The sequence below is a fragment of the Siniperca chuatsi genome, linkage group LG12 (genome assembly GCF_020085105.1).
Source record: "Siniperca chuatsi isolate FFG_IHB_CAS linkage group LG12, ASM2008510v1, whole genome shotgun sequence".
Taxonomy (NCBI): domain Eukaryota; kingdom Metazoa; phylum Chordata; class Actinopteri; order Centrarchiformes; family Sinipercidae; genus Siniperca; species Siniperca chuatsi.
In genome coordinates, this window is record NC_058053.1 from 1,490,441 (window position 1) to 1,562,529 (window position 72,089).

Here is a 72,089-nt window from a genome sequence, read left to right on the forward strand (position 1 = left end):
ATTTACCAGTTTATTGAAATTATAAAATGAAATGCATGCATGTTACCCTGAATTACCATACAAATGTGCCTTTGATGTCTTAATAGTTCTAGTAGCCTAAATTAAAGGCAGAATAATTAGGATTTGTTGGTTGCTGACTGTAAACACACAATTCAAAGTTGGCCCCTCCTCCCCAGCTCAACAGGCGAGCGAGAGAGAGAGAGCGAACTAGAGAATGAATGAAGAGAAGCATTGCCACTATTGAGAACAAGGCAGTGAATCAGAGAAATAAAACAGTATTTTCTGATTGTTTCACGGCGGTTACGTTCTAAAACACAAACAAAATCGCCCACACCTCCACACAACGCTGCAGGAAGGAGCCACATTGCTGGATTTTGTGTAAATTCACGCGCACGTTTCGTCCTGTCCCCGGCCGCTCTGCTCTGCGTGTGAGCTGTGTGTAGCTCAGCCCCGCTCAGTGGTGGATCGTGGCGGTGCACGTTCATCCTTTGGTTTGGCCATACGTGGACAGTGCGCTCTCTCCAGGCAAATGTCCAACTCACCTCTCACTCACTCTTGACTCAACTGTCGCAAACCTCTTCTCAAGTTTTTCTGTTGTTTGATATCTTTCACGTTTGGAGGCTTCTTTATGTTCTTTTCGAAACTTGTGTAGTTCAGCGAGTAACGTTGACTGTTCTTCACCTTCTGATTCGCTGCTGGCACATGATGGTGGTTTGCCATGAGGCATTTCTTCTTGAATGCGTTCTTTTCTGTTGCGTATAATTAGGCTAATTCTATCAAAAAGGTTTCAGTGAAGAAACTATTAGAGCTGCTACTGCTAACATGACATCACCAGAAGTTTGACAGCATGTTACAGTGTCTTGAGCAGCTTTATTGCTGTAACTGATTTTATTGCCACTGCAGTATTAGTTCCCTGTTGACATTATCAGCAAGCAGAGTAAACCTCCATTCTGTCCCCTCCTGCTCTCTGTGGTCACCATTACAGATTTAGTTGTTTGAACAACAGTTCCTGTGCGGCTGCACTCAGATGTTCATCAAATAACTGTTTTATGATTTCAACATTGTTTGATGAAATCAAAATATAGATTAACAACAGTTATATCAAGTGATGTTTGAAATGAGTGATCACAGAGAGGATTAGAGGCGACAGACAGTTGTCCTCTTGACTTTACTGCCACACAACCCCCAACCAGGTCCTACATCATTGTTTTCTAAAATCTCTGTCGCGCCTGTACACATTAAAACACAAGGCCACGGCTCTGAGAGGCTCTGTTTTGGGGTGTGAAAAATGCATGCTTAGCGTGGACAGAGGGCCGAAACGGAAAGAAAAAATTAATTTTCTGCAAGATCCGACTTAGTGTTCATTTATATCAGAAAACAGAAAGATAATAGAATGCATGAGGGGAAAGACTGAAGTTGTAACCACTCCCCAAATTAATTCAGCTGTTATTACACCACTTCATACTATCCAAATATCCTAATCTTAATACCTACTTCTTACAGATAATGGCTGTAATACAGAATTTAGTTGTTGAAATAAGAGGAAGAAGAAAAGGTTGTTTATGAAGAAATGAAAAAGTTTTCACATGTAAAAAATGTTTTCAGATTCAGACAGCTTAGTGTGGCTGTAAGCTAAGCATGTACAAAGCCAGTGTCACATCTGCTCAGTGAGAGGATGAGTGTGAGTTTGTAAACCTCAGATAGTGGAGGCCTCATTGACCCCTCCCTATTCAAAACTGACTGGGCAGAAGTGATGCGCAGGGATTTTGACTGACAGCTTGGAATCGCAGGGTGACGGGGGAGGGAGAGGGTGAGGGGATTGATAAAGAGACAGAGAAATGATAAGAAAAAGAGTGAGAAGGGCAAAAGGAGAGCAGGAAAGGGAGGGTAAACAGGGAGAGATAAAGGGAGGACTGAGAAAGAGACAAAAAGAAAAAGAAAATAAATGGCAAGAAGAGTGAAGAATGTTGCGGTACCTGTGTTGCTTTTGTCCCATTATGTCGCCGTGCTGGTCTCAGGCTGATTGGGATTTGACTAAACATGGTCTGACGGGTCAATGAGGCACCAACGCTAACATTTACCAAAAACAGAGGAGGGGGGGAGGGAATCAGGGAGAAGGAGGGAGAAGGAGGGAGAAAGGAGGAGAAGAAGGAAATATGGGAGAGGGCTAGATAAGAAGTGGAAGGAAAGTTAAGGATGGGAGAGGAGGGGGGAACAAGGGAGGAGGGGAGAAGTGTAGGAGAGTCTTTGGGAAGGAGGGGGAGAGAAGGGAGAGAGGTGGAGATGAGGAATGGAGGATGGAGATAAAGAGAGGGGGAGATGGGGGTCATAAAGAATTAAGGGAAAAAGAGAGTAGGAGGTGTGAAAGAGAAGAATCCAAATAATTTTGTAATGCCTAAAAACATTCTTTTTAATCCAGAACTGAAAGAAAGAGATAGATAGATAGATAGATAGATAGATAGATAGATAGATAGATAGATAGATAGATAGATAGATAGATAGATAGCTACCATCAGTGGCTCCAAGACGCCTGGGAAAAAGCGAGCTAGCTAGTGTTTGTGTGTGTGTGTGTGTGTGTGTGTGTGTGTCCGGAGCCCTTTTGTCCCTTTGTTGATCCCACACTGATAATGTCTGTCGGGACAGGAAGCAGCACAATGCCAGGCAGGCCCTGAGGAAAGGCTGGATCAGAACCACACACACACACACACACACACACACACACACACACACACACACACATATACATACATTCCCTCTCTCAGACATAAAGTAAGTACAGCTGCATACTACATACAAAAACTCACACCCTGCTTTGATTCTTTCTTAAGCTCACACACATGCAGGTGAACCGTTATTTGCTGCCACATGCCCTCCTCTCTCTTTCCTGCACAACCTCACACATAGTAAGAACACCAACTTCACACAAACCATCTTATCATACACACGCTGAAACACTCATTCTCAATACCCCCCCCCGCCGGACGTCTTGGAGAGTAAAGTACAGATTGTATTTGACCTACAGCTACTTGCTGAAACTGGTAACTGGTAACATACTAGAGCTCGTCAGCCACAAGCTAGCCAATTTGACTAAAATTAAGGATTTCCACTTTTCTAAATACTGGTGGGACTGGGCCCTAACACTGTTGACAGGTGACAGTTTTATATCCTATTCATTTTTATTAATTTATATTATTTCATTCTTTTGTGTTGTAGAAATATAGAAGTAACCAGCAGGAATTCAGCATCAACCCTGCAGGAACTCAAGAAGAAGCCTGCACAATTCCTCGTGAGCTCATTCAGAATTTCTCTGAATGTCCTACAGGAATCAGGGTATGTATCCCGCAGGAATTTGCTTTGATATCCTGTATGATGCCATTAACTAAAGGAATACTGCATGGCCACTTCTCACACCTGCACCTGCAGGATTATATCATCCAAAATGATGAGATCCTCTGTGTATTGAGAGGATATCATGACCTTGTTGGGTGTTTCAGCATTTTGAAGGTAGAAACTTTTCACCTGACAGAGATAATTATCTGATCTGTGCATGTGTCTGTTAAGGAAACTCTAATCTCGGAAACACAGACAATATTAAGGAATGAACTGCCCACTTTCCTTTGAAAAGGTCAAGAGAGGACATAGGAGGAGAAAAAGAGAAAAGAAAATACAAATGGATTTAACAAGAGGAGGAAGAGGCAGTGTGCACAGTGCTGATTCCAGATTATCTCATGTCATCCAAAAACACAAACAAAGCAGAGCTGAGGATCAGCCCCCTGAGAGACAAGAGGAATAAAGGGTTAATCCATCTGTTAAAGCCTACAGACATCCTGGAGAGAGAGAGCGAGAAAGAGAGTGAAGAAGTGAAAAGCTTTGTCACAAAGTGCATCTCTATAGTCACAACAACAAGGTATTTTCTGCATGGGAATGGTGGCTGCAAAGCAGACAGGCTGCATGTGGGTCATTCAGTGTTGCGCTGGATATCAGACGAAACAAAAACTATGACTATGCAAAAACTGTGCTTGGCCAACGTAATGACAGCATTTACATCAAATACATTAACAAGTAACAATCACTGCATCTGGGTGTGATAAGGTGAGAAGCCCCTAAACATATGTGACACAAGAGGGGATTCTTTAAAATACTAGAAAGAAAAGGTGTCATTGTTAAAAACTGGACAGACTAAATGTTGAGCGATAAACACTTATTAACATTGCCATTGTGAGCATGCTAACATACGGTACGGCCTAGACCTGCTCTATAGGAAAAGTGCAAGGAGATAACTTCTGTTATGAATTGGCGCTATATAAATAAATAAAAATAAAAAAATAAAATAACATGCTCATAATGGCAATACAAGAGGTGGCGAAGTGTCATAAATATGCCTATGCATACAGTTCTCCTTAATACATCCATGATATGTTCATATTCAGCTAGAGCTTGGATCGGGGGCTGTGTAGCAATAGAGTTAAGAACTTTGTTGTCTCAAACATTCTCTGTAATCGTTTATTTTATGTCAATATAGCTGGACACACAGCTATTGTCATTGACCTGTATGTAGATTTTGTCAGACAGCAGCTTGGGGATGACTGCTGGATAATATGTAGCATTTATGAAATTATTATTTTACACCTGTTCCATTATCTAACAAAAGAAACAGAAAAGTAAAATTAAAAAAATTTGACAGCTTAGTGTAGACGTAGGCTACATCCACACTATGGCGTTTTTGTTCGCATGAGTTTTGCTATGTTTACACCTCGCGTCCACACCACTGCGGCGTTTCGAGCCCCGAAAACGGATACGTTTGGAAACGCAGCTGGCCCCGTTTTCGTTTGAAAACTCTGGCGTTGCGTTCTAGTCTGCACGTGCAAAAACGGAGGCTTTTGGAAACAATGACGCAGACACCCAGGTTTGCTTTTTGATTGGGTCTTGTCAGTCACTACGTGGCCTTCCCTGATTGGTCACGCCCCTATCACGTGTCCCTTTTCCCGAAGAAAACAAATACATCAGCCTCGACTACCAGTTTCTCATTCAACATGGATAACGACTTACAGGCTTTGCTGACCTTGTTGTCTGTGCCTCGTCGTTTGTCCAAGCAAAGAAATCTCTGGTCTCACTTTTCGCCATTGCTGTTCTTCGTTCGCAGTATTTATTACAACTGAACATTCACAGGCAGAGTAGACAATCTGCTTCCTGTTTACACCAGCCTGTGTACCCAGTGTACGTGAATAGTCAGATGATGCGTTTTCAGGCGTGTTAGTATGGACAGAGATTATTTCTGAAACTGGGCTGAAACGCTCGTCTGGAGAGAGATCGTTGTCGTTTTAAAGCGCCGTTTAAAATGTAGTAGTGTGGATGTAGCCGTAGTCTCAGTCATGGTTGTTGCCACTTGCATGTAGGACTGCAAGCAGGCCTATTCACTGCCATAGGTGCCAATTCTCCCTTCTGCTCGGACTGCACAGACTGCTGTTCTACATGTTGTCTGTTTTCAGTCTTCCTGGATGTGTAGATTTCAACCAATGTCGAAAAATATGAGTTGAATGGAACTCTGCTTTTACAGACCGCAACTAAGACTGTGTTCTGAGCTGTTTGTCTCTTGTTAACCCCAAATGAGTATCTGTTGGCTGAAGTTATCTTCTCTCCCTGCACTGTTTTGCTCTCTCTCTCTCTCTCTCTCTCTCTCTCTCTCTCTCTGTTAATTCTGTGGCCTTTGGGACTGAGGGCCATTGACAAGCACTGAGAGTTAATGGCACATTAGAAACAGACAAAGACACCCTGTGGATACAGAGGCACAGAAGAGGATGAGAGTGCAGGATGAATCCCGACTGTATTGAAACGAGTTGGAAATAGTTAGACAGTTACAACATGTTGAATTGAGAGAGGAGGAGAGAGAGAAAGATGGAATGAGATAATGAATAAATGAGAAAAGAAGAGAAGCGGAAATTAGGCAAGACGGTCGATGAAGGGAGGAAAACAAAAAGAAGCCTTTTATTCCAGACACTAGTGTCCTTTTTATTGATCGGTAAAAGAGAAAAACTGAAACACTATGCATCCCACGAAAGTTGCAATCCAATAAGAGCTAATGAGATATCATTTGAATCCCAAAAGGGCAGGGAGATAGTGGTGCGTTGAGGTGAAGAGTGGGGGACGGGCCTGACGGGAGTAAGAGTGGATTCCCAGGGAGAGAGCGGGTGAAAGGGGGCCGACCCCCCATGGGTCAATGCTATTTACTCTACCCCTTCACTCTGTTAGCTTCCTTTTTCACTCCTCTGCTGGTTTCCTCTCTCAATCAGATCCATTCTGCTGCTCTGAGCGCTAATCCACCAAACACAGGCTGAGAAACACTCTCATTAGCCCCTGTATGTGTGTGTGTGGGTGGGTGTCAGTATGTGTCCGTCAATATGTCTCAAAGAGCAAGAGTGTGAGATTCAATTTCAGATGTTGTGCACAAACTGAACAAAACTAGATCCTTCCACTTAAAGGTCCAGTGTGGAGGATTTAGTGGCATCTACCTGTGAAAATGCAGTTTGCAACTATATGAACACCGCTCGCCTCACCCTCCCCTTCCAAGCGTGTAAGAGAAGCTAAGGTGGCCGCGAAACTCGCGAAACTCGCGAAAAACGCAAAAGGACATTAGCCAATTTGCCCATGGTAAAAGAAATAAGATCAAGACCAACTCTGACATAATAATAATAACATAATAAATGTAATAAATGTGTAATATATATAAATGATAAATAATTAATATGCAAAAATATCAATTTATTTCATACCTAAAGCTGGATTAATAGAATATTTTTTGGCACTTAACATTAACAATATTATCATTTTATAAAGTTGATATGGCTAATGTGTTAGCATGCAGTTTACACATCATACACAGGACAAAATTAGTCATGTTTGTGTCCACTTTTCACTGCATAATGTTTCTGGTCTTCACCAACTCCTGAGAAAAATATCTGGCTCTTCAGCTGCTAAATGTCGCTATCTCTGTCTGTCTGCTGTTTGGTGCTGAGCAGCTGTCTGCTGCTGCTGGAAACCAGGGATGGAAATAGTACTAGAATATTTTACTCAAGTAAAAGTAAAATTACTTGTGTAAAAATGTACTTAGACGAAAGTAAAAAGTAAATCAGTTAAAATGCTCTCTGAGTAAGAGTTACTGTGTCCAACATTACTGTGTTACATCTGCTCATTGAATGAGCACTCTTCAGCCACACCGGTGACAGGGATCATCAAAATCAACACTAACCTTAACCATACCCCATTAATCATCCTTAATTTTATTGTTTTGTGCATTTTTTGTAGGCTACTGTATACAAACTGCTAGGCAACTCGAAATTGAGTGGTGACTTAAAAGATGGGACAATTCCCTCCTGCCCCAAAGAATTGGTGGAGGGGGAAGATGCTGTCCCTGTGTTTCTTCTGGGTGATCCAGCTTATCCCCTGATGCCGCACTTCATGAAGGAATACCCCAATGGCAGAGTTACCCCACAGGAGCAGTATTATGAGCTATCACTTTGCAAGGCACGCATGATGATCGAATGTTCATTTAAACATTTGAAGGCGCAGTTTGCGGATTTGAGGACGGCAATGGACATAAACATGGAGGACTTTCCTTTGCTATCTATGCTTGTTTTGTTCTGCACAACTATTGTGAAGTTCACAAAGAAACTGTAAATGAACAAAGCATAAATGCTGCTCTCCAGTACGACAGGGACTTCCAACCACCCAGCAGAGCTACTAATGTGAGAACAGACAACAATGAAAACCGAGGGGAAACAAGTGAGAAGTGTGTTGACCAAATTTCTTGACTCAATTGTAGTAAAACTTTGATTTATAACTGTTCATTTTTTGGTAAATTTGATGTGTGTGACAGAGAGAGATAGAACAACACCTAGGCTATAGTAACCTAGGAGCAGTCTAGTAGTATCAGAGTATCTTTGTTACTGTGTGTGAGAAAGATAGAGGTAGTTGTTGTCATAGTTTTGGGGGTTTTGTCCTGTTTCCTGTTTTATTTTTTAGTGTTCCCCTCTCCTCTTGTGTCTTGTTGTTTTACTTCCTGTGTTTGTTTGCTTTCCCTCCAGTTTTGATTGTTGGCCCCACCTTGATTAATTGCACCTGTGTCTCGTTGGCTCCCCTACCTAAGTGTATTTAGTCCGGGTTTTTCCTTTGTTCAGTGTCAGTCTGTTGTCATTATCGTTTGCACGTGGTTTCCCTTCTGTTCAGTTTGGACTCTTCTTCTGTTCCTTGTTGACCTTGCATGGATTTTTGTATTTTGGACCTTGCCTGCTCCTTGTCGCATTTGTTTGCCTGTCTTGGACTGCCTCCCTGATTTGGACCTCTGCCTGCCTGACTATCTGTGTAAGCCTTTCCTTGTGATAAATTTGCTAAACTGCCTGTGCTCTGCCTCGAAGTCTGCATTTGGGTCCCGTTCCATTTCCCTGCGTGACACTCAAGACGGTTCTTAATGTATCAAACAAGACCTTTTTATTATAGGAAGTACAATAAGAAGTAAAAATAACTATATACTATAAATATATACCTTCTGCCAGAATCTCTCTCTGTCTGTGTGTGTGTGTGTGTGCGCGTGAGTCTTCATCACACTTTTTTTTTTTTTTTTTTTTTTTAATCAATTGTTTTTTATAATTCCTGGTTTTAGGGGGTGCTGCAGCACCCCTACTTCCTGCATCCATGTCTCTGAGTTGCACAGTACAGATTGGGCAGGATGTAGCCTATAGCTTCTTTATTGGTCACACCACATGTGTTTATCTTAATGTTAAAATCAAGTACATGTACTAACATTTTGTTGCTGGGGAAGACTTGACAGGAGAGGGCAGAGAGGCAGGGAAAGGAAAAAACAAAACAGGCAGAGAGCGAGGCACCAAGGCCACAGTGGCCGATGGGCATACGATTTTGAGGGCATCAAGGCCAGACAGAGGGGCAACGTGGGCTGCTGATGAACTTCCTGCTCTAGTCAGGCTTACTGCATGCTAGTACTCAGTCTTCAAATGGTTCAAAATACTGCAGCTAGAATCTTTAAAATCTCTAAAATGAGAGAAATTGACCATATTTCACCAATTTTAATTTCCCTTCAATGGCTCCCTATCCATGTCAGATCAGACTTTAAGGTGCTTCTGATGACTTACAAAATTGTAAATGTACAAGCATTTCATACCTGTCTGATCTCATTAAACCTTATATCCCATCCCGTACTCTCCGCTCTCAAAATACAGGCCTCCTGTCTGTCCCCAGAGTTAAAAAGAAATCAGCTGGCTGCAGGGCCTTTTCCTGTCGTGCCCCCTTGCTCTGGAATAACCTTCCTCGTGATATCAGACAGACTCCCTTGGGCCTTTAAATCCAAGCTCATCTTAACTTTCAGTTAGCTGCTTATTTTTGATTACCTTGTACCTGTTAACATTATCCGTCCGCCGGGTCAGTCTCGGTCTCAATGAGTCTATTAAGCTTGGTACTTATAGTCCATGTTTGTCCTGCCAACAATAATTCTGTAAGTTTGCTGAAAATCACTGCATCTCTCTAACCCTCTGTTTGTTTGTGTCCCACAAGCACAGCTGTGTCTCTCTCTTTCTCTTCTCCCTCTCCCTCCCTAGTTTCTCCTCCTTGTCCTCTCTTTTCACTCAGGCTTCTCTGTGCTGGACCATCAACCATCCTTGGACCTCTCTCCCCTGGCTGTCAGTGCCTCATTCCAGATGTCTGGATCTGGATCTTTGTCCTCCTGAAGATTCAGCCACTCCTTTTTTTTTCTCTCTCTCTCTCTGTCTCCGTTGTGTGCATGTTGTCCTTGTCTCTCTCTTTCTCCTACCTGTGTGAATGGTGTGCTTGAGCTTGCTCTTGTTAGTCTGTGCTCTTCCAGGTCTCCATGGTGGAGAGGAGTTTGTTTGGCCCAGGTCCTATCTGTTTGGTGACAGCTGAAGTTGCTCATTGCCCTTATTACACATTGTCATTTGATTCATTGTTAACATAAAAAAACTGATTATTGCAGCTTTAAATAGGCATTGTATAGCGCCTTTCTAGTCTCTCCGACTACTCAAAGGGCTTCACACTACATACCCCATTCACACACTGATCGCAGATGCCTTCAGTATACAGAAACTCAGTCGTAATCAGTCACACAGTAACACACCAAAGGCACAGGAATGATTTGGGGTTCAGTGTCTTGCCCAAGGACACTTCAACAAGCGGGCTCGGGGAAGCCAGGATCGACCCGCCGACCTTCCAATTGGTGGACGACCCAATGGGTGGCTCTACCCCCAAGCCACAACTGTCCTGGATGTTTTCCATGACCTCATCATCTAGTTGGGTGTAGTGAAAAAGGCCTATAAGGCTACCTTAATGAATATATTGGCATTACATGTTTATACATGCACACACCTGTGCGTCAGCATATGTAAGTACATACATACTTACTTCTGCTTGGATACATTGAGGCTCCTCTCACCCAGGCTACACCCCTGGAAGGGATGAAGGGACACGTCTACAATGGCTACCACATGTACCGGCTTTGACGTAAAGTCCCTGACCTCACTGGGTTTTTTACACCGCAACACCATTTGGACGACTTTCCTCACTTAAGCAAAGTGCTTTTGGGCTGATTAGCAAAGCGCTAACGGTTGCAGCTATGCATTAATCATCTGCAGGAGCCATCAGCTGAGGGCTAGACAAAGAGAGAGCGGAATGGTGGGGAGGATTGCTTAAAGAGAAACATCCTAATAACAATGTCCATGGAATGGCTGTTTGCTGTTTCCCTTGGGAAAGCTTAACAGTCCTTTCCCGCAATATGACAGAACGCTAGAGTGTGTATAAGAGAAAGAGAGAGAAAAAGCCTGTGCATGCCAGACTGTGCACAGCCTGTGTATGAAAATGTAGGTGTGTGAGTCTGTGTGATTCTTGCACATATTGTATTTGTTTCTGTGATTTTGATTTGTCTCAGTTGTGTGTATGAGCTGTATGTGTATTTATGTTGGCCTGTCGAATGTCTGTATTTGTAATATTTTTTTCTATATACGTGCAGTGCATGTGTGTCTGTCCACCAATCATATGTGAGTGTACGTCACCTGCAAAATGTGTTAAAGGGCCACCAACAGCAGTATGTAGAACTGATCGGATCAAATTTCAGCTGCGGTCACAAGTCATCATCACTCACTTTGGACAAGCTCTCTCTTTCTCACACACACAAACACTTTCTCTCCCTCTCACTTACACCCGGCTATCCAAAACACATTTATTCCAGTGACTTCAAGGGTATGAAAAGTGTCAGAACTTAAAAACCTGCCGGAGGAACTCCTCTTCGTTTGAAGCTGACACAGGAGGAAGCTACACAGTAAAAAAAAGCTTTTAACAAGAAGGAAACCAAAGTCCTCAGCAGCTGTCCCTTCACCCCGGCTGACTAGAAGCAATGTTGTGACATGTAAGGACAAAAGTCCTTGTCACTGTTTTATTCTAAAAAAGATATACAGAAGAGGTGTAGATTGTGTGTGTTTAAACACTGACAGTCATGAATAATGTGCCAGTGTGTAAGATTTTGTTTTCATATTTGGAGTGAATGAGTCCATTTTGTGTTGCCACAAAAGCAACAGTAAATACATCACGTTGACGTTTCAGGTTGATAAAGAGCACACAATGTAGATACGTGAAGTGTAGATAAGAATTAATGTGGATGTGTTCTTAATAAACAAGAATGCAAGGAAAGCAATTAAATATGAATGAGCTGATAATATAAGGTATGTTTAATAGATTTACATTATATGCTTGCACAGTATCATTGCTTTTACTCCGTATCAATACACAGACTTATACAATGAAATAAGGCTGATAAGAAACTGAGTCATGCAATGCTGTAACACATTGCAATGTCATCCGGCAAGGCACTGTGCTGGCCAATCATATCATTACAACCTCACATTCCTGGTACATTACTTTGCAATATGAATGCTTTAATTCTACTGTTTACCTCCCAAAAATCTAAATAGAAAATAAAATGATTGTAGCTGTGATACTTCAGTTATTGTGGGTATTGTGAGAGACAGATTAAAAAAAGAATTTTCTAAATTGAAGCCATAGAGGCTGAGATATCCTGACTTTTAGTCCCTCATATGAGTCACACACCCAAACCCCTGCATCCTACACTTCCCATAATGCAACTTGATAGCATCTTGAATAAGACCCTCCCTGCCTGATAAGCACCCACATCTTTCAAAAAAAAGCTACTGTCTCATGGCTGTAATTGGATGGCGAGATAACATGAGATCAAAGCAATGATCAGCTTGCTCCAGGAGCCACGCGGTAGTCATGTGGGACAGAGGGTGGTGTTCTTGCTGCACCATGTATTTCAGCCCAGCACTTGTTGCCTTACTGAAGACATTTAGAGCAGGACCAACCTTCATCTTATAAAGGCTTGGCTGGATGGCTGCAGCTGATAGATGGGGAGCTATTTTTAATGCAATCCCTTCTTGAAAGGTCAATAATTCCTTAATAGGGACCACTGAACTCTCGTTAGAGAGGACATTCTCTTTGTTTACAATATCCTTAGGAAGTATGAACACCTGTCGATGGACAAGGGCACTTTTTAGATTTTTTACCAGATGTGAGACATCAGGCATGAAATAGAGCTGCCTGTCTGGTGTTGCTGGATGCTTTAATGTGGTCGACCCCAAAGGATTTCCATGTGGCCATGTCTGTATTATTTCAATAATTATTGGCCTGCACTCTGCTCCATTGGTAGAATTGCCACTGTAATGATATGCCACTACTTGTTTCCACAGTGTTGTGTTTCCAACCAACATAAACATAAGCATGTGTTGCTACTCCTGTGTGACCTGGTAAAGTCACATCACCATACAGTTTGTCTGTAAGCATGTGCAACTCCACACTTGGTGTGATTGCCATTTCAGCACACACACTTATTTGTGTCATTGGTCCATTTCATCCCTTTGTGGTTAATCTGCCCAATGCCTTAATTTGGTCTTTTGAAAAATATTTTCGTAAATGTTTTGTCCCTACTTTTCATTGTCTTCTTGAGAGCTGCATTTTGCTTCCTTATTTTTCTCAGTGCTGCCTTTGCTTTTTGTGATGTTTTTTTTCTTTTCTCTTTTTCAATAGATCCCATTGACTGCTAGCTCACTGAGTGGTGTCAGCTCTCCCTGTCTCTCCTCACTAGCCATGTCCTCTCTTTTTTTACTCTCACTTTCCCTTCTCTCAGTCTCCTCATCCCTTTTCCCCTCAATCTTTGAAACTGATGTAAGTAGAAGACATGGTACTGTTAATTTTAATATATTCAAAATAATATTATATCACTTCAAAATAAGAAATATTACTATAATTATTAAAAGTTCATACTTATTATACTTGTGTCACCTTTAACACTATAGCTGTGATTAGCAGCTATGGGGTCTATGTTTACAGGTCCAGGGATGCATCGTGTTGCTGGGGTCCTCCTCTTTTTGACCACAGAGCGATGCACAAAGATGGTGGGAATAGCATCTGCTCTCTGTCTAGTCTTGCCCTTTTTAGTTTTGAGAAACTGGTCTGCCTCAAAATGTGAAAAAAACAACAACTCAGTTTTGTCTACCCACATACATATTCCATAGCGGTTGAATGCACAGTATAAGGGAACACTTTATACTTACTGGACATGTAAACACTCATTACATATCTAAAAGACAACTAAGAACATGAGACAACTTTATAAAGATTCATATCCCATCAGTAACTGATGCCACAAGCTGTTGATGATCACAACTAATGAAGTTCCATAACTTAAGTTAGGGAGCAAGGATCACACCTCATCTCCCAAGGCAATTTCCCATCTAAGCCTATAAGGTGTGTCTAACCCTTTCTCTTCTGTCTTTTTCTCCCTCTCTCACTCTCCCTCTCTTTCAGCACAAGACCCACAGGGGGATTCAATGGAGCCTGAAGACTCCCTGCAATGAAACAGCACCCTCACCCTGCACCCTGTGTCTCAACTCCCTGGGTTTTGCAAGCCTTTCCCTTCACTTGAGCCAATCATTTTTGTCTCCTCTCTGTGTCAGTGGGCAAACCGATCTTTCATACACCTTTCTCCGAGCGACTGGAGCGTCCCCATGCAGCACAGAAAGCCATGGTAGAGACTATATACAAGGACAACACGGAGGAAAGGGCACAGACAAACTGCATGACGTGCTATTCATGTTTCTGAGTTTATTATTATAGATTTATTTAATGAATTAATTGCGGTAAAAAGTGCATAGTAAAAAGACAAGATACATAAATATATATGTTTATATGTGTATAAACATATATAAATATACATGTGTGTTTTAATGTGTCCTGTCTGCATATGATGTGTTTTAATGTACCCTTTTTAAAAGCAAATTTATCCCGTTTGTACGCAAAAAGTGGACAATAAAGTTGTTTTGAGTTTAAATATACTATGTATCAATGTACAGTATATATTAATAAGTGCATGGGTGCATATAAATTGTAAACCAAAAGATTAATTTAATTCCACTTATTTGCAATGGATGTCCTAAAACAACACACTTAACATCATTATGCTGCTGCTGCTAGGCCATCGACTCATTGTGCTGTCATTTGACAATCACTGATATTCACCTGTCAGTCTCCTTCTGTCCCATCTGAAAGTTATAAAGATTAGTCATTAAATCATTATGATTACTTAGGCCCTCAATTACCATGGGATTACTGAAACCACCATGAATAAAAGAAATGATAGAAAATGAATCTAATCTGAATTTAGAAACATTCCTTCACTTCCCCTCCCTCTCAATATAGATTATCAATATCGATAAACATTAGGATGTGATTGCTCTTGACTACCATACAAGTTTAAGAACATATTAAGAAAAATATTAATTCAAAGCAATAAACAACAGCGACATGCTCTTTAAAGGGACACTTCACCCCATAATCAAAAATACATGTCTCCTCTTACCTGTAGTGCTGTTTATCCATCTACTGTATATTGTTTTGTTGTGAGTTGCAGAGTTTTGGAGATAGCAGCTGTAGAGATGAAAAACTCAATAGCAGAAATCCAAAAACCATGACCCTGTTACTCAAGATAATCCACAGACCTTGCTGTGAGCAGAACTGCAACCATCTATTTTATCCTGATGTTGGGGTGAACTGTCCATTTAACCAAGGTAACGTTAGCCTAAAATAAGTCAACGAGGCAGCTAGCTGTTCACACTAATCCTCAAATATTAGCTAATTAAAAAAAAAAAAATTAATTACATACACATATCAGTGTGCTATATAAATATTGTAAATCAATATATTAATCACAGTTCTGTCTCTCTGTATTTACACATTCAAACTGCCTGCCAAGAACTTCCTGGAAATATCTGAAGTAAAGCAGAAACATGGCCTCTGTATTAAAAGGGAAACGGTAATGTGAATGCTTCGTGAACTGAAACCACGCAGAACCTTGTTGCGGACATGTCATAGGTTTATTATTATTATTTGCTATGGGTCCATATTACTTGTGGCAGTTTTATTTTGTCATACCCGCCTACGTGCCACAAGTAATATGGACCCATAGCAAATAATAATAATAAACCTATGACATGTCCGCAACAAGGTTCTGCGTGGTTTCAGTTCACGAAGCATTCACATTACCATCTCCCTTTTATCACAGAGGCCATGTTTCTGCTTTAAAGTCAACCACATGGATCTGTATCCAAACATCTGTCCTTAAAACCCCATTAGAACACTGCGCTCCCAGAATACAGGGTTACTTGTGGTTCCTAGAGTCTCCAAAAGTAGAATGGGAGCCAGAGCCTTCAGTTATCAAGCTCCTCTCCTGTGGAATCAGGTCCCAGTTTCAGTTCTCTCCCTCTCCATCAGTATGCATTTTTATCCCATTACTGCATGTTACTAACTCGACATCTTCTCTCTCCCGTAGTTTTGTGCTTTCTCGTTTCTCTCCTCTCTCCTTCTGTCGCTTTCAGCAGGTATTTCTGCCTCCGGAGCTGCAGAGTCTGGATCTGTGATTGTGGCCACTGTAACATGTTGACACTCTTTATATTGACTTTTTGACATAACAGGCACGGTCTATTATGGACATGCACACGATTTGCTGATTTATTTGCCAAATCATAATATAATATAGGAGACAACAAGCTAAGAACACAATTTAAAAAAGTTCACTTAAGAGAGTATAATATTAATGTAATATTTTATGATCATGCTTCAGAGATACAGACTAGGAATATTGTCCTAGTGTATTTGTGGCAGGTTATCTAATCAGGATATGACTTCAACACAAATAAATACAGGTGTATGTTCACTTCTTTAAGAGAGGAAGACCATCTCTGGTTGAAATAATTCCAGTCATTTCCTCATCAAATAAAAGACTTGGGGGAAAAGACCATAGTGTGCCGGTGTTTTTTAATTTTTTAAATTTCTTAAGTTACTCGCTATTTTTGATGACTACTTTTACTTCTACTTAAGTGCTTGTTTTTGCAAAGTAACAGTACTTTTACTTAAGTACAGTTTTTGGTTACTCTACTCACCTCTGCTCCTTAGTACTAATTCTTTAAAGCGTGCTTTCAGGGTTCCACAGGACATTTTACAGTTTTTCAAAATTGTTTACACACATTTTCTGAATCTTTGGCTCATTTTCTCAAAACAAAAAACACAAATCCACAAAGACAAAATGGAAAACTCTATATAGCTCTAGCAAAAGTAAACACTGCATTCAAAACCAACTAACAACGTACTGATTTGGTCAACACTAAACACTACTATGAATAGCTTATCAGTAGGTTTATGCCTTTTGCATTTTCACTGTTATGCTGCAGCTAGCTGTAAAATATTGTTACAGTAATGTATATCTACTCAAAAATATATAGAAATAAACACACATGAATGCAATACAGTAATGAAAACATTGTTATTTTTTACAAAATGCAGTATTTTACCAAACAGGAGAAAAGCAGGAAAAACATTCAACTACTGATATGTCGGACTGCAGTATACTACAGTATACATACATAAAGAGCATAGTGTCGATAGTAGGTAACTTAGGAACTGTTCGTTATAAATGGGGGGGGGTGTAAAACGGGGGAGGCATGTCAATTCATTTTTAAGCGCTGGGGAGGGACTTACGTTTTTATATTTTGGCAAGAGGGGAGGGACACACAACTTTAAACCGTTGTATTTTGTATATATTTTAAACAAGTTTTTACTTTTCAAAATACGTGTTTTACCACTGTAAGGTGACGGGACTCACTAAACTTGGCATCACCCCTACCTTAACCTCATTGGACCTCACGCCCCACCTTGACCGCCCATTGGATGATGGCAAAAAACATCGGCCACTGGCCTAGCTAGCTAGCTAGCCAGCCAGCCTGCGTAACATTACCTTGGCAAATGCATCGCTGCCAGAAGAAGTGGATGTAGCCGGTGCCGCTGACTCATCAGCAAGTACGGAGTTGTCCTCACAGTGGATAGCTACAGGTGAGCTAGGGGAACCATCAGGGCCTACAATATCCTAAAAAAATTTCCATCAGTTCAAATTTTATTATCACGGCTACTGTGCCAATTGATATTATTCTGGCCGCTGCTACCACTGTATATTTATCGGTTTATTCAGGAAAATATTAATATGCACATGTCGCTAATGCTGGCTTAGTGCATGCTGTATTTGTGTGTGTTTAGGCTTATTAAATTTTGTTGGTTTTGTGTGGTAGGAGGGGTGGCTGTCATGCACCCCTATATTCATATCCTGCTGCAGTGCACACACAGCTTGTATAATGATCCGATTATTTGTAAGGAGGATTTGCATTTTGTTTAAGAAATTAGCTGTTTGTTTTGGTGATAACTCTCAGTCCCTCCGTGTTGTTTGCTCGTTGCATTGTCTGGACTAAGTTAGCGTCTTATTTTTGTTTCGGAGCTGAATTCTCATAGGTAACTTTTGAGTTGCTACTATAGGAGAGGACAAAGTAATTTGTGCTGGTAGATTGCTTTTTTCCCTGATGAGGGACGGGGGGTCAGAGGGCCAAGGTTTAAGAGTCACGGTTTGCTATTAAACCTAAGATTTAGTTGGAAAACATCAGCCTTTGCTTTTTATTTTCTCAGATACTACCTACCTTTGGTGTGAATATAATAAAATATGTTGGAGGGAGGGTCATGCATTTTCCCCCAGTCACTCAGGGAGGCTCAAGATGGCCCTGATCTCATCTGAGACAACTGTGCGTCCTCGTCTTCGTCCTCCTTTCACTCCTTGATCTCTAGCGCTTACTTGACCATTGACCTCCATTTTCCTCCAAAACAGGAGAGCTCATCTGTGGCCTTTTCGTAGTGCTAAAGCCTGAAGTGAACAATCAGGCAATTAGTGTTCACACCTGTAAATAAAGCTTGACATTGTGATTGGCATTGCTTTTTAAAGGAACACAAGAGATTTTAATTTCAAATGTTGAGAACTTTGTGCAGTGTTTTGCAAAAAGTGTGATTTAGAATTGAACAGCAGAGTGTAAAGCAGAAATTGTGCTTGCAATTTTGCAGACTTGCTTCATTGATTTGGTACATGAGTTTCAGGTTTCAGTGACTGCGTTTCAAGTTCCAATTTTAGTGCATAAACAATGATCATATCATATATCATATCATATGAATGTCCTTTGTTAAAATATTCACTTATGATTTCAATCTTCTCTTCCATCCTTTCAAACAAATTAAAATTAGTATTGTTATGCTGCAGTTTTGCTTATGTGTTTAATGCTTGTAAACATAAAAGTAAATTACAGCAGCAGTTCAACTTCAAATCAAGTACAGTACTTTTTAGATTATCACTTTGTGTTGCAGAATTGTGCGTGTAAAAACATGCAGATACAACTTTATAGTGTCCATTGGCTCACATTGTCTGTGCTTAAGAAAAAAAAGCATTAATTCTTCTTATTAAAGCAAGTTAAATATGGCACTTGAAATAAATGTGTAATAAAATAAAAGTATTCGCAAAGAAAACCATCTAGTGACTGCTGTCTTAAAATGTTTACACAGTGAGGCAGTTCATTTATATTTAATTAACCCAGATACTTTATTTGTTAATTATTGAACATTGACTCATGATTATTGTTATAATGGTGTACCGTAAAGTACCCTGCTAAATATTAACAGAACCACAGATAATTGAATTTTAAAATAATGAATCACAATTATCATTGCAGCCTGGGAGCCATAGGCAATAATCTGTCTATGAAATTACAACCCTTGATTCTTTATATCTTCAAATACATTTATGAACAGCGCCTAATTTTGTTAATATTTTCCACAAGGCATTCACTGTAGTTCACCTTCAGATATTAGCAGAACCACTCATATTACAATATATTTGTTGTTGTACATTAATTCCTTATTTATAAAAGTTTAACAGTTTTATAATTAGGTTTAGTCTGATCTGATGAACAATGGCAAGAGATTGTTTTTATTATTTTTAATTCCCTGTCCCAATAGACTTTGCTATCTGTATATGTCAATACTCTATTAACACATTTAGCTGAAAGGTGGTGGACATTTAGCCTTTTGGCCAAGGACAAACTCAATAGATTGGGGTGGTGATCTGGATCTGGAATGTATGTTAGACAGTCAATATTTTTAAGCCATCACTGAAACTATCTGCAACAGAATTGATTCCAAAGTTGTTAGCAGGTTGGGAAGTTAAAAATGCAACAGCAGGTTGGAGTTTGATGAAGTTTATGTTCTCTATTATTCATCTAGCCATGTATGTTTTTTGCAATCAGTCTTAAAACTATTCATTTATCATTGAATAGATATAATTGTTCATTTATGATTGAACAGATGGACTGAATCAAACCGGCTTGATCCATCCAAACTTTTATTGGAATGAAAATTGATTAATTCAAAAATACTTTTAATTAAAATTTTACATTCAACTACATACACTTTTCATAACCATGGTCATATTTTTAGCTTGCACCAGTGGGGAAGTGAAAACACTGAGGCATTAGCGGGGGCTGTAGGACATGTCAGAGCTGTGCTTGTTGTGCAGAGCCACGAGGACAGTTGTTACAACAGGTTAATTGTCTATTCCCACCCAAAGAAGTTCTGTCCTGGATAGCTTGGTGCCTTGAAGACATCTTGTATCATCCAGCGTTCCAGACCAGTGACTTAGCCTTTCTCTTCTACCCCCACCTGCTCACCAGAAGACAGCACACACTAAACACACACATAGACACACTCATGCTGACAGGGTCCACTCTGACTGGCCCCCAGCTGTTTGGCCACAGATGGGTGGCTTCCTGTCAGAGTCTTTTCCAGATGTAAAGGGTTTTTCCCTTTCTTTAACTGCCTTTCTTATCCTGTCTTTCCCTCCCCTGAAGTGTTTTGTGTGTCTGTCCCAAATCATCAAAGCTCATATCTAGAATACTATGAAGGGTTTTCTCTGTCTTTATCCTTCCTTGCTTTCTCTTTCACTCCATCCTGCAGTATTGTGTGTGCCTGTTCCAAAGCAATACATCTTATATGTAAATTTCAACTAAAGAGTTTTCTCTATTTCGTGGTTTCCTTCCTTACAAAATGTATAGATGTATGAAAACATCAGCAGTACAGGTGGTTAAAACTTCATAATTAAACCTTCCCTCTTTCTCTGTCCATTCTCTTTTTATCTGTCTCTCTATCCCTCTTCAGAATAAGGTGACACAGACAGGACCACACTGGCATATGGTTTAACAATAGCCACGAGTGTTAAAATATTAACTTGCTCCACCTCATTAAAGCACTCTAAGTCATAAAGCCCTTCTGTGAGGTAGCACTATAAACCACAGTCCAACCCCTGGCCCTCCCAGCCGTGATGCTCGTCAGGCTAAAGCACCAGCAGGATGTGCCCCCCTCCTGGGGCCTTCACAAAGGCCAGTATGGCATCGTTAATGGTGCATGTTGGCTTAAGATCGACCTGCAGCTTAGCAGGAGATGCTTTATGAAATGGCGTCTACAGCATCTACAGGGGGGCCCAGTGTTTTGTGTATGAGTGAGTGCATGACTGTGTGTGTGTGGCGTGTGCATAAGTGTTATTAACCCCCCTAAGTGTGTACGTCTTAAGAAAAGAAAGCTTGGAGCAGAGGGGAGATGGAGGTGCGGTTAGGGGCTCTGAAGATATGCGCACTTGTACAATGATCCACAATTTTATTCTACACATAAAAGGATTCCAAATGTCATAAAAAATGTGTTATGTTTTATTTTGAGGATGACTTAAAGGAGTGAAGTTCATTTGACCATTTGGTTTGTCCCCAGTGACCTCTTCACCTCCAGTTTGTACCACCAGCTCCCCCTACGGCCCAAATAATTCCTGTGACAATCCAGAGAGCCTCTCCATCATCCCAGTCATAATCAATAACAGACCAACACACAAACACTATAATGCAGTATGCAAATCCTATTTTGCAAACCCTACTGGCCTCATATCAAGTTTCTTGTTTTATTTAATTGTTCTTAAGATTATCAATACGTCACTTTTCATGGGCTCTGTGCCCTCAGCTTTAAAAACTGCCATCATTAAACCGCTGCTTAAAAAACCTAATATTGATCCACAAATTCTGAACAACTATAGACCAATTTCCAATCCTACTTTTATGTTGAAACTTTACTGATCAACTTACTGCTTACTTATCCGACAACAATCTTTTCTGTAAATTTCAATCTGGTTTACTTCTTACAGCATCCAGGGTACAGCACTTTCATGGTTTCATTCATATTTTAAATAGAACTAAACATGTAAATTACAATAATACAATGTCTGAATTTTCTAAAGTAAAGTTTGGTGTACCCCAGGGATCGGTCCTTGGCCTGATGCTCTTTTCTATCTATATGCTTCCCCTTCGTGACATAATTTGCTACGTTAATGATACACAGCAATACCTACCTGTAAAGCCATATGACCTCTCCCAACTCCGAAATTTAGAGGCAGAGTTATTAGTTGTTAGACCAGCCAAATATGAGTATTTTTTTGAGAATTTAAATGTTAATTTTGATGGCTGTAATATTTCTGAAACCATGATTGATTTTTGATTCTCATCTGACATTCCAGTACCATATCAAGGCTATTACCACAACAGCATTATTCAATCTTAGTAATATTGTTAAATCCGACCTATTCTATCAGTGTGTGATGCCGAAACTGTAATCCATGCATTTGTATCTTCCAGGCTTGATTACCGCAATGCCATTTTCTCTGGTCTTCCTAGTTGTGCTAGTAGAAGTCTTCAGCTTGTTCAGAATGCTGCAGCTAGGATCTTGACAAAAACAAAAAAATGTGACATATAACATCCCTTCTGGCCTCTCTTTACTGGCTACCAGTGCAAGCTAGAGTTGATTTTAAGGTTCTTCTCTTAACTTATAAGGCCTTGCACCGCCATATTTATCTGAGCTAATTATCCCATATACACCGGCATGCCCTCTTCGCTCTCTCGATGCTGGTCAGTTGGTTTCAGAGCATTTGCCTACCATGCCCATTATCTCTGGAGCGGCCTTCCATTACATGTTTGAAATTTTTAAATCTAGACTGAAGACTTACCTTTGTACACTCCATTGCAGCCTACCCTAGAACTCAGTCGGGTCCATCACCTTTTAAAAAAAAAACGTAATTTTAGTACTGCTTCTATGTGGATGTTTTATTACATTTTTTATTCAAACATCCTTTTAGCTGATGTGTTAATATGACTGTTTAATTTAACTATTTATTTTAGCTATTTGTATTTGATTGCTGTATGTTTGTCCTATGTAGTCTTTTAATTGTAAAGTGTTTTGAGACCATGCTGTACAGTGATTTTACACTTTAAATACAATTGATTGAAAACTGACTGATTGTATGTATATCTACGGCAAGTACTGTCCCAATTAGAACAAATACACGTCTTTTTGTCAAATTCAGCGAATATCTCCCTTTTTTTAGTTCTACCTATTTACCCAGTCTTTGTAACCTCCTGGTGACAACAGTCCTCAAAAAGTGAAATATATTCTGTGAATCCCCTTCTGTAAATAAGCTTGTGCTGTGTCTCTAACTCAACAGCTGGTCTTCTGGAAACTTCTCTCTTCCCCTCCTCCTTCTACGTCTCTGTCTCTTCTCCACCCTCACTCCTCCTGTCTCCACCTCTTGCCGGTCACTGATCCCTGCCTATTGTGAGGCTCCTTCCCCTCTCCATGAGCCATTGCTAGTATCAATCAATACTGTTTTCCTTTCTCTTTCACCCCTCCTCCACCACCTCTCTCCAGTCTTTTAATTGTACATCGAGTCTTGCCAGGAGGGGGAGGATGGTGTTTTTTCTCCATCATCCATTCCAGCGTTTGATGCCCATTTGATTTCCTTCTTTGCCTCTTTTTCCTACACCTCCTTCTGTCAGTTTGGAAATGGATTGATGAAGAAAGGATGATAAAAGAAATGCCAGGAAGACTAAAGAAGGAGGGAAAGAAACCGAAAGTGCAGGGGAAGGTGTAAAAGTTTAATAAACATCAAGAGCTCTCACTTTTGAGAGACAGATGAGGGCTGACGATGTGTGTCTTGCCTGTTTATTTTATTGGTTCAGTGTATATGTGTGTGAGGCTGGTATGTTGCCCAGCGACTTCACTCTGTTGTCCTCCATAAACATGTCTTTTTTGGCCAGGCACTGAGACTTGTTTTCAATTATTCACTGTGATTAACTAGACTGTTTGCATTAAAATGCCTGTGATTTGTTCACACATATTTCGTCATACATGGATGACAAGGTGCAAATCCAGCTGATGTGATAGCTTACAGTATACACAAGGGGAATAGCGCCTGGGAGTGTGAGATAATGAAACCTTTATCTCTGCCTCTGTTGTTGTAGTATAAAGCAAAAAGAAAAGGGTCTAACATTTAAAATGTTCCATGCTCAGTCAGGAAACAGAGCTGTATTTACATTCATGTAGCTTGAATGCGCTCTGACCCTTTCATGTAGTTTCTTTTCAAGGGGCCAAATATTTACTTTCTACTTTCCAAAAGTGATTTCATTTTTCATTTTCCCAGTATTTGACACTTTATGTTTGTGTTGGCTGCTTGGCTGCTCCTTTTTCTATAGGAACAGGAGGGAAAGTGCCTTGTGATGTTTAGGCGTGACACAAATACTACTTTGAAACTAAACAGAGATTTCAAAAGGTCTTTCAAACATTCCCTGAGATGCTTTTTTAAAGAAATGTATGTTGGATCCATATACTGTATGTACACAAGCAGTGTCCCATACTCTCATATAAAGTCGGCCAGCACAAACAAAGATCGCTAATAAAGGCCAGGTAAAAATCAGTGAGGAGTCGGAATTAGTTGTAGCCCATTACAACAGGTCACATGATAAATTTAGTATTACGTACATTTCCATAGCACAAATTCCATCAGTACAACGACAGAGTCATGCCATACTCACCATTCTGCTGCTCTCAGTTGCTCCTTCTAACATTAATACTAGATTCATTCACCAGTTAATGTCATTCTTTTCACTTTGCCATTTTTCTCGCTTTATGTTAAGTTACAGTCAGTGAAACACAACACTTCCTCCACATTAAAAGCCTACCAACAAAGGCAAGGCTGGAGGAGTTTTAATATGAGATTGATACAAATGGAATATGTTTATTTAGACAACAGGTAAACACTGAGGAAGTTTTGAGTTTAAATTAACCCGGGAAGAGGGAAATTAGAAATGAAGGCCTGCCTCTGTAAGTCTGTCCCTAATATAAACATGTTCCAAATAAAGGCTGTTGAGGAAAATAATTTGAGATTTTACAGTGTGCTGAGTTTTTATGGTATTTCACATTTTCAGGAAAATTTCAGTTAAGAGCAGGACAGGAAACATGGGGTTAACACCAAGGTGACATGAAAAAGATACCAAATTGGACTTGCATCAAGGTCATAGGCTTAATCTCTGTTTTCTGACAAAAACATTTATCAGCTCCCTCAGCCGACTTCCTGAAGAAATAAATGATTTCTCTTTCTCTGCTTTCTCTCCATCCTAGACTCTCCTGAGTAACGGGGAGCTGACACTTCCAGCTAATCACAACTGACTGCTATCACATAATCTCAGTATCATATTCTCTTTCTCAGGAATCTGAGTTCAGCAACAACTGCACTAACAACACTCAGGGTCAGCTTTATCACAGCACATCTAACCTTTCCTTTGATTTTGGACCTTCTCCTACTTAGTCTAGTGTTACACCGGGCAGAAACATGCTTCCATTTCAGGATCCCCTGCAGTGATGACAACCAGCAGCATTAGCACTAACTGGCTTTTAGAGAGACAGAGGATTCAGGCTTGGCTGAGCTGAAACTCAGTCTGGTTAGTGCCCAGCCTGTTAAGAACCCTGATAACAATCAATGGATGATCAATAAAAATCAATGGAAGCTAATGGCAAAGAGCTTTTTTCCTTTGAAAGGTCAGTTTGTTTTGTGGGTCGCTATCAGACCATCAGCAGCATCACCGGACCATTAACCCCTGAAGGGTCTCTCAGGAGACCCCAAATTAGAAAACAGATGTGTGAGTTTATCGCCTGATGATCGTGATGCTCAGTGTGTAGGTCCGCGTGTCTGTGTTTGTGGAGCGGGGGTGGGGGTGCATACAGCACTGGATAATTAAAGTGGATGATGAAATACAGAGGAGGAGAGGAGGGATGAATGATTAGAAGATTAGTACAAAGAAGAAATAGCCTATTTTATTACTGCCAATAGTCTGCAGCTTCATGGTAAAGGAAAAATATGAACACCGTCTGCCAAGAAAAGGGGTTTGTCCTCACACAAAAAACTACAGCATTTGTCGTTTGTTCAAATTTGTAATACGACCTATGTTGATGCTTACCTGACAAGGACTTCTTACTGCTGTGTGAATAGTTACTTGTTTGTGGAGAACAAAGGTGAAAGAAATGTGACTTTGTTACAGGGCGGCAAAACCTCAGAGGCAGGAGGTTGGGGTGGATTTAAGGGTCAAGAAAGTGTGCAACTTTAAGAATGGAGAGCACTTTTAGTGTCCACATGTCCTTCCAACATTCATCAGTGGTTTCTTCTAACTATGACCATAATCTTTGCTTAAAAGCGGGGGTATGCTCAAAACAAACTAGTTTGTACAATGTGTCAGCTGAACCGCACTGCACATAGCACTAACAATACAAGAATCTTTAAAAATCCCAAAACATTTTATTTATTGATTTAACTGTTTAGTTATATTTTATGTAAATGTTTATCTCCCTTCTTTATGGTCTAAATGCTGTTTCAAAGACTTCTGCACATTGCCAGGAATGTAATTCAGGTGGGGACAACTAAATACCTTTTATGTAATTTTTGTTTTTTTTGCCTGACACAGACACACCATGATATTTAGTCTAAAATATCAGTCAAATATCAATCAGCCTTTAAAAAACATGTGTAATGTGTGTGTATTTGTTGAATCCAAATCCCAGAATTATTACTGACATGACCTCAGTGCTCACTGCAGTCATGTGAATCCTTTTTGTAATGTTTTTGGGAGGCACTGACCAATGATGTATTTCTGCTGACAGGGCTCCAGACCAGAAAACGCTCATGCAGTATGTGTTGCTTTGGAAGTGCAACGACAAAAAACATACATTATGTGGTCATTTAGTTTGTTTCTTACTGGGACGTCCTATGCCATTAACTGTGTACACATTCTGCAAGATGGTTTTGACAAAAGTGTCACCAGATGGAACATGTTATCTAAGAGATTCAGGGTCATTATGGTCAAAAATAAGGGTGGCAGGGTCTTAAGGTAAAAATGCTCATTAAAATATGGGCATATGGGCAAATATTTGGAAAAATAGCAAGAACAGTGATGAGGGGGAAATTACCCTTTAGGCTGCCACAAGTCTTTGGGTGAGCTTATGATCATATAAAAGGATCTTTTGATCAGAAAACAGTTGAGTGCACAGCCTGAAAACAGTAGAAAGTGTTCACACATCCTGCAGTGGAAACAGAAACAAGCAAAATGCCCTTAAATATCACACTAAGGGGGCAAAAATGTGATCCAAAAAGCAAAACCAAACAAAAAAGATACTTTCTGCTGTTGTGTGGAACACAAATTGGGGAGGGAAAAAACAGAAACACAAATCCCTCTTATGACTTTAAAGAAAGTATTTTCTTTCAGCTGTCTCCCTTATGTCTTTACTTGCCACACTGACAGAGTAGTTCTCTAATTCAAAGACCAAACGCTGCCCTGTTACTCTCCAGGTCACCACCCAACCTAAAAGGCTGGATGAAAGGTTGACTTCGCTGGTGAAATGATGATCTGACAGCTGCTGTGTTTGTGTTATTGCTCATTCTGTGTGTGTGAACCTTCCTTTTAGCACTTGGCTGGTTATGTGTAGTCACGGTGTGAAGGTGCTTAATCCTGCTCTTCACAGCTGGTAGAGTCGCTTTGTGATCCTCATCTCTGAGCAAACATCAGGGAGAGGGAGGTCTGCAAATAAACACACGTCTACATGGGCATGCAACTCACACACACACCAATACGCAATTAAATGTGTATGTACGTGCATCTTAACGAACAAAACAAACACAACTGAATGCACAGTACCTGCACTGATATGTCTGCATGCATGGACAGACACGCAGACACATCAACATAAATGCACAAGGATATACACATGAAACTAAGCAACTAAATGCATACACACACCCAAGTACAACATACACACACACACTTAGTTGGGCTGGCTTATTTCAGGCCCTCATCTGTTTGTTTGGAGGTTCTTTCCTCTCCATGTTCGCAAAACGTTCGAAAAATACATATTGGAGATTGTATCTGTCTTTTGCTAAAAACAAAGTGTTTATCATGCAGAGAAGTGCAAAATACATTTTAGTGAAAGTCTTTTGTAAGATATTTTGAAATAATTAGGATTAGCTTTATCAAAAACCTCACAAATGCAGCTTAGGAACCGTGTGCATTCAAGATGCACCACAGACAAAGCAAAAGGGTTAACTGTTTATTGGGATCCCCTTCTTCCTGGGGTCCATATTCAAATAAAATAAATACAGTTCACACAGTAAACAATAAAGTTACACCATTAACATTGCATCCAACAACAGAATTACATCTACAAAATATATACAAAATATGAAAGCAGTTAGACCAATGTAAATCTATGACAGGTTAAACAAAACAACAATCTTAGTTCATCTAAGCATCCATATTGCAATATGTAATAATCGCCACTGTGGCGGCCCATTGTCAACAAGGGGTAGATTTTACATGGGGTGCATGCAGAGGTTAGCTGTTACGCTCACCTCACAGCAAGAAAGTCCTGGGCTGACTCTCGAGCAGGCGGGCCAGGACTTTCTGTGTGGACTTTCCTCTGGGTACTCCTCTTTCCTCCCAAAGTCCAGAGACATTTTAGGTTGATTTGAGACTTTAAATTGCATGTAGGTGTGAATATGAGTGTGAATGGTTTGTTTGTGTCAGCCCTGCGATACACTGGCGATCTGTCCAGGGTTTTCCCCCGCTTCTCACCCAATGTGAGCTGGGATAAGGTCTAATGTTCCCCAAGCCTCAACTATGGTCTACGTACTCGAACTTGCTCTGCAACACTGTAGCAGGAGCTGTGGACAAATCTACAGTAGCACACGAGAAAGCCGCTGTAGAAGAAGAAGTGGCTGCATGTCGCCATGTACAGCACGTGTGTTATTATCTAATTGCCTCTGCTCTTCTCATCTTGGTTATCTGATTGCGGGTGTAGAGCCAATCATCAACAAGGAGCCGCGTGCAGTCGACATGATCGCAAACCGAGATGTTTCAAATTTTGAAATGAGTTGCAATTAGCATGCAGCTGGCCATAGGCTCCAGCTCTCCACTCTGCAAAATATGAGTGGGCACAGATGATGGATGGATGGAAATAATGCGCCTCTAGTTGACCTCATTTTTATCAAATGTATGAACCACGCAATGCACATTCATGAAATAAACCACATGTGTGGTAGACGTAGTATACACAAGTTCCTTTATACACACAAACATGCAACAACAGTGTTGAAGCAAACTTCCATTGCCGCTTTGAGCAGTATACACAGCGCTAACCTGCAGTACACACTCCTCCAGACAGATTAGAGCCAGCTGCAGGTTGCAGACATGGATTTATATGCTTATTTGCCCTTGAAATGCTGCATTAAATACAAAGGGTCTAAATATATCAGGGGACATTAATTTACAGTATGTGTGGAGTCAGGACTTTGACACATGTTGACATTCATGCCACAAAATGTGCACACACTAACAAACACAGCAGTGTTGTCACACATGTTGAGCTATTCAGTCAGTGTATGTGGCAGATATGTATCAGTAAGTGCACACATGCAAAATGTTTGCCGGCCCTTTATGTGAATTCTGTAAAATTCATGCAAAGACCCACATACAAAGATAGTCTATCATATAATTTTATTATTATTATTGCAAACATCCCACACATTTTCACAGGTATTTTCATTCCCTCATACCCTTCCAATCAATCCTCCAAACCAGCAGTACATGTTTATATTCCGCTGTAGTGAATTTACACTTGGGGGTAGCTCTGTTTTAACTGTGACAATTTGGGCAAGCATGTGGTTACAGTGAAGCCTTTTGTACAGGCGGGGAGTGGACAGATGCGAGGCTGATTGGATCCAGGCTCACCATACTGATTACAGTGATAAAATGGGTCAATCTATGATGATGGCGCACTTCAAATGTAATTCATGGAGTTTTGATAAAGAATCTCTGATGAGGAACTTAGTTACAATGTGTTGGGAATTATCCTGTCACGGGGAAAGAAAAATGGGCATTACTCCAGGATGATATGACCTCATTAAACACAAATAAGCACAACACTTAGAGTAATATGTACTGTAGAGTCTTCTTTTCCTACATTGGCTTGTGCTATTGGTGTGCTATAATATAGGGTAGAGTCACTTGTCAACATGACTGTATTTTAGATTTAGTTTGAAGTAAATTCTTGCTCAATGCATCCAAATGAAGAGTTGTGTATGAAACTACAGCTCTATAAATTATGGATGACCGCCAAAGTCAGTGACTGATACCCATAGATGGAATAGAGCTAAATACTTTTACTGAAGTGCTGTACTTGAGTACATTTATGAGGTGCAATTGTCTGCTACTTTGGACTCCACTAGTCTTCTGACAGCTGGAGTTACGAGTTACTTGACGATTAAGATTGTACATACAAAACACACGATCAGTTTAGAAAATAATGCGTTGTTATAGATTAAATTATTCAACAGTTTATAAAATAGTGAAAATCAGCTTCACCTCCACTAGCTACAACACTGAAATGCATCAGAACTGGTAATCAATTAAAGTAATATAACAGTGGCAGGGGTTGTTCTTGTGCATGAGTACTTCGTTTTTTGATAGTCATTATATATTACTGATGATATTTTTGTACTTTAGCTTAAAGGGAAACACCAGCGATTTTACACATCAAAATGTTTCCAGGTGTTGGGGAGTGCTACTGCATATGTGAAGAAAGTTATATAAAGCCGTCAGTGTCTCCAGAGGGAGCTGAGTGAAGTCTGATAAACTGCCTCAAGTGAAGACTACAAGTTTGAAAATGACAACAATCTGGGGTTTAGAAAGAAGTGAGCTCATCAGACCTCCGTGGCCTGCTGCTCCTCTCTGCTTCAGGCTACTGGCTCTTGGCTACATTAGCCGCTACTAGCACAGCACACCTGAATCTCCAACCAAACTGTCATGGTCGAGTTGCATTGTGGGTAATGTAGGTGCCAGGTTTTGACAAGGAAGAAGAATGTGTGGAATAAAAAAGACGACATCTCTGGTTCTGCTGCATTGACTTTGATCCTTTTTTAAAAAAAACTGTCAATCGTGAGTCTGACAATGTTATACGAGTGCAATTCTAAATAAGTGGAGTACTCTTTTAGGTGAGATTTTGATACAGACTTTGAATTGTAATGGAGTATTTTTAAATTGGGGTATTACTACTTTTACACATTTTAAAAGATGTGAATAGTTGTTGTACCAATGGCAATACTTCCACACCGCCCAGAGACTGTGATGTCGTCTTGTACTTTAGGGGTGTGGAGCATAAGACAACGTTTATTTTTTTAAACTCAAAAAAGTGGATTTATTGTCAAGTTATTCTTTAAGCTTTTCATATTTTGGCTTGATTCCTGCTTGCTCATTGTGAGCTGCAGTATTATCCTGGTCTATGCAGGGACGCTGGAAGTCAGTCAGAGCTGGGGGTGCTGAGAGAAAGTCAGTCTATATAATGATGTCATACTAAATGCTACACGACATTCATGGTTTTTGAATTCATTTGAATGGCCAGGATAACTTATATCTAATAGTTTTAAACATCATTTTGCACCAATATTAGAACGTTTTACATTACAACAGAAAGCAAACTGCAAGGAGATGATGAGGGAGTGAGACAGTGCGTGCACATGGGCGAAAGATGTGGCCTATGACCAGTTCAGTAGTTCGTAATAATGCAGGGCAGTGAGCATACAGCCATTTCATTCAAGAGACAAGTGTATAGACGGATACCGGTGCACATTCAAGCTGTGTGGACCCATTCATACAAGGCAGCCGTCACTTTGTTTGTCTGCATGTAGTTCATGCTCTTCACTGATAAACTGTTACATTAGGCTAGATGAAGTTTTTGTTTCTTGTCTCCACTTCTGTCCATATTCTCACGCTCCCTCTCTCTCGCTCTCTGAGGGAGTACAGCACGTTTGAAAATTATTAAATGAATAATCTGCCAAACCTCCAAATTTTAGAGCCACATCTATTTTACTGAATAATCAAAAGCTATAAACACATCTCATATCCTGTTGTACAGTGTCACTGTAGAGTAATAAATGAATGATCATTAATTACAGTTAACTCACATCCTCTAGCTGTAGCTGGCTGGATTGAACTCCCTCTGATGGTGTGTCTGACAGGATGATCAGTGCCCTGACGCCTTTGGTTACTTTGATTCACTTTGAAAAACTCAAAACTCTGCAAAAATGTTTGCGAGCAATTGAAAAGCTCTGACCTGCTGTTTTTTTTAAGTATCACAGTCCATACATATTGATAATTAATTGATAAAAAACCTGTTACAGTTTAAACTTTTTTTTTTTAACTGATGGTTTTCTATTATGCCTGATTTTAGGGGGTGATGCAGCCCCCTCAGCACCGCTACTCCATGTGTTATCACATCTCAGATCTGATGCACCCACCTATAGCTGGGACCACTGCCTTTTTAAAGCAAGAGGAAGTGTGAGAGGAGAGGCTGAGCTGGATTAGCTGTGCTGTAAACACAAACACAGAGGTATCAGATGGATGAGAGGAGAAACAGAATACAAGATGATAAGAGTCGATTCAAAAGACCGACTTAATCCTCTTAACTCATTGGCCAGGAATTCAAGATTCCCATCATGCTCAGCTTTATGTTGTTTTTAGCAAGTGCATCTTAACAGGTTAAAGGGGAAATAAGTCTGATTTCTGCTGGCCTAGAGCAAGAGCTGACATACTGTGTATGTTAATTGATGTGCGGCTATATTGACGGCTCTAGAGAGGAGGATATGGCCAGAAGTGAGCCATCAGTATCACATTACATTTTAGCTCAGGATGCTAAAAGGCTTTATTTTGAAGCTGTATCATTACTACAGTGACACACACATCTTTTGTCTGTCACTACACAAACCATTGGCAGTGTTCTTTACCTTAAGAACAAATGCACCAACAACTGTGGGATTTCCACTGCCCACTATGTTATTTATGACCTTAAAGGAGAAAAGCACTTTTGGAGGCCAAGGTAAATAAACTAAGATGCTGGAACTCAAACTGCAGGGAAAAGCAAAAGAGTGATCGAGCGCACAAACAAGCCTTTGGGTGTACTTGGAGAGAAACAGACAGAGTGAGAGAGAACAATGGGGTAAAGGCTGCCGTCACGGAAGGCTTGAAGGGGAGGAAGAGGCCGGCTGGTCAGGTCAGGCCGGCTCTGTTATCATAACAGCAGCTAAAGCAGCGCTAATGTGGGAAACAAAACTGAGATGTGAATGGAAGCATGGAGGATACTAGCAGCTCAATACTCAGACTCCAACTGGAAGAGTGTGCAGCAGCAAAAATAGAAGCGTATCTGTGCTGTCAGACGTGCGTGAGACAGACAACTGAAAAACGCAGCTGAGACGCCTCCTGTGTCCTGTGTTGTTTTTTTTTATTTATTACAACTGATTCCTCTCCTTTGCACTTATTTGTGAGTTATCTTAGACTTTTGCATGGGTCTATAACCCTTAAGCCTGAACCTGGCCTGTACCTGCATCTTTAAAACTGGATCAGGTTAAACCTGACTGGTAGCAACTGCCAAATTTGAGCCCAAACCCAACCCAAGACCTGAGGTCATGTACTCTGCTTCTAGAGGCAGTAGCGGAGATTCCAAGGAGCAGTTTGTTCTTTTTGCAGCTGGTTTTACTTTAAACTTGAAAGCTGATAATAAAAAAAAAAACATGGTCAAAGGCTGACTCTTGATGACAAAATCCAGATCATAACATAGATAATTCAATAGCAAAAAGCATGACTGGTCCCGCTGTTAGCTTAGTATATCAATGCCGACATGTTTGACAATACATTTGTAAGGGAAATTGGATGTGAAATAGACATACCCATGTTGGCTCTCAAACTCGACATTTATGCAAGAGTTAGCCATTTCTCAATTGTCAGCTGATGTGAGACAGTGAAATACTTTAAGACCAATTGACAACAGGCATTATCAGCTGTTATTGAAAGGCTGCATCACAGCAGCAAATGTTAATCCCTTAAACTAATGCTACTACATGCACACAAGATATCCACGACTGCTGCATTAGGCTGTATCAATAACTGCACCTCTTGCCTGATAATGGCCTTGTGGGGGAATAATTCATGATCTAAAGTTGAACTTAAATTGATGCACAGCAGCAATACCCAAGAATTGAATTTAGAGCTCAGAGCTTAAGAGCAGCAGGAAATGTGTTATTATAACCAGGGCATATACCTTTTTAACCAATGGCTTTCACAGCTGGTCATTCAATACTTTCACTCACTAGGCGATTTGTTAATTGTTAACAGGGGAGATGGAGGGTTTCTCGGTTTCCTATAGCTATATTGTTTAGAGGATATTGTAGATCCGAGACACTACTGACAGAAGGGAGGGACTCAGGGAAAAAGTCACAGCGCCACGGCTCAGTTAGGCTACTGATATTTAGATAGATTCTAACTTGCACAAACCTCGGTCAGATAAAGGATCAGTGAGTCAGGCAGACTAGACTAACACATTCAGCTAAACAACCCCTCTGCCCTGCACTCCCTCTGCTACTAGGGAGAGGGGGGGTGGCAGGTTAACAAGGGGGATGCATTTTGGTCATTTTGCTTACAAGGGGGATGGCACCCCCCCTCAAATCACCTACTGCTTTCACTAACTGACCATAATAGAACAGATTTTTACCCTGCTAAGAAGTTGAAGTATGTATGTGTTCATGTGTATGAAAAGGGCCAACTTGAGACAAGGTTGCAAGAAGAGACAAGAAGAAAGAAGGAGGAGGAGGAAAATCCCCCAAAGAAAGTAAAAAAAGGTCCAATTAACCAGTCAATTCGCTTGTTAAAATTGTAAACTGTATTGTAGATTGTGGACAGACAGACCAAGTGGCGAAGAGCATACATACTTTGGCGATACTGGAATCAACCGAGTCCCTTTTTCTGGCCTCAGTGGTTGGGTCTTATTCTGGTTTGGAATCTCACGAACAAAGAGGTCACCGTTTCGGTTTGAGTGCATTGTTAAAATGATGAAAGCGGAAGATCTATGCCTATACGGTGGTTAAAATAACTATTTTCTTTTTTCTTACCCTCCACTGTTTTTTTTGCAGTGGTGGCTAATCATTTTTCATTTACATCCAGACCATGAATTTATAGTGCAGATGCAAAGTTTTAGTCATGCATTCTTATTACAGAGCCGAGTCCTGTAACCTATGTCTCACTACATCTGTCTGTCCTTCATAACTGGAGCAGATTTATTAGGTGAAAACATTAAGAGTTATAGGTATGATTACATTATACCTGGATGTAACTGTCCATTTAATAAAAAAAAAGGCTGGTTGCAGAGGGGTTAAGGCAGAGCTTTTCAAACTGCGAGGCCTCTCCAGCAGGATGCAGCAGACTTGAAGGCATGGAGGGAGAGATGTGAGGCAAAGACACTGCGTGAGATGAAAGGGACAGGTGTTCTGAAAACAACAGGAAGTTAGTTACTGACATTTGGTCCACTGCTTTGGCCCACGCGGTCAGTAGTTGGAGCTGCAGAGTGGCTGTGACAGATCACGGAATGAAGGTACTTTAACCCGATGGCTGCAATTTGCGTCAGATTCATAACTCATTCGAATCTGAACACAGACATGATACACATATTTCTAGATTCAGTGTGACTTATGCTTCCCCAGGATACCATTATCTTCAATGTCCATTTAAACGTCCATGAACCTGTTTATAAATCATTGAAAAAAGAAGCTCATTATAACTCCAGAACTTGCCTGAGAATCATCACGTTTTTAAGTTTTAATCCAGTGATAGTTGTCTGTACACCCATGGGTACAGTCCAAAGAGGAACTGCTAATAGCTGATTCAGCATACTTTTAATGGCGCCAATTTGCCTAAATGTAAACAAATGTGTGTCAGACTTTGACCCTGGGTTGAGGCATCGACCATGAACCGCAACGTCCTCAATTTGCGCCCAGCCGGGTCGCTTTGTCGCAGGTTACTCCCCATCGCTCTCTCCCCTCATTTCCTGTCATCGTTCTACAGCTGCAACCCAATAAAGCCATAAAAATACCTAAAAGATTTAAAGGCTGGGACGGTTCCAACACTTTGCACACTCTGTATCAGAGACCATACGATTGGTATGCCTTGGTAGCCGAGTGGTTACAGCACACGCCACATAACTTCAGCATCACTGGTTCGATGTTTGTTGCATGTCGTCCCCCCCCCGCAATCAAACTGCAATAAAGGCGAAAATGCCCAAAAAATAATCTTTATAAAAAAAGACCACATGATGTGCAATAGCATGTGTGTGTCTGCTTGTCTGTATGCCTGCAGCTTCATGCACATGCAATGGCGTGTCCTTCTCTCTGACACTCATCTGTCAGCCACACCACAACCACATCATCACTGCATGAGTGGACAAAATTGTAAAAAAAAAAGTGTATTTGTTGAGTGTGTTTGTGTGTGTGTGGTTACCAGGGGCCGCAGTGGTCTCATTATCCCAGTCATGTGGATCAGCGTGTGTACACGTGGTTGCAGATGGACAAATCTTTGTATTAATCAGCCTCCCTGAAAGCGACTTGTGAAAATACACTTATTGATTCAGAGACTGACAGCAGTATCTTTATACTTCTGACTTCTCTCTTTTTCCATGACACACTCCCTCCCTTTTTTTACTTTCTCATTTCTTTCTTTTCCCAAATCTTTCCATTAGGAGCCCTCGTTACATCTCTGGTGCGCGTCCCTTTCTAATTCCCTCTGTTTCAATCTGCCGAGCCTTAACAGGAAAAAAACAGTGAGGATTAACCTTGAGAAAGGTTGGGGTGGAGTGTGAAGTGTAAATGGAGGCCGAGACTGAGCATTAGTGCCTGTCCTGGCTGGAAACTAGAACAGAGGTTCCGACACAATAGTTAGAATTTTAGGGAGGCACACAAAGAGTGTGAGGAACAAATAACATGAAGGAGTTTTAACATGATCAGGAAGATGTTTGAGTGGAAGTGCAATCAAAGGAAAGAGGAAAATGCAAGGTTTTAGCCTGCTGAATATTTTGTTGAAATGAATGTTTAAATTTCAAGTTTTATACTCAAGGCAAAATAAATGTGTATTATTATTCAGCATCACTTGAATTCCACCAGGCAATCGTCAGGGATAGAATTCAAATTCCTCAGGAATTCTTGAGTTTAATACTTTTTTCTGAAATAAATCCTATATTTGAACCTTCACAGCTTTCTGTGTAGGGGAAAACTAAATATGATATTCAAAGTATTTGTTAAAAATCCTTTATGACAACAGTCTGTTTTCGAAGTGTAATGGCAACCGCAGTATCACTTCTCACTAAGAGCAGTGTGTACTGAGGCAATAAGGACAGAGCAAAAAGGGCTGAATATTGGCAAGAGTGTCCGTTGGCTGGTGTTTCTGTGCATGACCAGGCATGAGAGAACAAGCTCAGAGCGAGACTGAGAGGATTATTGGCCGGCATGAACCTCCAAAGTCAGGGTCAAAGGTCATGCAGCAGTTGCAGGACAGACAGAGGACAGAGGAGGACAGTGGTATTTTATATGCGTTTGTTTTTGAGTTTGTGTGCATGCAGCAGTGTATATGAGCCTGTTTGTCATTTGAAAAGAAGCAGTTTGTACGACGAGTTGTAGTGAACGGCCACACTGGAAGGTGGAGTGAAAAGCCAGCCGTCATGGGGATAACAGCACACGTTTTCAGACTTTCCTGGAAGACAGAAATAGTTGTGTAAAGAATGAAAAACCAGAGAGAAGTTCAAAATCTGGTTCTTTTCTCACCTCCACACAGCTGACCAATCGCTGCGTGAAGTGGGTGTGAATATTGGATTGTCGGTTTCAGAAAGTTACAGAAATTGTCGGACACAGTTGGAAAAGTGTGCATCTAATCAGATGTCACATAAAGGAGTCAGTTTCCGCACAGCACACTGTGCAGTTCTAGGATGTAGTGAGTTTGGACAGTTGTCTTTTTTCACTAGTTTTGGTTTGCATTTAGTTTGCATCATGGCAAATCATTGTTGTCCAGCTGATCCTTGCACATTGGTTTCTGTTAAGTATCCTTACTCTTGCCAGTATTAGACTCAATGGTATGGGTACTGCCTGATATTTGCTGAACTTTCCAACATTGTTAAGTAAAACAAAGGCATTAGGTATTGTATGCAAATGCTGGTCACTCACCAAGCACCTGCCCAGTTCGCCACTGATTCTCCCCACATCATCAACTGTTATTACTGCTTGCTCTTAAATGTTCCCAGTCATTCATCTTTCTTGTGCCACAAAAATATGAAACATGAACAAGATATAGCACCATAATTGTCAGTATGAATGAGCAGTTGTCTCAGTAGTAAAGCAGTGAAGCACCAAACCACAACATCATTAAAACTTAGAGCTTAACCACAGACATATTTTCTTTTTCCATCATACCAACCAATTCTGAGCACAGTCTCATTATTTGCTTCAGTGTATAGCTGCTTTTGACTGGCTGGTCAGTGAAAAGCAGTCAGTGTGTGTTATGTTTAGCTCAGGAGGTGAACCCAAAAGCACACAAGACACACAGGGACTGGTTAAATAAACAAAAGTAAGACTTTTATTACTTACTGAGGGGGAACACAAAACAGAAGGGCAGATGAGTCCAGGTAAAACACCCAACAAGGTTTGTAACCGGGAAACAAACGATGATTAGCTGATGCATTAGCTGCTGGGCCTTCTTGCACACATAAGTCAGTAAGTCAGTGTGAACACAAATCAAAACAGAAGTAAAAAGGCAACAATGTATCGTTTTTTCCTTGGTCTGGACCAAACTACAGGTGTGAAAGCGACCTAAAGGTATCAGTATAGTTCAGACAAAGTGCTTGTTGGATGGTCAAACTTCCTTCCCCAAACTTTTCTGATTTCGGGAGTGGGGGGGCTGCGTCCAACAATTTCTGATACTGACAATCCAACAATCATGACCACTTCACACAACAGCCTCCATCACTTTTCGTGTGTGCCAATGAGTGCATTTTGGAACTGCTATAAACACTCTAGACGTGGTCAGACGGCACTTGTTACGACGTAGTTAGTTTCAACCCCAGCATTAAACCTGAATTGCAGATAGAAGTGACTCTACAGTCAAGCAACCATCAGTATTTTGGTCGGAAAAAACCTCTTTAACAGGTGTATCCAAAGACTTTTGAGGCCTTGACTTCAGCTAATCAAACTCAAAACATCTGAAGACGTTGTTAGGACGTGCAGACAACCTGGCATTCACATGATGTCGACAACTTGTATTTGAAGGAGGCAATCATATGTTTTCCTCTCCTCTTTTAGCATCTGACTAAGCCATACATCAGACAAAACTGTTACTTCCCCTCCATCTTATAGCCGTGACCATCCTTCCTGTGATGCTCTTCCAGAAGTCTGATGACTCCACATGACGTTATAATCATGTCATCCAAATTGAATCCCCATTTCTTGTTTTTTAATGAGTGCTGCGTGACATTGTGAAACACTTAACCGCAGCGCTCTACAAGAAAATCCACTTCGCCTATCATCAACTATCTGGACATCAGATTTGTCTCTAATCAACATTCAAGGCCCTAATGGACAGTCCTTGGTTTCTGCAAGACGATCAAATGAGAGAAGGGGGAGGTTTTAATCTCCCCAATTACTCTGTATCTCCTGGTAATACAATCAACCCGCACAGGCACGATGGCAAGCCTTCAATGACTGCAAATCAAAAACAAATGCCTGGGAATCGTGTATTGTCTGCTGTTCTGCACTCTCAGCTCTTTGCTGAAATGCTGGGGAAGAGAAGGAGGGTGAGAGAGGAAGCTGGAGAGTAGGAGAGAGAGAGCTAGATTAGAAAAAAATCCCTCAGCAAGTCAGATGATTGAGCCGATAAAAACATTTTTTGGAACGGTCCTCCACACCACTATGAAATAGGATTTTCTGCCCCAAATCAAGAAAACGCTGGAGCTCCGATCACCATTTTCCCCTCCCCTTCTTTCTTTCTTTCCTTTAATCTAATTTGAAGGTTTTAATGGGAGTAAGGAAACGATTTGGGGTTGCTGGATCTCGCTCATCTCTCATTGCCTTAACGCTCATAGATGTAACTGCGATCCTGCATTTATAAAAAGTGCTTTCTTAGCTGGCTTCTCTGCTGGTGAAACAGTGGTTTTGGATGTGAGGCAGGCCTCTCCTGGCACTACTGTCAGGCCAAACCCTTCGCTCTTTACACCCCATCTACTGACTCACCTCACAGCGGAGCCAGAGCCACAGAGACGATTAAAAGCAAAGAGTGCAAAGAGAATGTGAAAGCGAGGGTGTGGAAAGATGGAAAGGAGATGAAAATTGTGAGAGAGAAAGGAAAAACAGACTGGCCTCTCAATGCTGCAGCTTACCTCTGGATCCAGCTGGATCCATTCTGCAAGGCCAGCAAATAAATCTAGCCATCACCCCTCCTTTCTTTCCCTCCTGCTCACTTCCTCTCTTCTCTGACCTTCCATCTCTCCATCTTTACCCTGCTGTCCCTGTAACCTCCTCCTGGCTCTACTTCAAACCCAGGAACTGCAACATAAACCACGATTATGGGCCGCAGCGACCGGGAGAGAATAGGAGGTGGAGAAAAACATTGGGAATGAAGAGACAGAAAGAGAAACACTGGCAACTAAGATACAAAAAGGCAAATGGAGATAAGTGAGCTTTAGGACAACAGGGTTAAGAGTCTACAGCCATGCTAGCAGCTCTGTGAGGCTGCACAGCTGTGCTTTGAAGTAAATGCTAACTTCAGGATGCTAACCTCATCGATGATGCTGACATGCTCACAGTGAGAATGCTAACATGCTAATGCTAAGCAGGTGTAATCTTTGCCATGATCAGCATCTTAGTTCAGCGTCTTAGCATTAGCATATAACATTTCCTAATTAGCAGTAACTGCAAAGTACAGCTGATGTTGATGGGAATTAAATTTGTTTTGCAGGTGTTTAGTCCTAAACTAAAGTATTGGGCAAATTAAATTTTTGACCAGACGATGGCACTATATGAAAAGTCAAAGGATTACCAAAGTTATTACAATTCATCATTTGGGGAACATGAATGTCTGAACCAAATCCACGTGATAGCCTAGTTGTTGAGAAATGTCACTCAAAAGGAAAAGTCAGGGAATCACCACAGTCATTAGGGGATGATTCCATACAAAATTGTGTGCCAATCCATCAAGTAGATGTTGAGATACTGTATTTCATAAACTACGTGAAAACCTTGACCTGCTGGTAGCACAAGAGGAAAATTCTAAATTAAAGTTATTAGGATTCATCCTCTGGGCACCATGGATGTCTATACCAAATTTCATGGCAATCCATCCAAAAGCTGTCATGGCATTTCACTAAAATCCAAAAATATCAACCTTGTGGTGCTGCTAAATGAAAAGTCAAGGGATTACCAAAATCAGTAGGATTCATCCTCTGGGGATCATGAATGTCTGTACAAAATGTTATCTTAATCCATCCAATAATTGTTGAGATATTTCAGCCTAGATCAAAGGACCGGCCGACTGACAGACATTGCCACCCCTAGAGCCAAAAAAACCCAAAGGTTGCTAGCAACAAATGTGGCAAGTGAAGAGGTAGTCAGTGTGAATTTAATCATCTTTATTATCCACTTAACAGCCAAATTACACTAGGAAAGAAAAGTGGGAGCCTCTAAATGTTATTTCTTGGTCAAACCTGTCATTACTTATAGTTTTAGGCACACTAGTATCCCATTTTGATTCTTATCCTGTTTTTCTTTTTAATATTCAACGTATATTTGCATGGAATGTAGATAAACCTAGTTACTCAGCTTCCTGCAAACATTATTCTCAGCTCATTATCCTTAGGAATTCCGTTCATACTGGATATTTCTGCGGCACACAATTTACATCCAGTGTCAATATTCAGTGGCAATGTAGAAAGTAATGTGTCCTATGCAGCAAAGCGGAACGTAAGGATGGAGGTCAGTTTGGTGGATACTGGTGCAGCACCCCCTCTCTTTTTTTAAACTAACCGTAACTATATTGTGGTTGACATACACAGAAATTGTAGAACATATCATTTTAGAAATATTGTTACTGAAGGTGATCTTTGGTTTTGCAGGACTGTCTGGCGATACGGTTGTGATTGTAGTATAATCCAGGTTTGTGATAATCAGATTCACGTGTCATTTCTGTACTGACTGAGAGCTCTCAGCATTTGAGGATGAACCCAGTTTGGTTTCTGACTGTCTGACTGGGCTGTATTTACTACTCTGCTGGATTTGGTTTCTCAATCTGATCGCCTTTCACTTTCATGTAAGTGTATAGATTATCTTGGTAGTTATCATCCTAATTTCTAAATACCACACAACTAATACATAATATAAGTTGAAGATACGCCTGTGCACATGGCAGACAATAAAAAACCTGGATAAGGTGTTTACATATCGCAGTATCCCGATTTGGGATGGCATACTCAGGTTTTTCAGAGCTGGCATAAAGTTTATCCAAGTTTGTCAAAGCAGGATATGATGTTTACAAGTAAATACACATACCAAGAATAGTCCATGACCCTGACCATATCTGGGAGTGCACATGTAAACTCACTCTTTATCATTTATCACTTATTCTTTTTTATCATTTCGGGCACAGTACATGGTTTGCTTTTAAGTGTGTTGGTATGTTTCCATCCTTGTATGTGTGTGTATTTTTTACAAAAAGGTTATTCAAAGAAATGGGTACAGATCAGTTATGCATTACTATGTGTAATCTATACATTCACATTCCATACCTGTTCCCTGACTCTGTCATTCAACCAACTATGATTATAATGTTGTCCTATCCAGTGACTACTCCACTACAAAGAGATGCTGCCCACCACCCCAGTCAGGCTAAAGAGTTTGATTTGTGAGTTATCATGGGGAGAGGTGAAAAAGACAGATAAAACTGTCAAAATAGCTTTCAAAATAAATAGAAAGTTGAGAGAGGATGAAATAGGTAGACTGACCTCTAGTTTAATTTAATAAAAGAGACAGTAATCCAGTTGAATGAATCTGCACCAAAGGAGTTAGGTAAATAAAGAGTGATTAAAAATCCACAATAAGAAGCCATAATTTGAATGAACAGAAAAGGATGAGTTAGACTTTAGGGAAACAGAACAAACAGGATAAAGGACAGAAAGAGACAGAAAATGAGGGAAACAAACACAAAACGAGAACGCTAACAGAATGAGCTCTACCTGAAAAAATGAGAAAAGTTGAGAAAAAGAGGGCAGAAAGAGAATTGAAAAAGAGAAGGCGAGGATAGGTGGGTTGGTTGTACAAGTAGTGGGGATAATTTACTGGTAACTGTGGTGACGGTGGCAGAGCTCCAGGTGATGCTAATTACTGCCATCCGTCTTCTTTAGCGCCACCGCTAAAGCACGTTAGCGAAGGACTTGGAGCAAATCACACAGAGTGTAGGTAGATAAATAAATAAATGCTTGATTTAGAGGATAAATTTTCTTCTCCTCCTCCTCTTCTCCTGGGCAGTGAGGTGGCAACATCAAGACCACAGCTCCGGCCCAGCTGTACAGCTCTGCATTTGTCATGCCGCAGAGTGGAGCATTATTAGGAAAGAGGACCTGTAGCTGGAAGCTGGGTAAGAGGTCCCTGTGTAAAAAGCCATGGGCAGGCAAAAGTATAGAACTATTTAGGGTATACAGATCTATTTACATATACTTACACCACCTTTATCCAAAGCACTTGCAGTGTCAAGGCAGCACTGCTATGTTTCCTCACTAATGTATGGATTAACAAATGAATGCATACTTTTAAGGTGCAGAGAGTAATATCTTTATGTAAAAAAAAAAAAAACACCCATCTTAACAGCCTGAATCACAAAGTGGGTTGCACCACTAACTGAGATTTTTCCCAGATAGAAATCTACCACAATTCTTCACCAACAGAAAGTGATGGATTACAAAACAGCAGAGAATAAGTTCTCTGTCCTCGGAGAGCTGGACTCAAACACAGATCTTCACAAGAGCTAGCGCACAGTTCAGTTCACACAAATTAAAATGAACTAACTCACGTTCTCACAATTTAGAATTTTGAACTAAGTTCACAGTCCCAAAAAATTAACTAGTTCATGTTCATTTCTTCGTTTTTTCTATTTATATGAGCTGCTCCGAGCTATTCTTTTCCAGTAGAACCTCCTCCTACCCATTCAACCCCAGCCGTATCTTGTGGTCTTCATTTACTCGCAGATATTTCCCAAGTCTGGTCAGATGCTTCAACTCGATGTGTCGTTTAAATATTCATATGAACTACTAGTACCAGTAGTAGCTGTGTCTGATGATGCCAGCTGCACTAGCCATGCTGTCATAACGGCATGCCGGGTGTCGTAAAACACAGTTCAGTTCACCGTTCACCAAAAACATGAGCACTTTCAATTAACACCACTATTTTAGCGCATTCATGCACAACACTGTCCCCTGGGATAAAACAGCACTAACTGACATAACTAAGCATAACTATACTTAAGTATGTGACAGTGAAGATAAGATTTAGTATTGCTGTTATAGTTTGAGGGTTTTTCATTTACTGTTTTATTTTGTAGTATTCTTCTTCCCTTGTGTGTCTTGTGGTTTTACTTCCTGTCTTTGTTTGCTTTCCCTCCAGTTTTGATTGTTGGCCCTTCCTTGATTGTTTGCACCTGTGTCTCGTTGTCTCACCTCCCCTAGAGTATTTACTCCTGGTCTCTTTCTTTATTTAGTGTTGGATCATTGTGGTTCCTGTCTGGAGTTTTGTTCCTGTCTTGTGGGTGTGCATGACATTTGTGTGTGTTGCTGTTTGGTGCACTTTTTGTTGTACCTGGTTCCTGTGCCCAGTTCCCCGGCATTCTTACCGTGAGTTCTGTTTTGGATTCTTTCTCCTTTGGATCTTGGCTAGATTTAGAACTTTGCCTGCTCCCTATTGGACTGTTTTGCCAATTTGAACTCACTTCCCTGTTTCCACCACTGCCAGCCGGTAACCCATTTTCCTGTTACCTGTCTGCCTGTACCTGCCTGTAAACCACATCCCCCCCAATAAACACAGTAGCTATCCGGCTACTTCACCCTCATTGCTTCCTGGTCATCTGCATTTGGGTCCACATACCACTACACAGCACAATTGCACATCCATAAAGTTGGGGCACTCAAAATTGAAGGAGTAGAGGTAGAGCTATCCTGACTTTTATTCTACAAACTCCAAAAACACTAGATCACAAAATCGCCAAAGTCATTAGGCTTTATCCTCTGGGGACCATGAATATCTACAAAATTTCCTGTCTGTCCAACAGTTGAGATTTCAGTCTGGACCAAAGTGGTGGCCTGACTGTCTGCTAGCATGGTTAAAAACACATGTGCAGTGAGAAATTGACACTTATATTCAGTCAGCACTGCAGCTATGTAATTAGGAAGTGATTTATACCTGTGAGATGGATGCAGTTGTCTAACTGGTTTAATCGTAGTTACTGGGTCCTGACGATTAAGGTCAAAAGCCACCACCATAGAGTTTAGTTGCTCAAATGAAGTGAAAACATGAGTGTGACCAAAGGATTTTTTTTTTTTTTTATCAACCAATAAAGAAAATGGTGATCAAACAATTGCACTTATGTTATGTGAAGTTGACATTTTGGAAATATTTCCATTTTGGAAATCTTTACTCAAACATCATGATAATCCTCAAACACTTGCACAATGCATTTTCAGCCCTGCCGCCAAAAAACAAGGTCCATCCCATCAGGCATTATACATTATATTGATGGGTGCTCTCCACCAACACATTAACTCTCATTACTGCTCCAGTGAACCGCCTGGCATTTACAATGACAAATTCCTCTCAGCACAGGTCCACTGAGACCTGAATTACAGATCTCAGTGCCCCCACACATACATCAACAGCCCCTGAGCAACTTGCAGATATTGCAGGAGTTTAGTACAGTATATCCATTTTTGAGAGGGGAAAAATGACATTTCTCAAATGTCACTAATTTGCAAACTTTGCAAAAATTCTCAATGATGTTCTCTGAATCTGTGAATGATTTTTTCTAGTCAGCAATTAGGTTATTAGACTGGATGCCCAATTTTTCTAATGGTTAATAGCCTAAATCACATTTGGAATGATCACTCAACCTTTTAATGGAACAATACTGTTGTGTAACGGTTAAGGTGTTTTATATTGGCTTATTAATGTGCTGTGAGAATTACAGTTTGATTAATGTTAGCGAGTAATAAGGGGGAGGTGGATCTGGAAAAGAGAGACATTATTTTTGTTATGCTTCCTTTTGTGTTTCAAGTCCCACTTAAGACTGTGGGCAAGTTGAATTGTCTTCCCATAGAAAAGCTCCAGAATCTACTTCATGCTGATTGATGTCATTCAAGTATGTGAAAAAGGAAGAGCTCAATTAGTGTGTGTGTGTGTGTGTGTGTGTGTGTGGGGGGGGTATAATTGAGTTAAAGTCTCCCTAGGCCAGAACTGAATTAAGAGCAGATTAGAGGCCAAGTGCTGAGTATGTGAGTTAGTGTATCCCTCTGCACCTTCGTATATGTGGGTCTGAATTGCTCCCCTGTGCGTGAGCATAATGGTATTGAAAGATAATATTAAATGTGGCTTGAATTTAAAGGCCTGCTTTATTTTATTTCAATTCACAAGTACCCATGGAAAAATGTCACATCTAAGTGTCAAACAAGTGGACATTCAAGATATGAGAAAATGAAACTTTAAAGATCCAGAGGGGATTTTTAATCGCTGCCATAGCAGAGTAGAATACAAAACAGAATATGTTCAAGATTAACTGTACATGTCCATCATGCTAACACACTGCGTAATACCAGTATTCTCTACTTAAATCTGCACTTATCAATATTTTTATATTAACAATGGGTCTAATGCCACTCATAGTGATGAACCCACCAAGAATTATTACTACCTCTGCAGTTCCCTTCCGCTCTGCAGAGCTTTTTAGCATCTTTCAGCTCATTGTTTTGGTTTTATTACCCACAACTTTACTGTTGGGTTCTCTCCCACTGCTTTCATCAGCCTTGTTTTCAGCAGCAGCAGACAGCTGTTTTCTGAGAAAGCGCTCAGATAAACCCACCATACGCTACCTGCCCAGCAGACAGCAGCCAGACAAAGGTGGAGACCAGCTGGTGAACATAGTGGAGCATTTAGCAGCTGAAGAGGCAGATATTTTTCTCAGGAGTTGGTGGAGACCGACAACAAATATTCACAAGAGTGAATATTGGATTTACATTTGCCAGGTTAACAGAAACACAACTCCAAATGAATGCTAATGTTGCTCTGCTGGATGTGTAAATAGGCAAATGTTTGCTAATACGTTAGCCAATATAAACTTTATAAGGTGATAACATGTTAATGTAGTGTTTACAGCTTTTACCCTTCCACCAATTGGTCAACATATAAATGAATGGATTATACAGAAGAAGGGCTCTTGTCATTGTTATATTATTACTGTAGATTATTGAATTTTTATGATACATTAATGTGGAAGGGACATTTTTCTGTTGTAATTAATAACGTTAGAGTTGGAACAGTATATGCTGTAGAATTGCACAATGTTTAGTCTACTTAATCAAGTAACTAGTGACAACAGTTCTCAGTAAAATGTAGTGGAGTAAAAAGCACAATATTTACCTCCATAATATAGTGGAGTTGATAGAAAAAGCAGAAGTACCTCAAAATGGTACTTAAGTCTAGTTCTTGGGTAAATGTTCTTTGTTACATTCCGCCACTGCTTAACTCAAAGGCCTGCGTCTGTCTGTGCTGCCTTGGGTGTGTGTTTGAATAAGTACCTACTTTGAAGTATGACCCAGCTGTCCCATTCATGTCTTAAGTGCACACCAGTTGCCTTGGATGACAAAAAGAGGGAAAAAACAACACATTCTCAGAGTGCACTGCTCCTCAAAAAGGCTTTACATTCACATCACAAATCTCCCAGCAACCATGTCTGCTGCAATCATTGAGGTCAAGTAGAGTATTCTATGAAGAAATAATGGGTAAAAGTCTAATAATCAAGCTAAAGGGGAGATATGAGTTATGTTGTTGTTTGTAACAATTTATGTTAACATAATTCAAACACTCTGAGATGGACTGCCTCTCTGTAGGTGAGGCCTGTTTCAGCCCTGCTCTCAGCCTGCTCTGCTCTAAAATGCATTGGGAGGAAAGTCACCTACAGCTCGGCTGACGAATATTAACTATAATAATAATCAATAATTCATGATAATTTTATACTGCAGTCACTACTGATGTGAACCTCTTATAAAGACATAATATTCACATAGAAAACAGAAATAAACTGTCCAGATTTTGTTAACTAACTAACAAGCTATAAATAAACAGTTGATCAGACACATTGGTGAAAAGTGGCTGCTAGATTAGCCTCGTGTATATTCGATTTCGTTGAGACAGCTAGTAAAATGCTTCCCATCCACACCTATAGAGTTGCAAAGTGAGACGAGCAGCTGTTTTTTTTTTTACCACTGTTAATTCCCATTTAAAAATGTTCTTTTAATGATATCCTCAGTGTTCCTTAACATAGAAACGCAGGTGCCGATAGTTTAGTTATACAATAGTTTTACATTATGGCCAACAGTTTTAATTATTTAAGCTTTGTCTCTCAGAAGTCCTGTGTTTTTTATGCCAGTTTAGTATGGTGAATGACAGACAGGAAGGCAGCGTCAGACCGACTTGGGCCTGGTGTGAAATACCATAGCCCTCTCATTAATATGAATGGGGACAGTCTGGCAGCGCAGTGGGGGTGCCAACGCAGGAGGCTCTGGCAAAAATGTTGAACCAGGTTCAACTTTTGCTGCAATGCCATGTCAGCTGGAAAGGTGCTGCGTTGGCCAATCACATACATGCAAGCGCACTTTCCTGGTGATTTATCTTGTAAAGTGAACGCCGTATTTCTACTGTTTACCTGAAGATTGTTGGGACAAAACACAAAATGTGTGTTAACTTTCCAGAGTTGTAAAATTTTGTCTGTGAGCATTACAAACTGTTGGCATCTGATAAGCCTTCAAACATAATCTGTTACTCAAACTGGACCTCCTGGATCGTATTTCATTGTCTCACTGGTACCTTAAACAACACCCACCCACCGACACAGTCCCTTGATGGGCTGTTTTTGGTCTGAATCCCTGCTAAAGGTGTCAGTATACTTCAACTGAAGTAGGCCGGGTTTGAACTCCTCTCTCAAGCTTTATTTTTTTCAGTTATTTCCACCACTTTTTGTATGTACAAACAAGTGCAACACTATGAATGCATTTCGCAGTCAGAAAAAGTGCGCTGTTGTCCAAATTTAATCAGGCTATTCACCCGTCCTTCGAATGTGGCCCTTCAGAACAGCTTAAACACTTCAGATGTGTTCAGACACATTGTTCGAATAGTTCATTTCGAGCATACCCCTGCCTCAAATACTACAATACCCATGAGCCTTAGCCTCCGTTGCTATTGAGACAAAGTCAGTAGTGTAAAAAAACAAGCTGTAGCAAGTTCAGAATGCTTTGTCATTGCAATTGGGAACACGAATTGTTGCTGACTTCATTGACCCAGAATCCTGAATTGAGTTTATTTAAACTGATTACTATTTTATCAGGTTTCGACAACGTTTAATCTTTAGCTCCATTTGCAGCACACACAACAGAATTTTAAACTCAGTCATGTTTCTTACTGAAATGCTCCTTGGGAGTTAATTTATGTACTTTGGAGGTGCTCCAACCACCTCACGTTATCTACACAGAAAATGACTGAAATAACTCACAACTTTTCTCCTCTATAGTTGCACACAAGCTAAGGACATAAATATGGCCAACACAAACTGTGATAAAGTAGCCTTATTCAATGCCTGTTCATAGTGACTCACAGTTCTGCATTGTATGTCTCTTGTAGAGAGGTCGTAGGCTGTTGCACAGCCTCTCTGAGCATGTGCCATGCACTTAGTATTGGTCTTACACATAATGTCATGAGGGCTTGTCTGTAATTGTCCATCAAATGACAGGTCAGTCATAAATGAGTCATTCATAAATTAAGTTAAAGTTGAGTAATTAATTAAAATGTCTGAGATCACTACCTTGGTCAAGGGCATTGGCAGAGTATTGCTAAAACCTAACATGCATGTCTTTGTGCAAGCACCTGGAGGAAACCCACAAACATGGGGGGAGCATGCAAGTCCATGCAGAAAGGTGTCCCGAGCTGCACCTTCTTTCTTTCACAGATGTTTAAAATATTTTTAAAAGCCTCCTCCAACTTCCTGTTCTGACGTACTGTCTACAATGCTGAAAATATGAATGTCGCACAAGTACAAATAAGGCGTTAGGCATGGCTGCTTTGCAGTAATGATGTCATTGTCCCACCCTGTATTTTGGCAGAATCTGGGCTAGATTAGGAAAGTTACGAATTCACCAGTTCAAATCTGTTAGTCTCATTCACTTCAGTGTGTGTCTGGTTGTTCCTGGGTACACTCATACATTGTCTTCCCCTCTTTGTCTCTTCTGTGTGTGTGTGACTGACGGGCGACCACATCCACATCACCTGGCATGTGTCACTGAATGCAACTGTAAAAATGTCCAACAGTGAATTGATAGAGAGCTTGTGTGTGGGTGCTTTTGATTTCCGCGCGTCATCGGCATGTGTCGCTGAAAGAGCACGTTGGAGCGACTGCCTCTGGGCCATTGTCCCCTCCAGATGTTTCCCTGAGCCACCCAAAGTGCTGCAGTTAGAGGAGAAAGAGGCCAAAACCACTATACGCCGTAAAGCCAGGCTGTAAATTTGCTGCATGCCACGGCCTCTATTTGCACCTGAATGGGGCCAGGCGGTTAGGCTCAGTGTGTGTGTGTGTGTGTGTGTGTGTGTGTGGGGGGGAGACGATGAGGCCTACCACACACACATACGTGCACACACATACAATGCAGCATAGGCACAGAGTGAGGAAAACTGCACGCAGCCTCCCCTCACTTGTTGACAAGGCTGTGTGAGAGAAGATGCTTTTAAATGGTAATGAAAATTTCAATTCTCACTGAAATACATAACTGTCCTGAAAAGCGTACTTAATGTAATTGTTGAAGAAATGGGATTGAATTGGATAAGCTCTTTGAATCAGTTAAATGCTGTTGTCCAAGAACACTAGGGCCAGTTTTCAGCCAGGATACAGGATTTAGTAGTGTTTTTGTTCATTTGTTTTAAACACAGTTTACCCAAATTGCAAATATATATTTTTCTTATTTACCTTTGGTATCTAGCCATGTAGATAATTTGCATTTTATTTCCTAAGATTCTGAGACATCTGTCTCCGACATTTGTTGTGCGACCTGCCAAACATGGAAGGTTAAAGGAATTTTGTTTCAGGAGTTCACTGCACTGAAAAATAAAAACTTAGCATTTCTTTCCAAAAACAATATCAACTCTGGATAATCCACAGATCTTACTTCATAACTTGGTGAGAGTCAGCTTTCTGCAGTAATTTGATTTCTTAAACATCATATATACAAGACATAATCAGGGTAGGGGATTAGTGAAACCTGGTTATGTCAACTAAATTTCTCCCAGAGAAAGCTAATTTCTTAGACATGTATACACATAACCAGGTTTCAAATACTTTTTTTTTTTTTTTTCAGAGACTGCAGGCAGGAAAGGTAACACCGACAGCAGAGCAGCGGGATGAAAGGAAAGAAAAATATTTCGGGGTGAACTGACCCTTTAAGTCTAAATCAGCCATTTTTATTTATGAAATTCAGACACATTTGTGCTCAAAACTCCCTCCCCCCTCCCCCCATGCTGCATGTATACAGAGCTTTTACAGTAACCAGGTTACTACAGTCTGATTTCCTGCTTAACTTCATTTTTCTCAGTAAACTGGTTTCTTGTGTGCATGTAGATGTACTAAATGTCTGGATAATCCACTGAGAACAGTTTTCACTGGAACCAGAGAAATAGGGGAAATGTAAGTCACACAGACAGATTAAATGTCTATAACTTAGAATGACATGTATTCTTGCTGGTGCCTATCTTCTAATGATGCAGAACTGTGGAGCTTATCTGAAAGTAAAGTTGGTGTTTTCTTTTAATCACACTCTCTGGCTTTCATTCACTCCCTTTCCCTGCCCCATATTCTCTCTCCCCACTTCTTTATTTTTACCACTCACACCCCCACACAAAGACAAACACTCACATGTGCACGTACGTATGTTTACTTTGCTCAAGTCGTGTACTCTGAACGCCACATTAACTCCATTTTGTCACTCATCATGAGTAGTGTTAACGCTGTGACCTTTCAACATGCAGACTGACATTATTACCGGTTCCCTGCCAGAGCCGGGCTCCACACACCATGGCTCCCAGCTACAGCCCATTAGAAAGTCATCCAACAGCCTTCACATAATGACCAAATCACTCCCTTACGGTGTAACACAGGCACTTAATGGAACTGATTCACATACCGAAAGACCAAAAGTCGTAGCTTGATCTAGCTTTGCATCAGTTGATGTAAGAAAAGAGGAATGCCATGTGAACAAGGAACAATAAATAAGCAAGGCAATAGACTGGGGTCTTACGATTATGTCATGAAACGTTCCCATCTCTACCATCAATCCCATGATTGCATGATTGTTGAGTTAGTCATGTGAGGGTTAAAATACTGTGCATTGACAATATAGCATTATGCATTATATTTGGGTTAAATTAGCTTGAATGAACTTTGAGGCATCCATATCTGTATCTTCCATATTAATGTCTTACTGTGTGTTACTGGTAGATTAAGTTACACTCCTTTCCACATCATTCCACAGAAATAAATACCTGTAGGAAGCCCCAATCTCCCCCTTCCCTGCTCTCCCTGGTCGAGGTGTGTGGCGTGCGCTGTGTGATCACGGTGTTACTTTGCTTGCTCAGTCAGGTCATGGGATGACATGCAGCAAAGCCACAGGTTGGATTTGAAACCAGGCTGCTGCGGTAAGGACTCGGCCGTGTACATGGGGCGCAGTTGAGATAGTCTGTTTTAACCAGAATATTTTAATAGATCTTAATTTGGAAGGACTACTAATTTCAGAATGTTTGTCTCAAATGTAAATATATTCTTAGTTAGCGGTCAGCTGTTTTAGCGTAGGCGTGTGCGGTGTAGCAAGTGCCTCCTTTTCATATATTTACATGTATTTGCCTTAAATGTGCCCCTGTCTTTTATTTGATCTGTTTTTTTATTTATTGCAGTGTTTTGTGTGAAAGCAGTAGATCATGTGGCCTAATGTGCCTCCCCTTTAGTTTTTGAACCTGGCTGTAGCCCCTCTTCAGGTTTATTTGTAGTTCCTTCATTTAAAGATAATTTTTTATTCTGTTTTAGTTATTTATAGGCTTCTTGGTTGAAGGAACCTTTTCTTAATGTTATCCTTTACTAATCTAAAATAAATTGCATTTCCACCTGCTTAGAATCCACGATTCTAATTGTGGACTTGCCTGTGTTGGTGTTAACCCCCTGGTTTTTGAGAATGAGAAGTTGAAAGTGGGAAATTGAATTTAAACTCAGCCTATGAGTGCACTCTTTGGTTGAAAGTCCCAAGGTAGCGTTGTCGAGAACCGGCCTGTAACAAGACCTTGCCGAGCCCTCTTCTGGCTCGGTTACATATGTACCATGCTAACTTGCTAACTTGCTAAGTATGGCCCTCAGGATCAGCCATCATAGCTAACTTAATGAGGATCTACTTCGAGCAAGCAACATGAGCCTCCTAAAACTTATATCAAATGCTTGTCTCCAAGTCGAACTGAACGTAAACACAGAAATGAGTCCCCTGGATTAGCTGTTGAAGCCAACACACTTCCAGAGCAACTTGCTCGCTAACAAAAACTAGCTGCCTATTTATCTGCACACACCGGATTGTTTACACACGTGAACCCGTGGGTCGCTGTCGATTTAGTGTGTGCATGCTAGAGAAATAGTAGCAAACAAGAGAAAGTTTCATTTACATTATTGGTCTATGGGAATTCAAGAGAACTTGTGCTGATCCTACTGTGAAAAATACATACATTTTCCTTTAAAACTCTAACTTGGATATATCGGAGGTTTAAGAAGAGGTTTCCTAGTGCTAAATACAACTTGGATGTTAACGTGAATATCATCACAATATCTAGAATTGTGAGCACAGACATTACAGCTAAAGGAAACAAAAATCCTAATGTTTCATTCACTCTTTTTTCCTCTGAGAGAAGTTGATTTTAGAGGGATGATGTCTAATGAAGAGGTTAGAAATTAACTGAAGGACGAGACAGAGATCCAATTTGACCCCCTTTTTAGAGAAAGATGAGAGATTTTTCTTAAATGCTAACATCTGGATAGGCCTTTGAGGTGCTAAAGACGGGTCGACCCTTGAGATGCTCTCTCGAGTCCAGAGCTGGCTAAGCCTGGTTTTATTATGGATGTCACACACACAAAGAATAGTGGGACTGGGGGTGGATTTACAGAGGCGCACACTCATCACCGAGGCAGACGTTTGTGCACAGTAACATACACCAACTGTTCCCATTTTGGGAAACATGCAAGGCTGAACACATACATGTTTGCTAATTAATGTTTGGAATTAAAGTTACACTGCATGCTGGCAACCACCGCAACCATCACTGCAGCATTCTCAATACCACACTATTCAAATCTTGCCAGGGCAACTGTTTGATGTGTAAATATCATGATGGTCCAAAACAAGCATCCTTTTTTAATGGTGGCCTGTGCAGTCTTCAGAAGACTAGCCACTGGGCAAAGAGTAACCAGTCTGGAACGCTCTTCTTGCCTAATTTAAAAGGCAGACAGGCTGTCTTCCTAAGAAAACAGAAACAAAAAGTCCCCACATTTTGTTGTTTATGTCTGATGTGTCACTAAACTCAACTTAGCACCTTTGGCCTTAATAGGGAATATACATACATACAATTAGCATATTGGGGGAGGCCTGAAGCAGCCCATGAACAACACACAACATGTTTTCCATTTAAAGCCCTGAGGATAATGCAGCTCACCAGTGATGGCAAAAACAGACAAGCTCACTGAAGTCCTCCTCAAGTGCTCTGTAAAAATATCGCCTCAAACATAAATCAGGTACTAGTTAAAGTTTCCTAATTCAAATCACTCAGCACTTTGAGAGGAACGGGGGGAGTAATGGTGATTCGTGAGTACCTTTTGCAGAGGCAGCAATATCCCCTCATAATTTAAAATCAACAGGCTTGAGGCTTTGCAGGCCAGACGTGGATTACGTAGTAAAACAAATGCTTTAGCCCCTGTCCGTGACTATCAAAACAGCCATTAGCATTTCCGCGGCTGGTAATCGCTGGCGTTGAGAAAACAGGGAGGAAGCCTTCTCAGCTGGCTTCCCACACATTGCTACAAAGTGGGCTTAACTACGCCTGCCACTCATGTCGGGGGGCATGCGTGAGAAGCTCGTGCACACACTCACTCACCTATAAACAACACACACACTGTCTTTCATGCACACATATCCACACCCAGCTTGCTGAAAAAAATCCACACACACAAAAACGCACATGGAGACATTTATTTGTAGACATTCACACACTCACACACGCTGTGTCACTTGATTCCATGCCCTCAGGCTAATGGTAGACACGGCGGGTTCCCAGGGGCAGATCGTGTTGGGCAGTTTGAAACCAGTAAGAAACAATTAAGTCATCAGCATTAGCTCTGTAGAGCAGGAAAGGGAAATTGCCAGTAATCATTTAAAGGGGGAAATAGGATTACAACCAGAACAATAGAACCTTCTAAGATATCAAACGTCTACTACAGATTCCACACGGGGGACAAATGTCTCTAGTCTTTGAATGGCTCTGATGTGACCATGAGCTTAAGCCACACAAATACAAGAACAAGGGAAGAACTTTAGGGTTCACTGTCGAGAGCTAATGTCTGGAGTTGACTTTCACTGAAGCTTCTTTCACACATGCACTGCAACCCTGAATTTATCTAGACATTTCCCGGAGGAGATGTATTTGAGAACGCAAGTGTCCGAATCAGTTGGACTGGACATTAAACGGACTTGCACCATAGACACAAAGTCCGTGTAATGTCCGATTGAGCCCATGTGTGACTAGAGCAGGTCATTGTCTGGAGAATTCACAGCGAGCGAGTGGGCGTGTTGATGACGTTTCTATCATGTGACTGGAAGAATACAAACATCTGAGGGTGAACAACAAGGGTCAGTTACAGGAAGACGCCAACGAAAATGTCTGGTAACTGGAGAGAACTTCTGTCGGTAAGGGCAGACGCAGGAATCATCAGACAAGGCGCTGCAAGAGACTCTGCTGTTTATAATGTTGCCAAGGCCCATTTCAACAACAAAGTAAAAGCACTAAAACGGTATTACCATCAGGTCCTTGACCACTATGGCCAGAGTGGAAGTGACCTCAAAAACCAAAAAAAAATTTAGTTTGTGCAAGGCCATTTGGGGTTTGAGCCACTTGCTATCTGCTGAGATGAGGGACCTGTTCAGTGAGATGGACGAGGACTTCACCGAGAGAGAATGGCTTCAGTTGTTGGAGCAGCGGGAGTACAAAGAGGAGAAGGCGCAAGAGATGGCCGTTCTTCAGGACATGACTTCTTTACTTCGACAAATGTGTCCAGCGGATGCCTGGAACACAGCTTCATTCAGCACACACCTCCTGGAGTCAAGACCCATGCTGCCCCCGCGACCAGAGGCAGGGCTCTTCTTTTTTGACCTCTGAAAGACGCCTCATCTTATACACTGTTCACAGAAAAGCAATGTTTGCCATCCTTTTGATGGTCTGTTCCATTCTATGCTGTTTTTGTTAAAACAGTAGCACTATTTTTGTGTAATTTATTTAAAAACTAAAACTATTCATTTCTAGGTATATTGTTCTATATTTTTCATGCATTATTTATAGACAAGTGAATGTTTGCCATCCTTTGTAATGGTCAGTTCAATTTTACACCATTTGGGTATTGTTTGCAAACCAGTTGCACTATTTGTGTGTGATTTTATTTGAATGATGATTTTATGGTGATTATATTTTAAAACCTTATATTATTAGTATATTGTTCTTATCTAAGTATGTTTCATTTTTGTATTTATTTAGACCAAAATAAACAATACTGGTATTGTGACTAATCAATAGTTGCTGTAAATGGACTGTACTTTTATAGCGCCTTTCTAGTCTTTCTGACTACTCAAAGCGCTGCAACTACATATCACATTCACCCCATTCATCCCTTACACCGATGGCAGAACTGCTCATCAAAGTAACTAATCATTCACAGGCCAGCACAGCCCTCGGGAGCAATTTGGGGTTCACTGGGCTTCGACATGTGTGCCGGGGGAAGCCGGGATCGAACCGCTGACCTTCCGATTGGTGGACGACCCGCTCTACTACCAAGTCACAGTAGTTGAAGGTGTTCTGTAAGAGAGTCAGGTGATGGGGAAGGGTGAACCCCTTCATTAGCCACTTCTTCAGAGGGTAAGCTGCATCTCTGATGAGATGGAAGGGTACCTCCACTGTCTACAGTCATGGCTTTCTGTGCAGAAAAATATAATACAGACAGATTTGTTCTAGGTTAGATTGTTGTCTACTACACTGAAGTGCTGGTGAAACACACACACACAATGTTGTGGACCTACATACATAGCCACTCACAAGATATGCATTTTTGCAGGTCAGTGAAAATGACTAGCCTAGGAAATGGAACACAGTCATTGTTGATATGTACCTCTCGGGGAAACAAGTAACCATCTTGTTCTTCAGCCATCTGGAAGATAGGAGAGTTGCCAAGCACTCTTGCGTCATGTGTTCGACCAGGCCACTCCACGTATATATCTGTGAAGCTGAACAAAAGAAACCACCATGAGCAAAACATACCACATTCCAGCAGTTAATGTTTTGCTGCAATTATAACAGAGCTAATATTTAATACACATAATAATAATAGTATTGATATCAACGCAAAAACTGTCATCATTACGAATGAGTCGGTAGCTTCGTCTGCCATCACAAAACATTGCGATTTCCGTAGCATACTTTTTGCGTCATGCCCTGCCTCCTGCACGCTCTACCCAGGCTCCACCTCTTGCCTAAACCAAACGGAGTATCTCCAGTAGGTGAGAATGCGTCTGACGCAGACAATCTCCTGTTGTGTGCTACATGTGTGAATGGGCAACTACAGACAATGTCCCAACCTCATTCTCAGGACATTGTCCAGAGTTCATATGAGAAAACGGCTTGAGAGAGGTACAGGAAGTTGCTTCGTTTTTTCCCCAATTCTTTTTATTAACATACGAACAATTTGGCATTGTACATGAGTTTAAAGGTGCAAAATGTAAGAAATGAGACTACTCTCCACCTGTCGAATTCATACTCCAAAAAGTAGGGGGCAGCATATCACATACCAGGTTATAACTGCTTCTAACTGCTGTTATCTAGTTAGCTCACTTAGCTGTGCAGCTCATTTAGTGGTCCTAGCACAGGAGCTTTGGACCCCCGGGAGGAGGAGGTTGTATTTTTCTGTTTAATAAGGAAAATAAGTGTACGAATATTTCCTTTCTTGACATTTTGTGAGTTTATTTTGTGTATTTATTAGACTAAAAAAGATAAGAGACTATGTGTAGCGTAGCAAACTCGCGCACTCGCACATTTCCCAGCTGAAACTACGGAGGGAAGGCCTCAGCTATACTATCAGACTATCGCCTCTTGAGGTACTAAGTGGTATTACGAGACAGGACGGGCCAGGGTTAGTTGGTTAGCATGCTAACTTCAGTAGATATCTCTGCAACACAATACTTAGATGTCTTTGACATAACATCAAAACTGTTATTTCTTCACATTCTGATGATAATTTAGTTAATTTTTGAATGTTTTAAACTCTTAAATATTTTAAATTGTTACACATTGCACCTTTAAGTAAGGCATATTAGGAACATAAACATCTGAGCATAGAGCAAAGACAATTCTGTCCCCATGACTAAGATAAAAATGTATTATATATAGTATTGAGGTGGTACTACTTGTTTTTGCCATTGATTACAAAAATAAAATAAGATGGTGTATATTCAAACTTCAATTGTGGAAGAACAGACAATAAAGTGTGTGTGATCAAATCATTAATGAAAAAAAACACATTAATATTGCAAACAGTAAACAGCCACAGCCAGCATATTTCACAGAAATTTCCCATTAGCAGAACAAGTTAGCTACATGTGATGCTGAACTTGCATTATAGCCTAATATAGGCTAACTTTATATGATACATTTTATTTTACTAGTTCAGCTTTCTGTTAAGATGCAGATAAAATAATGGTTAGAATTGCAGCAGGCTAATGGAGACATAATGTTCAATTACAACTGTACAACCACAATTATCCATATACTAATGAGCTTAAGATCCACATCTATTGTGTTTCTCAAAACTGACATATTGTTCCTGCTTACTGCTAGCTGACTTTGATGAGGAAAGTAAAGCCCTAAATACCACGACATGATTGTTGTCCTGCATATGGCCAAACACACCTTTATAATCCATGGTGCATATGAAAGCCATCTTTTTTTTAGTAACTACAGTATATAATCTTTTATTTATTTTAACAATAAACACAAGAGAAGCATGCAATAAAATATAAAAATTAAGGACCCTCCTCTGCTCTCCAAAAAATAGTTGAGTATACCCTCCCTTCAGCAAAAATATAAATTATACAACCCTCTCCATTGTCTGACCCCCCACCCTAAATAACTTTCTTATAGTCCCTTAATGGCACCATCAGTCATGGCTTAGTATTACAGTGCTCAAAAACATGCAGTGTGCAGGTTTTATCTATTACAAATGATTAAACTCTGTTAAGGCGGATTGTGAAACGTGTATTAATGTGTATTAGGTTAATATATGTGTTAAAGCAGCTATTTCCTTGATAAACAGTAGCATCTTGTGGATTGGCACTTAAGTTGAGCATTCAGCTTTTGAAAAGTGGGTGTTAACACACCAGTACACACTGTCACTCACTCTACAAGTACACAAGTTCAGGTTGGTCTGCTCTTGCCCATCACCTACTCTTTGAACTGCTAATTGTTAATTACTTCAACATTTCTCAAACAGCTGAAAGGCGCAGAGACCATCTGTGATTGATTGTGCTGGGGTGCTGTGCCCTTTGATGTTGATTTATTTCCTGATATCCACAAAGCAGAGTCAAGGAAAGGCTAAGCCCGGTATCTCAAGATCGCTGTGTATTCAAGTGAAGGCGATTTCCATATCAAAATAGTTGTTTAACAATTGTGCCACGGATCAAGTGAGCAACATCAGGGTTTGTTTCCTCTGCAATTGGGGGAAAGTTTCAGTTATCTAGTATTTCAGCATGCATGATGTTAGTTAATCGTGTGAATGCTGACAGTATTTCACTGGCTGTGTTTTAGAAACATCAAAACGGGAATGTTTTCAGATGCATAAGGACTGTTATAAGCAATTCAGCTAGGATCTTGCAACGGAGCTTTTTGGGAAAAAGTGAATAGCAGCCTTTTTGTGAAATAAATTGTGACAATGTTAAAAATGGAATTATTCTGATTGTTTAAATAACTTATTCATAATTCATTATATAACATAACACAATAATATTAATATATATATATATATATATATATATATATATATATATATATATATATATATATATAAACAGTACTGTGTAAAAGTTTTAGGCAGGTGTGAAAAAATGCTGTTAACTAAGAATGCTTTCAAAAATGGAAGTGTTAATAGTTTATTTTCATAAATTAACAAAATTCAGTGCATGAACAGAAGAGAAATCTAAATCAAATCAATATTTGGTGTGACCACCCTTTGCCTTCAAAACAGCATCAATTCACTTGCACAAATTTTTTTTTAAGGAACTCGGCAGGTAGGTTGTTCCAAACATCTTGGAGAACTAACCACAGATGTTCTGTGGATGTAGGCTTCCTCAGATCCGTCTGTCTCTTCCTGTAATCCCAGACAGACTCGAGGATGTTGAGATCAGGACTCTGTGGGGGCCATACGTCACTTCCAGGCCTCCTTGTTCTTCTTTACGCTGAAGCTAGTTCTTAATTACACCGGCTGTATGTTTGGGGTCGTTGTCCTGCTGCAGAATACATTTGGGGCCAATCGTACGCCTCCCTGATGGTATTGCATGATGGATAAGTATCTGCCGGTTTTTCTCAGCATCGAGGACCCCGTTAATCCTGACCAGATCTCCAACTCCATTTGCAGAAATGCAACTCCAAACTTGCAAGGAACCTCCACCGTGCTTTGAGCTGATGGCTCTGCTGGACATCTTCCGGTTTCGAAGGGAAACAAGCTCGATGTGTTTTTCATCTGCTGCACTAAGTTTCCTCGGCCGACCGCTGCGTCTACAATCCTCAACGTCGCCCGTTTCTTTGTGCCTCTTTATAAGACCTGAACAGCACATCTTGACACCGCAGTCTGCTTTGAAATCTTTGTCTGGGAGAGACCTTGCTGATGCAGTATAACTACCTTGTGTCTTGTTGCTGTGCTCAGTCTTGCCATGGTGTATGACACCAAAAATAAATTTCACCCAACAACCTAATTACCAGAGCAACGTAGTTTTATTGCTTGGTAAAAGTGAGTGCTCCATAAATGAAAACATTAATTTTATGTACTGGGCTGGCTGTGGGTACTGTATGTACTGTAAAATGTTAGAAATGTTTGGCTGAGATTTGAAATGGGGGAACTTAACACTGAGTGAAGGGTGACTTTTGGAAAAACAAGGTCCCTTATGAGGAAGCTGGTTTGTTTTAATGTTTTATTTAATTTCATCTGAATCCCAAAACAGTGGTGCTGTAGTTGAAGCTGTTTGACGAAATTGAGGTTGAACTGTTTGAATTTGTGTTCATTCCTGAGGCTACATACACTACTACGTTTTCATTTAAAACATTTTAAAATGAAAACAGTCTGTGTCCAGTGGAGCGCTTCAGCCCCGTTTCAGAAATAATCTCCGCGTGAAAACGCATATCACGTGACCAAGACCAGAGATTTCTTTGCTTGGACAAACGACGAGGCACAGACAACAAGGTCAGCAAAGCCTGTAAGTCGTTATCCATGTTGAATGAGAAACTGGTAGTCGAGGCTGATGTCTTTGTTTTCTTCGGGAAAAGGGACACGTGATAGGGGCGTGACCAATCAGGGAAGGCCACGTAGTGACTGACAAGTAAATCAAAAAGCAAACCTGGGTGTCTGCGTCATCGTTTCCAAAAGCCTCCGTTTTTGCACGTGCAGACTAGAACGCAACCCCAGAGTTTTCAAACGAAAACGGGGCCAGCTGCGTTTCCAAACGTATCCGTTTTCGGGGCTCGAAACGCCGCAGTGGTGTGGACGCGAGGTGTAAACATAGCAAAACTCATGCGAACGAAAACGCCATAGTGTGGATGTAGCCTGAGACTGCAAAATCCAATTTTTTTTTTATTGGAACAATTCAGGTATGATCGTATAGTTAAAGTGGAACTGATTTTAAACTTTTTAAGTTAGTTTACTAGTCATGGGCAGTACTACTCAGTCTGATAAAAAAGTGGCAAAAAGTCTTCTGTGGCTCCAGAGGACAGAATAATCATTGATAAGGTCACAGTGATGTCACCAGGGTTATCTTGGCTTTGACCTATGATTTAAGATTTTTAACAGAAAGTCTTCTTTACAAACTGGGGGCATGGAGTAGCAAGCTAACATTTTGTGTAAGCTACCAGAACTACAGTTACTTCTTTATTTAAAGTTACACATCAAGGATTATCATATTTCATCTTCCCTGGTTTGTTTTAATCAGCTATCCCATCATGCCATGCTTCTCATAGACACTATGAACTACAGTGTGTCTGATTCTGCAGCTACTGAAAAGGGTGTGTGTAAGTTGTGTATATTTCTATAAGCTTGATGTATAGCAAACTGTTACTAATACGTGTGTTCTCTGAGTGTGCCTTGCCAAGCACTCTGTGTACATGAATGCATCAGTGTGTGTGTGTGTGTGTGTGTGTGTGTGTGTGTGTGTGTGTGTGTGTGTGTGTTTACAGTAAGTCCAGGGAGAGGGTTGAGCCATCTGTCCTCACCACAGTGGAACTGATAAAGCTGTCAGACCAGCTCTGTGTGAATCCCTCCCCTTCTTCATCACCTCTATGTCGCTAATTACAACCTGTGTGTGTGTGTGTGTTTGCACGTGTTGTTGTGTGCATGTGTCTATCTGAATGAGGTGATTCCTTTTTCATGTTTTTTTGTCAGCATGATGTTATTATTCTGTAATGACTTTTTGTTATTTTCAGAGAAAGCAACAGAGATGTAAAAAACTTGTTCTTAGTAATAAAGACATTTTACAGATAAAGAACCATGTAAACTTTCTTCTTCATAGATTCTGTAATATTTTTCTTATGTAATTAATGTACCGATATCCCTCCAGCTCTCTGTGTGTGTGTGTGTGTGTGTGTGTGTACACTGACAGGTAAATGTGTCACAGATGGTGACATCACAGCAGGTGGTTGCTCTCCAAAGCTGGTAACATGGCAGGGGAGGCGGTGTCGATGAGGGAACGGTGACAGGGCCATCGCTACGGGAGACAGATATACCCTGACAACGTCCTGGATACGAACACGCCCACTTCCTTCCCACCTCACACACGACACACACACACACACACATATGCTCACTTACAGTACACACCTGAAAAGGGAGGGTGACACTTTCACACTGCTTAACAGATCCAGCGATGCTTATGTTCAGCCATGATACCGTGACTTCAGGTGTAGATTATTTTGTAGTTGACTTTAGGGATAACATGACATGTTGAACTCACAGCCAGCAGCTTTGGAGCCTTGTGGTTTTATTGAAGAGATTTAGGTTAAGTCTGTGGTTCCTCTGGTTTTGGATCCCATCCGAGATGAGCTTGTACTCAGAGATGGAAGAGAAAAATCTCAAACGGAGATATTAAGAAGCAAAGTACAAATGTGCTCAAGCAAAGAAGGTCTAAACGTTTGTGTATAGTACTTGGCTTTCCATTGGAAATGTAATTATTCCAATCTGTTGGAGATTCACGACTGAATTTGGTAATCTCCAAATGAAATGAACACTTTTTTATTCTACCTGCGTCTTTCTCCACGGAACGATCCAGGACAAAAACTTAGGATACAAAGTTTTACAATCTCTTATCTTATAAAGAGGCTGAAAAGAGTACCTTGCAGATTTAACATTGCACTCCAATAACATTGCCAGACTCACAATGGGCAGTTTTAAAAAAAAAAGGATCTAAATGGATTCAGCAGAACCAGAGATGTCGTCTTTATTATTCCACTCTTTCTACACTACCCACAATGCAACTCGACCGGCGACAGTTCCTTCAGAGTTTAAGCTGTTTATTAAATGATTGACTGCTGAACTCACTTTGCTGAAAACTGTTAATGCAATTAAAGCTGCTATTAAGAGATTTTAGTAAGGTTTCCTTTTCATAGCAGATTTATGATTATCACTGAAAAGTCTCTTGCACATCTGTCCATTGGGGAGAAGCTCGCCAATCATGCAGCAACATCTCTGATGGTGTGACCAGAAAATGACACTTATGAATTAATCAACTGCCCTAGTGCATGCTGGGAGGGTTCCCAACACCCCTACCTCATGTAACTGTAATCACACGATCAGCCAGTTATAGGACTACTGGTCATGGATTCAACTCTGTACCATTTTGCCTTTACTTCAAAAATAAGAGCACACTGTTATTCAAGATAAATCAGTCCTCAAAGTGCTGGCTGAGAATAAACAGGATTATTTTGGCCTGATGACAGCAGCCTGAATTAGTTAAGCCACATTCACAACAAGTGAAGTGGAAACGCTGTGTAGCACAATGTCGAATGAATTAATAACAATGCAGGAACACACATAACATGAGACTTGTCCATGGTCTTAACCCCAGGTGTAAAGACTGCCTGAACTCTTCAGATTCAGCATTCAACGTTAATACAAGTCAAATCTTTTTATCGAATGTACATGAAAACAGAAAGGAGCAACAAAACCAAAACATAATACTAAAGGGGAGACCAAAGCGCAAGTGCACTGAGTTGCTCAAGCCTGCTGCAGTCACTCAAGCCATCTTCAGTGTTCCTCAGATCCTCAGGTGTTTTTAGTCCTCTTGTAGCTGCTGGCGAACAAACCTAACCCCCCGCATCACATCCAGCCGATGAATGAAGCGCATGTGAAGGTGGGCAGGGGCCTTTGAAATCCCCACAGATTGCTGCTGTTAATGGAGAATATTGATTACATTAATTTAGACAGCGCTAAAGTGCATTCAATCATGAGGCTACAATCCAAAAATTACCAGAACCATATTGTACATGTTGCTTAGTCATAACAGTCATATGCTTTGAAGTCTGTCCTTGGGTTAAGTCATCCAGGGGCAGAATTCTGCAATGTTGAGGTCAAATTCCCATGTAAGATAAAATGATAAAATGATAATAAAGAGAAGATTCCTCTGAAAGCTGTCCATGTAAATTCCTTGGTAACAAAACCATGTTTGTCAGTGGTGTGTGTGTGTGTATCAGTGTTTTTCTTATGGTCAGCGGGACAGCTTGTGAACTGTACATCTCTAGATGTGACATGCATGCAGCTGTGTGTATGGCAAAGGGAACCTGCCCGTGTGTGTGTGTGTGTTTCTGTGTGTCGTACTGTGTGTGGGCCAGTGGGAACCTGAGTGTGTGATAGTCTCCAAGGTCATTTCTCCTCTTCATGACCTCACTCTTTTCTCAGCCCCCTCTGCCACAATATGACTTCCTCCTCAGGCAACAAAGGGACTATTTTAGACTACAATGATCTTCCTCTGACAGTACACAGAGGGACAGAGAGACACAAAGTCAAACGGGCCAAAGTCTCTTCAGGTTCATGTGCCTCACACCAATAACTGACTTTGCAAAGGTACACACACTCACATAGGCGTACATACAAACACACTCTGACACGTACTTTCCTATTCATGTAAACATGCACAAAGATCAGACAATAAGTGGTAAACAAGATCAAAATAGATTGGCCTCTGACTAAAAGTTTTATGATCTATTGATTGAAATCATTTTTTGGCTGTGCTCATGTTGCAGCTGCAAAATCTGATTGTTTTCCCTTTCATGTGACACGTGATGGGTTTTTTACCCTGCACCACCAACTGCTCTGCCTGCGAGATGCTAACTTTCAAGAACTGAGTGCTGTGGAAAGTTACAAGAATTCTCCACTTGTTGAACTGTTGACTTGTTGAACAAAAACACATAAATGAGCCACACTGTTGCACTAGGTGACACACACACCTAAGTTTATTTTTACTCAATGCCACGATACACCATCCTGCCGGTAGAACACTCATATATATACTCACCAGAGCACCAAATGTGTATTAATCCACATCTCAAAATAGTCCCCAACAAACGTCCCCATGCACCTGTAGGACAGATACATAACATTACAGGCTTGAGGTTTGCCCAAACTGTAAAATGCCTCTCCTACCCACTTCACATGTGTGGATGCATCTTTTTCTTCTTTTTGCTCAATGCAAACACTGATCTCCTTAAACCTGCATTCAATTATTTGTTGGCCACTTGGGGGCAGCGAAACATATTATGTTTCATACTATCTTAGTATCAAATTGTTATGGTGAATATGTTAGCAAACAGTTGCTCATTTACACATCCAGCAGACACACAGACACATAAGCACTCATTTGGAGTCGAGTTTCTAACAGTGAGAGCGTTTTCACTGAAAACAGAGCTGTGAAACTGAACCAAAACAGCAGCTGTAAAACAAAAAGCTTAAAGATGCTGAAACGGGCTGTAGCTGAGGAGAACTGCAGAGTTAGGTGATAATTCTCTGTGGGTTTGTGACACCTTTCACATGACACATAGTCGTTTGATCCATGGTTTATATAAATATTGATTAGTGCAGCTTTAACTACATAGCGCCTCCAGTAAAAAGTTAAGTTGTAGTCAGTGCTCAGTCAGTCTTTATTCTCTGACCTGCTCTCCTTCATCGGGCTTTGACAGAAAGGCGATAACAGCCAGTCATCCATGCAGATTTTCTGTTTTCCAGACAAAACGTGCTGAATAAATGTCAAAATCCATTTTTAAGATAAACTTCAGAGTGAAGAGCCATTGTTCCTCAGCTAACCTTGTTAGCATTGTCTACAGTTCCTGCGAGTGTTTCACACTAAAGGTCACCACACTATTGTCTTCACACTAAAACACATTAATTATGAAACACATGCTGGAAGTGCTCTATTAGTATCAGCAGTACCTTTATCTGTCACTATCTGCAGCAAATGAATAGTGCAGAAAACGCAGTTGGGCTCCTGCTGTAAACAGTGATACATTAGTAATATTATGGACAGGTGTTGGGCCACACCTGGATGCATGTAGCAGAAACTACAGTATGTACATATACAGTATACAAGCATTGGTGTTTTACACATGAAACACCAATGTACACACTGTAAATCTGGTGATGGTGACTAAAATCATGTGCCCCTAGTGCCCAGCTGTTTAGGGAAATTGTTTAGCCATTTAAAAAAAAAAAAAATATATATATATATATATATATATACATATATATACAATTTGTGACCCGTTTTGAAGTGGTCAGTAGGACCAATGGGCATGTGGATGAGCACCACAGACTGATTTTGGTCTTTTCATGAAGATATAAAATAACACCATCCTCATTCTTAAAGGGCTGATAAATCAACAGGAAAAAGGTGCACTTACAGTTTCTGATATATATCACATGGATATTAGCTACAACATTACATTAAAGCCATATGTCCTTGAATAGCAATCGGACACTGAATCTTACACCATCTAACTCCAAAGCAAATCTTACGTAATTTGTGAGACAAATACAGGTAAGACAAGAGACACACCAAAGGCAATAAACCACAAACCCTGATTGGTATTTGGGGAGATGCCTCAGTCGCGACATATACCATAAACAAATCTTTTTCCAAACAAATATGTGATGTCTGTTGTTGCACTCTGTATGTTGCATGTGTCTTGTGGCTGCTGGCCCTGGGGCTCGCCGGCTGCACTGAAGTGCATTCTTCAGCTCCACCTGGGCTTTGAACCTGTAACCTGCTGAGGCAAAGGTTACAGCCCACAGGGCCCGTTGCCACCCCCACAGATCCGCCTGGCCTGCTGCCAGCTCACCCCCCCACCTCCACGACCGCACCCCCACCCCCACCCCCACCCTCCCCTCCCCACTTCATCCCTGCTCCCTCTTAAATACACACAAGACCTTACTTCTTCATCAGAGGGACTGGTTCTTATTCTTCACATTTCCAGTGGCAGAGGCAGCTTTTGTTTTTTTGTTTTGTGATTTGTGTGTTTCTGCACACAAGTCGGAATACTGCACACAAAGCATGTGCACAGCTTTATAGACGTCTGGGTGTGTGAACATTGTGCGTCTGTTTCTTGGGAAGGGAGGGTCAGACCAAGTGATTGCTGTGATTTAAGGACCTGTGATCCAATGATCTAACAATGGGAATTAAACTGTTTAGCCAGCTACATATTCTGACATCACTGTGCTGGTGATAAAAAAAATTTATCAGCTGTAACAATGGCTGCTGGAAAAATAGCAACATACTTCACATGCTTATGTGGTAATCCTGTACTTTATTTGAATACGTTTGAAGTTGTACAGGAGGCAGTACAACAGCAGTGGGGTTAATACCGAGCGCTGAGTTCCCAGTAGTTCCTAAGATTACTTTCTAAAATCGATTCCATTTTCCCGGGAAAACGCCTGCAGGAACCCAGGATTTTGGCATGCGTGTACTTGTGTCTGTGTGGCCACATACATAGGATTATTGTGTGTACTTAAACAAAGATGCACTCTCAAATCCTCATTAACACTACCACGCAACTGTGTATAATGTAACATATAGTATATGCAATCAGAAACATCGGACCATTTGAATAAACATCATTATCTGCAGTTCTGTATCCGAAATAAAACTTCATGGTAAGAAGTAGCGGTTTTCCCAGGAAGTAATCATTTTAAAATCAACAGTAGGAGCCTTGGTGAGTCTTTCATTGCATTCAATGAAAACATTCCTCTTCAAGATTTGCAGTATCTTGTTGTCACAATTGGTCTATGTACCCAAGCTGCAAATACTATAGACAGCACGTAAACCTGCAACATGCAATCCAAGCCTACATCTCATGATGTTATCCCGTTGCAGTCCATGGTGCATGTCTATCTAAGTTCAATATGGGGCTTTCTCTCATCATAAACCCACCTTATTGCCTGTGAGAACATGCCAGTTTAAATTTTGGCTGAGGTGTACCGCCAAGCTTCCTTGAATTTCTGAAATACATGTGTGAAAACAATTCAAGCTAGCCCTAGGCTTTCTGTCGCCGGGGGTTTAGGTTAGTAGAAAGTGCAAAGATACACACACACACACACACACAAACACACATACATACACACACACACACACACACACACAGAGGCCTGAAAATGTTTCTTTGCCCTTTGACTAATGAAAACAGACACATTTTTGGTAAAGAAACAAAAGAAGAAGGGTTACAAACAAAGGGACTGTCATGTGAAGCTCTCTCGACCGAAGGTAAGGGGTGGTTGACTTCTGTGTCAGGTATTGGGGAGCAGAGGTGAGGGGGGGGGGTCCATTCTCCCACTATGCACTTCTCTGTGTGGGGTTCAGAGAACAGGAAACGCAGGAATGGGCGTTGCTCCTCGGTGCAGGGATGGACGCAGCGTTTGTATTCTTTTTCCCAGAGGCTGCTATATTTATGTCTATTGTTTTGGACAGGGAGCTCCCCCGTGTCTGTGTGTGTGTGTGTGTGTGTGTGTGTGTGTGTGTGTGTGTGTCCACTGTCTGTGTGCGTCGCTGTCTCTTGCTGGCCAATTGGCCAAAGTCCAGTAATGAAAATAACATGTTGACCAAAGGATGACCGCAGCAGCCGAAGATGACAACGGAGACTTTCTTGCTCTGTCTTTTGTTTTCTTGCAAGTGAGACGGTGAGATTCCCACCGTAGGTCACTAAATAGAGTCATAAACAAAATCTGACAGGCAGCACAACAATGGCTGGGAAGCAGAAGTTTGCTCATGTGCATGTGTATACGTGTGTGTGTGTTTGTGCTATGCATGTATGGCTATGTCCCCCTTTCACCTTAATGTGTTTCTGCTTGTTTAAAAATGAATGTTTGTACAAATGCTAAGTCTTGATTTGTTAGGAATGCAGACTGTAAGCGCATGTATCTGAGCACAGGTTGCATTTTAAAACCATGGGCCAATGTCAGTGTCAAATAAACACTGAAGAAGCAGAGGCAAATAAAACCCCCCTTTGTGCGCTGTGGGGAGGGACGGAGAGCAGAAGCAGGGATAAAGAAAGAGAGAGAAGAAGGGGAGGTGAGGAAAGAGGAAGTATGTGAGCATGGAGGAGTTACACCAGCAAGTGAGGGAGGGAAGCTGCACTGGGAATGGAGATGCTGAGGAGAGAGGAGAAAGAGAGTAGGCAGTCATAAGAGGAGAAGGAGGCCGTGAGGACTGGCTCCCATGCTTTCTGAAACTGTCCGCATCCAGTACCCATAAAATGCATCAGAGTCTCCATTGCTGTGTCTTCTGTAAAGACGCATAGTGAGATGGTCTTCTTCTGCGATGAGTACTACTTTTATACTGTGGTTAGTGAGTGTGACTGATGATAAGTCACCTAATCAGCAGAGTGATGGTGATGCAGGATGATGATATATATATCACATTACAAATGAATATTTGGACAAAATCCTTTTGTCATTTTGACAAGATATTTCACTAGACAGTTATTAGAGCATACCTCTGAGGTATTTTTAGTACAGACGAGCCAGTGTTTGATTATGTTTACAGTTTGTCATGGTCACACTTTATGACTATGTGCTGCCTGTCTCCTTGTGCCTGCCTGTTTGTAAAATCTCCACCTCCATCCTTTCTAGGGTTTTTTCCACCTCTGACTCATTAGACAACACTTCTCTGACCAGACTGTTGTCTGCTGTTCACACTAACCTCCTGCTCTTTGTCCGCAATATGGCAATGATACATTCTACAAACTAACTCAATTTGGTATACACTTTTTTCCTAAAGTACAAACTGACAGTGTGGCTTTTAATTTGTATTTTATTATTATTATTTTAATAAAAGTGAAAGATAATGATGGTGATGTCAACCTCTTTATGATACTCCAGCAAAATTCCCTGTTATTAGGAAGAAAAGTTGATAAGGCAATCATTTACATTGACAGATATTATTGTCTCTACAATATAACATAATGTGGGGGGCCAATATTTGAAGCATCCGTGTGAAACTTCCACACCTTTCTTGCTGCAGCAGTTAGAAAATGAGATGCCTGCTCAGATAGAAAAAAAAATCTCCCTCACACAGTTTATTGCAGTTACACACACCGGGCACTTTGCCAAAACATTCAAACAGCATCTCTAAATAGTATCAGCGATGGGAAAAACATTGTATGAGTGCTGAATACATTTTCTACAGCCAGCGCTTTAAAAAAAGACCACCCACAAAGAATGAGCTGAATGCTTCCGCATGATGGTTAGTTAGTTTCAAAGATGCTGTACTACCATTTTGGGGAAACTTATATACTTAATACTGTTAAGTTGTTGTAGAGATTGCAGAAATACTGAATGATGAAATTCAGAGAAATGTTTTGGTGTTCCATAGTCTCAACTGAAAACTACAGGATGCAAGTCAGTATTTTGTTAAGCAGGGATTTCAATTACTCATTAAACTCTTACAACGTGTCATAATTTGCTTGATTACTATAATTATTCAGCAAAGATCAATGACACATTTTGCAGTAGTGGAACTTAACACCACTCAATCATTTAAAGGAAAAGCAATAAAAACACATGAAGCCGTGGAGTATTGTTGCGTATTGACAATCAAACGTGTGATCAGAAGAGTGAGAAGAGGAGGCGAGCGGTGGGCAAGGCTTGATGCTAGCTGCTATACTTAGCAATCAGCCAACAAGGAAATGCCGTCAGTCTGCTATAAACACAGACATGGAGGGAGGTAGGAACTGGAACCACTGCCAAGCTGCACTTTTTGGAAACAGGGACTGAAATAGAAGGTGGATATACTGTGTGTGTGTGTGTGTGTGTGTGTGTGTGTGTGTGTGTGTGTGTGTGTGTGTGTGTGTGTGTGAGAGAGAGAGAGAGAGAGAGAGAGGCAGCTGGGTTACTACTGGATAATACAGCTTACCTTGATTTAAGTTTTTTTGTAGAGGCTCACTTTAATGGATCAATAGCACAAAATAA